At 37.9% G+C, this 67,990-nt stretch overlaps 1 protein-coding gene and 3 long non-coding RNA genes across 7 annotated transcripts; 3 read left to right on the top strand and 1 right to left on the bottom strand.

The window, feature by feature from the left end:
• The first annotated feature begins 14,657 nt into the window (after positions 1 to 14,657).
• Positions 14,658 to 15,498, top strand: LOC145814341 (uncharacterized). Its single transcript, XR_014357645.1, has 2 exons — positions 14,658 to 14,798; positions 14,899 to 15,498. It is a non-coding gene; the product is annotated as an uncharacterized LOC145814341 (long non-coding RNA).
• Positions 15,499 to 17,236: 1,738 nt separating this feature from the next.
• Positions 17,237 to 18,086, top strand: LOC145814275 (uncharacterized). Its single transcript, XR_014357614.1, has 3 exons — positions 17,237 to 17,356; positions 17,444 to 17,875; positions 17,967 to 18,086. It is a non-coding gene; the product is annotated as an uncharacterized LOC145814275 (long non-coding RNA).
• Positions 18,087 to 25,574: 7,488 nt separating this feature from the next.
• Positions 25,575 to 39,487, top strand: LOC114293761 (E3 ubiquitin-protein ligase RHF2A-like). Of its 4 annotated transcripts, none has more exons than XM_082910917.1 (9): positions 25,575 to 25,953; positions 28,856 to 28,996; positions 29,078 to 29,124; positions 34,160 to 34,222; positions 34,314 to 34,422; positions 34,538 to 34,923; positions 35,106 to 35,213; positions 35,303 to 35,639; positions 39,165 to 39,487. In XM_082910917.1, exons 2-8 carry the CDS (start codon positions 28,865 to 28,867, stop codon positions 35,613 to 35,615), a joined length of 1,158 nt encoding a protein of 385 aa, XP_082767043.1. In that variant the 5' UTR covers positions 25,575 to 25,953; positions 28,856 to 28,864; the 3' UTR covers positions 35,616 to 35,639; positions 39,165 to 39,487. The 4 variants fall into 4 exon arrangements, with proteins under 4 accessions (XP_082767043.1, XP_082767042.1, XP_082767045.1 ...); XM_082910916.1 differs by having other exon boundaries at positions 39,161 to 39,487; XM_082910919.1 differs by lacking the exon at positions 29,078 to 29,124 and having other exon boundaries at positions 25,758 to 25,953; positions 28,856 to 29,031.
• Positions 39,488 to 46,707: 7,220 nt separating this feature from the next.
• LOC145814189 (uncharacterized) lies at positions 46,708 to 47,749 on the bottom strand. The gene is made up of 2 exons (XR_014357528.1): positions 46,929 to 47,749; positions 46,708 to 46,842 (listed from the first exon to the last, which is right to left on the bottom strand). It is a non-coding gene; the product is annotated as an uncharacterized LOC145814189 (long non-coding RNA).
• Between the last annotated feature and the right edge of the window lie 20,241 nt (positions 47,750 to 67,990).

Here is a 67,990-nt window from a genome sequence, read left to right as displayed (position 1 = left end):
AATTAAAATTTTATTCGTTGTTCAAATATAAATTTTTGAACACATTAATTTTGTTCAACTCTATATTCTGGAATATGACTAATTTGATGAATTCTTTAAATTTCTTTCGGAATTCTATACACACCCAATGTAGCAATGTTAAAACTAATTGTATTGTTGACTACAAAAGTGAATTTGTTACTAAGGAGGTACACTCGTGTTTCATCATCTTTATCATTAAAATACACTCATGAATCAAGGATTGGAATGGTAATATGAAATGACAATGAAAGATGATAGTTCAACACAATGAAGGTCAAAATTGACGAAGATGGAGCCGAATGAAACACTCCGTCTGCAATTTGAAATGACGAGATAATGAGATGAGAAACGACGAGAGTTATGGAGATCAACACCAGCGAAAATGGAAGCCGAATAAAACCTCCGCCGGCGATGGAGATCAGGACCGACGAAGATGGTCTCTATTTTGAAGATTGTGGGGGGTTTTATTGTATGTAGTAGTGAAGATGAAGAATTTTTAGTGTGTGTAATAGTAAATATTCAAATAATTAGTGGTGTGTTAATATAGGGTTAATAATGGAAAGTTAAGGTGTGAAATAAGATATTTTTAAACCCTAAAAATTATTTTATGTATGTACTAAATAATAGTGTACACTGAGAATATTAGTGGTGTGTAAATAGAATCACACAATCATTATTTACTATTATTGTAATCGGATGGTTATTCTATGAATTTATACTTCATTAAGTCCTAACTAAGACTTTTTAGACCTTCAAGTCCCATTAAAATTTTAATAGTCATAATTGCCCTTCAAACCATAATTGTTCATCATTTATGATTATTTATAAAAAAAAAATGATGATTTGACATTTATTTTAATTTTTAAAACTTTAAAATATTAATTTTCAAATTGAAAAAAAAAATTATATGCAAAAAAAAAAACTAATTTTTTTTTTGAAAAAATTGAATTATTTTTTTGTGCAAAACTAAAAATTTTGTGTCTATAAAAGGCGCAAGATAGTGAAATGTTGATGTGCAAAACTGAAGAAAAAAAATGAAAAAAATGAAAAAAAATTGATAATGTTATTTATTTTATTGGATAGTTGAATTAAACCAATAAGTAGAAGGGTAAAAACGTTTAATCTCATGTTTTTTTTTATTATCAATTAGGGAAATAATTATTTGGGACATTATTATGCAAAATTGATAATGTTCTTAGTTTTTAAAATTGAAAAAAAATGATAATATTTTCAATTTTTCTAAATGAGACTTATTGGTTCCAAAAATCTTAGATAAGACCTAGACTACCATAACATTTATAAATAAGATTTTTAAGTAATTAACTCAAAGAATAATCATTTAATTTCATATTATTTTATTTCAATGAAACAAATGATATACACTAATTAGGATATAGATGAACTATAACATATTTAGAATATAAAATTAATTATAAATGCTGCCACGGCACTTTTACCATATTTGGTTAGCGCGGCTTGGAATAAAAGAAGAGAAATTACTTTTGACCACCGGCTTTGCTTGAGAATAAAGTTTACGATTCAATCTATTGACTTATTTTAGTTATATGATTTTTTTATTTTTTACATATATATATATTTTTTTTTTAATAAATTAAAAAGCCTGTTTACAAGTCCCTTTCCAAAACAATCCTAAATTAACCACGATGAGGAATAAGTTTCTTTTAAATTCAAATATAAGTTTGACAGAATTGGAGTAATCTATGGAATTCATTAAGAGTCTTGTTTTAATTATTCAAATCGTTCATTTTGTATGACTGTTAGTGCACATCATCTATAATAAAAAAAAAGAAGACAAATTTCACTTTATCATTTGTACTTTTGCCCATATGCAGATTATCCTAATGTATTTAGAAATAACCGTATAACCCTTATGGTTATGAACTGAAGTGTACTATTAGATTTTCTTTAATAGCAAGAGTAAAACATATGCCAGATTTAAATGGGTAACATGTTCATTTTCAAATTTTAATGAGATAAATTGCACATGGAATAAAATACATGGGTAAAATGCATCTTTCATCACAGACAAATGGCAAAAATATGCCATATTTCATACATTTAGATTACTTATATATAAGGATATTTTAGTCTTTTTCATTAAAGTTCTGTTTGTTTCGATGTAAAATATTAGGGGTTGCTAATTACATATACCTTAATTCTTTCGACTCCCTCTTTTTCATTTTTTTTAATTCCAATTTTATCCAAAGATAAAATTTTATTTCTACCCTTATCTTTAACCCTCTAACTAGGAGTGTAAAAATGGCCCGCGGTTCGTGGGTGGCCCGAAGCCCGCCCGTCGCCCTTGGTGGGCTCAACCCGTTTAGGCTCGTTTGGGGCCAAGCCTAGCCCAAGCACTTGGGCCTGGGCTTGGGCCATGGCCATCATTTTGAGGTCCGGTCCTGCCCGAGGCCCAATGCCTTTTTTAATGAAAAATAATATAATTTTAGTAGAAAAAAGTAAAAAAAACCAAAAAAAATGGTCAAGCCTGCCCAAGCTCGGCCCAAGCCTGAGGCCAAGCCAAGGCCCACCGGCTCGCTCAATGCCTAAATAACCTTTGGCCTAGGGCTCGGACTGGGCCTAATTTTTTGGCCCAGGCTGGCCCTAATTTTGGCAGGAGCCCAAGAGGCCCAACATGGGATGGGCCAGGCTTGGCCAGATTTACACTCCTACCTCTAATCTTAATTTTCCAAACCTTAACCCTAATTCCATCACATCCACCTTCCTTGCTACCACCGTCGGTTATTTAACTACTGTCATTGTTGTAGCATCGCCATCACCCCCCAACCACCGTCATCATTGCATCACTCTCTCTCTTCCTCCTCCTTATTCTTTCCACCACCGCGGCATTGCCATCACCACCATCGGTCACACCTTTTTATTCTTCCTCTTCTCATTCTTCTTTCTTTCTCATCTTCTTCTCATCTTCTCTCGAAACACTAACCCTAATTTTATCACCGCCCACAACCACCACCATCGACCACACCTTTCTTCACCCTCACCACTAGTCACATATCTTTTTCGCAAGTTCTTTGTGAAACCTTAGTCGCCAAACCCTAGTGAGACAGAAAGATCGAGCACCCGCGCGCGCCCGCGCTCAAGAGAGAGAGAGAGAGAGCGATGCGACGTAAAGGGAGAGGAGGGAAAGGGATTGGATTTCGCACTTGTAGAGGGTTTCACAACGAGAAGAATAAGAAGAAGGTTGGGTTTTGGGTTCACGATTGATGAGGGAGTTCGCGACGGGATGGGTGATAACTATGGTAGATAGTAGCGACGGAGAATGAGGCTGGGTTAGGGTTTTACAGGTGAAAAAGAAAAATCGGCTGAGGGGGTGGTTGGACTGGCAGCTGGCGAGGAAGGGGTCTGCTTGAAAAAAGAGGGAAGGGAATGAGTGGAAGATTGATAAAGTTGGAATTATGGTAGGGGTGAAAAGAAAAATAGGTAAAATGTAATTTTGGATAGAGAAGGACCAAAGAAATAGAGGGGTGTCTCTATTTATACACCACATTTTATCTCAAGGCAAACCATTACTCAAGGCACACCTTTAATTATTTTGATAGATAAATATTTTGCTCAATACACACCACAATCTTCCATCTTTACCCTTTCTCACACACCACACCCACAATCTACCCACAATCTTCCATCTTTACCCTCACTCCGGTGAGGAATCTGACAGAGATGAGGAAAGCGATGTCGGTGAGGAATCAGGCGAAGAATTCGAAGCCTAATGATCAGCCTCGGTGGCCTGGGAGATCATGGGAAGTGAATTTTCTAACAAGGAGTTTGGATTGTACTGTTGAGAAGAAAAATTGGATGGATCTAGAGGTGTAGTTAGGGCATTGCAACAATCCATGATTATCGAGAGCACCAAAACTTCATTTAGTGGTAGTACAGAATCGAACTAAGTGCAGTTGTTTGATTGTTTTTAACCAACGAATAGTGTTTGTTTGATACTTAAAAACCGAATATTTGGAGAAAGTTTGACACTATGAAACCGAACATGTACAATTTGTTCGGTTGTAGGCAGTCGAACATAAATTTATTATTCGACTCTAGATAACCGAACTAATACAAATGGTTTACTACTTAGCAAGTAAACCAAAACGAAAAAAAAAAACCCTTTCCTTGCTCCATTGTTCCGAATGAGTATTGCCAAATGAATATCCAATCAAAATCTTAAATAATACGTATATTTTTGGTTATTTCTTTAAAGGTTTTTAGTTTTTGTGTTAGGGTTTTTAGATTATTGAGAGACAAGATACGTAAGTAACACATTTGAGATTGTTGATGTATATTGTATTTATTATTGTCCTTTATGGTAGTTATACAAATAGTGTGTATCATAGCTTGTCCTTTATAGTCATTTTACCTAAAGTTAAAAATGTAATAAAAAATAAACTAATTAATGGCGTTTCTTGAGAGAAAATATGGTGTGTTTCCAGGAGGAAAGTCCATATTGTAAATTGGTAGCAGGTCTGTAAAAGTAAGAAGCATGGGGGTTTAGGTATTAGACAAGTCAGAGTCCAGAACTCTGCCCTTATTTCTAAGCTTGGTTGGAAAATTGCCACTAACTCTGAAGAGCTGTGGTGTGAAGTTCTCAAAACTAAGTACCTCAAAACCCATTCTCTGTCCAATTGGCCCACTAGGAGACAAGCCTCACGTACTTGGAAGAGCATTATAAAAAACAGAGATGTCTTAGATAGAAATATTAAATAGGATGTTGGGACTGGGGAACATGTATCTTTTTGGACTGACTGGTGGTGTGGTGAACAACCATTATGCATGACAACCCAGGGAATTCACACTGGTGACCTAACCAAAGTAAGTTCCATTCTTGATGATGATGGTAACTGGAACCTCACTTCTATTCATAACCTGTTACCACAATAGACCATAGATACCATTCTTAGAATCTATAGACCCAGGTATGTTATATATAATGACACCCCTCATTGGAAAAGTTCCCCCACTGGTAAGTACTCTACTGCAGCAACCTATCAAGCTTTATCTAACCAAGAAACAGATGGAGTTAACTGGCAAAGGATTTGGAAATTAAAGGTTCCTCATAAACTGAGAACATTTCTCTGGCTTGTCATGTATGAAAGACTTTTAACTAATCATATGAGGCTCATAAGGAATATGTCAGACACAGATATCTGCCCCTGATGCCATTCATTCAAAGAAGACATGCAACATCTTTTCAGAAGCTGCACTAAAACTCAGGCAATTTGGTTGATTCTGAAGAATTCTACTTGGTGGCAACACAACAACAATGCCACCTTTCAAGATTGGATTAAAACCAATATCCATAGCAAGGACCAAGTCAATAATGTTCACTGGTTTACAGTTTTTTTGACAGCTCTATGGATCATCTGGAAAGAGAGAAACAAAGAAGTGTTCGATAATTTCACACAACCTCCTCACACCAGTGTTAACTCTATACTACAAAAGGCTATGGAAACTTAGGAGGCTTTCCAAGCTATCCTCCACCCAAATTTTAAAGATCCTAAACTAATGCTCTGGTCTTGTCCTATTGCAGGTTAGCTTAAGCTCAACACAGATGGATGTTCCAAGGGTGATCCTGGTCAATCTGGATTTGGAGGGTTGCTCAGAGACGAAGTAGGTACCTGGGTTTGGGGATATTATGGCTACTTAGGTAACTGTACAAGCCTAAAAGCTGAGTTATAGGGCATATACAGAGGTCTCACCCTAATCATGCAGAAAGGAATGGCCAACATTCAAATCGAAACTGATTCTCAGCTGGCTATGAAACTCATTAAAGACGGAGTTGCTACAAATTCTCCATATCGGGCACTCATTGAAGATGCCAACTTCATCCTCCGAAGATGCCAATGCACTATTGCCACAATTCCCAGGGAAGCAAATCACACTGCAGATGCTATGGCAAATCTAGGAGTAAATCAACAGGAGCACCTCCTTTTCCTAAAATACCCACCCAGCTCTATTTCCTCTTTGTTAGCTACTGACAGGATCAATGTTGGTTTAAGAAGGGATTCTAATATCCCATGACTTTAGCCTTGTAATCTGTTTTATCTCTTTACTTGAATCAAAAAAAGAAAAAAAAGAAATAGAGGGCTCAAAGAAAAAAAGTAGGGACATTTAACAGCTTTCAAAATGTTTTAACCAAAAATATTTTATCCAATTTACAATGTTTGGTTGAACAAAATCCATGTACAAAAATATTTTCCACCGAAGAAGCATAAAATGACTTTAGTTCGTAAGTCAATTGCTGGTTGTTCAGGTTGGAAAGTTCAAGAGCAGAGAGACTCATGTTACCTTGTCCCAAGATGTTGAGATTTGATTTGAAATTTTTTTTTTGAATACCAACCAAATATCTGAAAATAAAATAGGTGACTATTTTTTTCATAAAATCCTTTTACATAAAAAATATTTTTTTTTTTTTGTAAAATATTTTATGTCAAAACAAACAAAACCTAAATCATTAACAGGCTTACTGATACATTTCAGTCCACAACGTACAAGAAAATTATGTGGTTATTTCTAAATGAGAGAGGCGTGATCCAAATAAGGTCAAGCCATAAGGAATAAAGTTAAATTTACTCACAAAAAAAAAAAAGATCAATCCAATAATCATAACTTTTTTGTTTTATCCCGTTTGTTTATGAAAAAATAAACGATAAATATGTTTCTAAAAATAAGATAGATAGTTGTCCGAGTGGTCTATGTAGTTATTTCTTGAGATAGTGAAAATGTCAGAAATTTAGGATTTGAATCGATAGAGTGATTACGGTTATTTCTTTAAAATTTAAACTTGTTAATCATTTATCGTTTGCAAAAATAAAAAATAAATAAAAAAATTATCTATTCATTTGAACACCCTTTTCAAAGATGAAATAGACATAATCGTAATAATTTAAAGGATGAAAGTGAAATTAATCCATGTACAACTAAATGAGAATTGCTTAGCTCCATACCTCTATACTCCATATTCTTCCAAATTTTATTTTGTGGGTCTTATCCTGAAATTAAAACAATAATCTAAATTATTCATTTCGGACATCTCGTATTGTATACTATTTGTATACAAAATAAATTTTATTCATTTCGAACATCTCGTATTGAATACTATTTGTATACAAAATAAATTTTATTAGATATTGACGAATAAATGAATAAATTACATTTTATGTTATAAAATAAACAGATTAAGGTTTAAATTCATAGTTGCTATCTATTTTTAAAAAACCAAAATACTGCAAATTTTTTTTTTTTTTTGGTGTGTGTGTTAAGGCCTATTTTATCAACTAAGGGTTCGTTTGGAACGTAGATTGACTTTTTAATTTTTGGCCTATTTTAGTCTGGGGCCTTTGGGATTGATTTTTTGATTTTTTTGATTTTTGTGAAAGAAAAAATAAAATAATTATGATTTAGATGTGACATTTTATTTTATTAGATTAAAAAACTTATTTTATCTTTTTGTGACTATTTTAACCAAAAAATCTCTGTTTAACTTATGCCAAATGAGGGTTAAGTTAAAAATCAACTTTTTGGTTTTTTAAGTTTTTAAAATTATATCATTTTATTTTTATTTTTTTACATATTTTTTTTAAAAAAATTTAAAAATATTAAAAATTTAATTTTTAACCAAAAATATAAGTGATATTTAATGAAACGGTGGTGCTATATGCACTAATTAATGTATACATTAGTGTGCCAATTAGTGTTATATCATTATTATTGACCCATCTATTATACAAATTATAAAGAATAATACTATATGTACTAATTATTATATCAATTGATGACGTGACATAATTTAAGAGGTTTTTGGGAGGCTTTTCCCAATATAAGCCCTTTTTCCATTGTATTTCCAAAACTAGGCCAACTTCTGACGGAATTCCAAAACTAAGTTAAAGCGCCATTACTATTCGCGCTTTTACTGTTAGGAGCGCAAAAGTAGATGAACAGGAAAATCGCTATTACAAATAGCGACTTTGATTAAGAAGTCGCTGTTACAAATAGCGCTTCTAGCGTTAGTTTTTGTCCGGATAAAAACGCTTTTCTTAACAGCGCTTTTTACAAAATTTTGTTCCCAAAAAACGCTATTTCTAATAGCGATTTTAACAAAAAAAATTTCCCAGAAAAAACACTATCTCTAATAGCGATTTCAGTTCAAATTTTGTTGCCAAAAAAACGCTATTTCTAATAGCGATTTCAGTTAAATGAAAACGCTTTTTCGATCAACGTTTTTAAAGTCCTCATATATACGAACGAACCCCCCCTCATTTGCATACGTTTTTCAGATTTTCAGACTTAGGTTTTTCGCTCTCGTTCTCTGCTCTCTGCTTTCTGCTCTCGCTCTCGCTCGCTCTCTGCTCTCGCTCGCTCTCTCTCTCTGCTCTCGCTCCTCCATCTCAGCTCGCTCTCGCTCTCTGTCTCTGCTCTCTCTCTCTCTCCGTGGTATGACATTAACCCTAATTTTATGTATTTAGTTTTTGTGTTTGTAAATGTGTTGTATTTTTCTGTCAATGTTAGGGTTTTACATGTGAATTATTAAATGTGTTAGGGTTTTTATCATTGTGGTTATGAAATTAGGGTTTGGAATTTTTTGGAATACGGGTTAGGGTTTTTCTGTCAATGTTAGGGTTTTTAAATGTATTTGAATTTTTTGGAATCAGGGTTAATTTTTGAATTTTTTGGAATTATTAAATGTATTTTTCTGTCAATGTTAGGGTTTTTATCATTGTGGTTATGAAATTGAATATGGTTATGAATGTTTATGCTTTGTCCGTGTGGTTGTGGTGATGAAATTAGGGTTCGATATCAGATTGTTCACATTATTAGGATTGTTCAAATTAGGATGTCATTTTAGGGTTCACATTATTAAGTGTTGTAATGCATTTGAATTTTTATGCTTTTGAATCATAAATCGGGTTTGGAATTTTTTTAATTTTTTGAATTTGTTAAATAAATCATAAATATGAGAATTGAGAATTGAGAATTGAAATTTGGAATGATGAAATTCGTAAATCATCAATTCATATAATTGATAATTGTTAATGTGATATTATGAAATTCATATAATTGAGAATTGAGAATTGAGAATTGAGAATTGAAATGACGAAATGTTTATATTTTTAAATTTGAAATCAGGAATTAGAATTTTGAAATTATGCTTGTGAATCAAAATGTCTATATTTTGAATATTGAATAAACCAACGTACATTTGTTGAATTGGAAATTATTTTTTTTTGCTTGTGAAGAGGAATTAAAAGGAAATTAGGGTTTTAAAAGTAATTTTTTTTAATTAAGAATTGCGATTAAAAAATCCGAAATTCATATAATTGATAATTTGTAATGTCATATTATGAAATTCATGTATTTGAGAATTGTTGATTTGAAATTATGAAATGTCTATATTTTGAAATTTGAAATTTGAAATCAGAAAATGGAATTTTGAAATGATGCTTGTGAGTTTTTTTTTTTTTTTTGCTTGTTAACAGGAATTAAAAGGAAATTACGGTTTCAAATTATGGTTTTAAAATTAATTTTGTTTAATTAAGAATAAAAATAGTAAAAATTGTAATTCATTTAATTCGTAATTGTTAATGTCATATTACGAAATTCATGTAATTGAGAATTGTTGAATTGGAATTATGAAATGTCTATATGTTGAAATTTGAAATCAGAAATTGGAATTTTGAAATTATGCTTGTGAATCAAAATGTCTACATTTTTTGAATCAAATTATGGTTCAGAAATTGTTAATGTCTAATTTCTACAAAATATAATTATTAAACAAAAAAATATTTAATTTTGAATGTATTTGATTATAAAGATATTTAATTTTCTCTCCATGAAAAGATCATGTTCTCTCAAATAAAAGATCATGTTCTCTGAAATATTTAATTTTGACTCTATTTGATTAAAAAGAAATATTTTTATTGGTTTCTTAAAATATTTAATTTTGACTCTATTTTATTAAAAAGAAATATTTTTATTGGTTTATCAAAATATTTAATTTTGACTCTATTTTATTGAAAAGAAATATTTTTATTGGTTTCTGAAAATATTTAAATTTGACTGTATTTGATTTTTAAAAAAAAATTTGGTTTAATTTCGTTTGGTTTATTTCACTATATTTGGGGTCAGGCAGCCAAAATATGATTAAAACATTTAATGAGCTGAATTTGTAATACATATAATAGTATTCTAGTACAAATTAAAATTTTATGAGAAAACTGAAGAAAATTTGAAAAAAAGTTTTTGAAATGGGTATTGAACGAACTGACTTATCGTCTTTTTCACTTTGTGATTGTCCACTACCATTGAAAAGGAAAATCTACTTTGTAATAAATTTAGAGTAGTTACAATATATGCATGAAAAGAGTAATAAATTATTTTAATTAATAGTCCATAGCAATTTCGTACGTAAGAAGGGGAAAAAAAAAATTGGCACTTTGATGGGTAAGCATGTGTTTTGTAATACCAAATAATTGGTACGGATGGCCCGATAGATGCACATGGATAACTATCCAAAATGTAGTCCATACATTTAACCACCAACTTCAATTTAATTATCTGTAATTTTTGGCCATTATAAATTATTTCTGTAATTATTTTTTTGTTTTTGTATGTGTAAGAAAAAAAAGGAGTAAATAAATTTAATTTTTTTCTAACTTTTCAGAACGATCCAAAATGATCCAAAATCAAGTTTTCTTACTTTTCAGAACGATCCAAAATGATCCAACATGGAAACACTTCAAATAATTTTTCAGTTTCTAGTATCCAGGTTTCAACTTTCAGTGGCTCAATAACACCTAGAAAAGTCAGAGGTTTCATCTTGTTAAATTTCTGAGTCAACCCGATAATGTCATTAATTATCAGTTCCACTTGCACTGAAGAAGGCGAAAGAGGTAGTTGTTGTCTCTGTTGTTATCTCATGGACTCGGTTAAAGCTTCTAACATTCTTTCCATTCTGGCATCAAAGGATTCAATCACATCATCACTTCTTGTTCTCTCCATTTGCTATAGGTAAATAGAGCACTAATAAACATAGGCAAATAGCTTGTTTATAGTTTTGACAATGCTCAATTTCATTTCATGTCTAATTGTTTCAGACATGTCGTATAATTTCACATACACTAACACATGCTGATGTAATGCCCCTAATTCTTTCTAGGACATCTTGTAGCTTATATGGACTCATGTGTACGGTATAACTCGTGCTCTGATACCACTCTATCACGACCCAAACCCGCTACTATAGGTATGACCGGCCAGTAATCCTAAGATTACCGAAGGCCACTTAAATAGATTTACAAAATTAGGGGTTGGCGGAAGCAAATATCATAATTATTCTGTCCATAGAGGTGTGCAGACATATATGCATGAAAAGAGTAATAAATTATTTTAATTAATAGTCCATAGCAATTTCGTACGTAAGAAGGGAAAAAAAAATTGACACTTTGATGGATAAGCATGTGTTTTGTAATACCAAATAATTGGTACGGATGGCCCGATAGATTCACATGGATAACTATCCAAAATGTAGTCCATACATTTAACCACCAACTTCAATTTAATTATCTCTAATTTTTTGCCATTATAAATTATCTCTGTAATTATTTTTTTGTTTTTGTATGTGTAAGAAAAAAAAAGGAGTAAATAAATTTAATTTTTTTCTTACTTTTCAGAACAATCCAAAATGATCCAAAATCAGTTTGTTGTTTTAATTTTATAAGAAAGCCTCTATGCCCTCTACAAAATATACGAGGGTTACTAGTTCACATAGGAAATAACTTTGTCATTAAGGTCCGTAATGGCACAAGTTGGAGCAAATCAAATTAACTTATATTTTCCATAAATCTGAACAATTACATCACCAGGTTAAAAAAATCTCTCTCAATGTTTGCACCCTGTATTTTATATTGTCCAAATCAATCGCGTCACCCTCTACTAAATATCTCTCAACCTATTTTATTTTTCGCCACTAATTCGAAAGAATTAAGACAACAAGTATACTTCTTGTTATGTGTTTTTTAGATTAAGACAATAGAGCAATGACAACAAAGAACATTCACGTTGAAAAGATAAGAGTCTTCACATATGAAGTAAATGAGACACAATATATAACTCCACGTATAGATGAAATCTCAGCTGTTCTGTTATACGAATAAAAATAAGTGAAAAAAATGAGAAAATAAACAGTAATAATCAAGTTGAGACACAAATATATAGTTGACAAAATACAAATTGAATTAATGTTTCACCTCTACAGTTCCTTCAACCCTGGAAAATATAAATTGATAAAAAATTAGAGGGTTGCTTTTATTTGTGGCTTCTGCAAATTTTAATGTTTATTTTACAAGTACAATTCGATATATGTATATTGTTGATATTTTAATATTTATTGTTTCATTGAAGCAAGTATATGGCAACTGTTCCAATTATCTTTTACTGGGGGGGAAACATAATTCGGGATCCCGATGAAGGTGTGTCATATGATGCTGAGCCGAAAGGGATATATATGGTGCAACTTGGCACCACACTTGGCAATTTGGAGGAGATGTTTATGTCCAAGGTCTCAAGTTACGGGAAAACAGTCCGATTGATCTTCAAATGTAGATATCTTTATCGCCAGTGGCAAGCAACCAGCAAATACAAAATATTACCGATAAATGACGATGAGGCGTTGAACACCGTTTTAAGTATCGGTGGAAATTTCGAACCACCAAATTGTTTGGAAGTGTACATTCAGAAAGAGGTTGTACAGAATCTTCCGAATGTAACACAGATGGATTCGCATCCGTTCACTACATTGCTGACACATGGGGTTGACACGACAGCATTTCAGTCTCCTATGTATGAATCAAATGAATGTTATGCAGCTGGCTACACACAACAGACATTTCATGGCCATGGTGGAGAATCAAGTTCACATGGTGGATACGAGACTGAATTTCACAATAACACCCAAGATGTACCCACCTATAGCCATCATACGACTCCAGTTGAAGTTGCTGGTAATATGGCTGAAACGGTTAATTTTGTGCAGTTTGCTGACAGTGACATGTACGGTCCTGATGTCGCCCTAGACAATGATGAGAATGAAATGTGTGATGAAGAAAATTTATTGGGCGGATCAGATGATGATGATGATGAAGAAGATGATGTCGACGCTCCCGTTGATATTCAGAATGCCCCCATTCCACCTAGACCTGAAATCCCTTTCTTTGAAAACATTCACATGGGTGGTGATTTTGACATTAGTAACCACGATGTCGTTCCCCGTAACCGAATCTGGAATGCTGAAAATCCAGAGTTGGACAAAGGGATGGTTTTCGTTGATAAGAAGCAACTCGTACATGCTGTGAAATTGTACCATGCAACAAATAATCAAGAGTACAAAGTCATAACCTCCAAGCGAGACGTTTGGGTGTGTGCTTGCAAGCACGACTGTAGATGGTGGTTGCGTGCATCTCTTAGTAAGAGACATGGGCTTTTTGAAATAAAGCAGTATAGGGGTCCTCACCATTGTTTATACCCACGAACGAACAGGGACCACACAAATATTAGCTCCAGTTACATTGCTTCTCATCTTTTGGGACAAGTTGCGGTGAGTATACAAAATAAATGTTTACATTTATATACACATTGTTTATTTAAAGTGTTCACACCAAAATTGTGTCTTTAAAGTGTTCACACCAAAATAATCTGACTCATAGGTATTGTTGTATGCAGAACGAACCTGATATGCCCATTAAGAATGTCATCGAAGACATAAAAAAATCCATGAACTATACTATACATTACAAGAAGGCGTGGCATGCAAGGGCAAAGGCAATTCGAATGGTATTCGGAGATTGGGATGAATCATATATGATGTTGCCTAAATTCATGTATGCATTACAAACATCTAATCCTGGCACCATCGTGTAATGGAAGCATAGATATACCGGAAATATAACCATTATGCCCGTCTTCCACTTTATTTTTTGGTCTTTCAAACCCGTCATCGATGGATTCAGACATTGTAGGCCTGTTATAACCATAGATGGTACATTCTTATACGGGAAATACACTGGTGTGTTGCTTGTAGCAACGATTGTCACCGCCAATGGCAAAGTACTACCGCTTGCATTTGCTATTGTCGACAAGGAGAGTTTGGAGTCTTGGTCGTTCTTCATTTCAAATATCAAGGAACATATTGTCATGGACCGACAGGGAGTGACTTTGATATCCGATCGAGCTGAGAGTATTTTAGCTGCTGTGAGGCGGCATTGGTTGAATCCCTCGCTCCAATTTGTTGGATATCATCAGCACTGCCTTCGACATGTTTGTAGTAACTTTAACACTACGTTCAGAAATAAGGAGCTGAAACAACTTCTATGGAAAGCAGGAAGTGCCCATCAACGACGAAAGTGTAATGGTTACTTACAACAAATACAGGCTATTGACCAAGAAGCCATCACTTGGGTTTACAAGATGAATCCTGAGGAGTGGGCCCTTTCGTATGACGGTGGACATCACTGGGGGGTATTGACTAGCAATGATGCAGAGTGCTTCAATAGCGTCTTGAAAGGTGCAAGGAACTTACCTATCTCAGCTATCGTTGAATTTACATTTCGGCGGCTTGTAAAATATTTTGACGAGATGGGAGCCCAAGCTGAACTAGATGTACGAAATGAGTTCCAATACCCTAGACAGATGCAAAAAACTATTGAGGATGGCATCGCAAGGGCAAATACTTTCAAGTTGATATCATATGACAGGTTAGTTTGTAATATAAATTAAATTATTGTTATTATGTTGTCAATTTAACTACACCTAAAAACATGAACTTCATTAGTTTCTATTATAATTTTTTTATAGGCCACGCCGCGTGTTTGAGGTGCAAACATCTTTTCGCCATGGACGAGGTCGCAATACACAAATTGTGCGGATGAATCAACCCACGTGCAGTTGTGGGAAATATGAGATACGACACTATCCATGTTCTCATATGCTCGCTGTAATGTCTGAATGCGGTGACAATCCATTCGAGTACGTTGATCCAGTATATAGGCTTCCTGTATACATGAGGGTTTGGGAAACTAAATTCAATCCAATACCGTATCAAGATTATTGGGCTGATCCGCAGTGGACTTTAATGCCTAATGTACTGTGTCTGCGACAAGTGAAACGGGGTCGTGCATCTATGTCTCGTATTCCGAATGAGATGGACATATCAGATAGGCGTTTGACCGCTCGTTGCAGTGAGTGCCAGCAGACAGGTCATGATAGGCGAACATGTCCGGCGCGACTTGGTCGATGAAGACTATGTAATACTTACATATTGTAATAGATCTTTTTGTAATTCTTTATTTGTAATAGATCATTTTCTTTTCTTTTGTAATTCATTATTTGTAAACGGGGTCATACATGTAATAGAACATTTTTTATTTGTAATAGATCATTTCTGTTGTTTAATTCTTTATATATTGTAATTGTTTTATTTGCTTGACAAAATTTACAACTATCATAGTTTTTATTCTCTACTTCATTCAAAATGTTTATTACAGAATTTTATTTAAAATCACATAGTTCTTCTTTCATTTTAAGATTTTAATATTTCGACTGATTCAAGCATTTTGTACATTTAGAATTTATGAATTACATGTACGTAATTTACAAATTTTTTACTTTATTGCAAAACAAAAATTACAAAATCAATAATGAAGTTGTTGAATATGCCATAAATGTAACGAATTTTGTCAAATATGTCAAAATCAATAATGACGTTATGTCAAATATGCCAAAATCAATAATGAAGTTTTGAAAAAAAAATGATCATTCCATTTTGTTTGTAAATATTGACATACAAAAACTATCCACATGTTATTGGTCATTATTAAGCTTATGTAACTGAGATCGTAAAATGACTTTGTAAAAGATTTTTATATTAGTCCGAAGCATAGATAACGATAGGTTATGTTGAATTGCTTATCATATTTAATGGCACATAATATGCAAAATTTTGATTTTAGTTAATTGCTTTCATGTTAATGGCACACAAATTTATACTTTTAAAATAATCGACCACATTTATTTTCCAAGTCGTCATGTACATAATAATTTCAGCTTAATTGATATAGTTAAATTACATGCTCACCAATACAGTTTTTCAAAATGTATTTGTTTTTCAACTGTACAGGCTTCATGGCACATCTACCTGATGAGGTCCCCCTTTTGAGTCATCCACATCGAGCTGACAGTATATGGGAGGACCCGGTATGCAATAACGTTTGTTGAACTTTACGCGTACAATGAAAATACACTGCATTTTGTTTTTCATTTCCTTGATAATGCTATAATTTAAAATACTCATTCTGTTATGCAGGACCAGTCACGCACCGTGGTGGCATGCCGACGGGGAGATTCCGGCCTGTGGGATCGTCCATTGGACCATAGAGTCTTGCAGTGTCTACTACGCGCGGGATTCTATGGTGTATATCGTATAGGCCATATCAGACTGGACCACCCACTCATTACTGCTCTCATCGAGAGATGGCGCACAGAGACTCATACATTTCATTTCCCGACCGGTGAGGCCACCGTCACATTGCATGACGTATCTGTCCTATACGGTCTACGGATTGATGGGAGAGCAGTTACTGGACTTGACCCATCATTGACGACGGAGCAGTGGATAGCGCTATGTGCTGAGCTATTGGGAGTAGCACCTACACCTGCAGACTTACAGGCAGGTAGAGTGAGGGTGAAGTGGCTGTCGGAGCATTTTCAGGGCGATTTTCCAGATGATGCTGCAGATGAGTTAGTACAGCAGCATGCGCGAGCATATATTCTGTGGCTTATTGGGGGGTACTTCTCCCTGATAAGTCACAGAACCTGCTCAAGCTGATGTATTTGCCACTGTTGAGAGACATTAACGTCATCGGCCAGTACAGCTGGGGCGCTGCGGCTTTGGCATGCTTGTATAGGATGTTATGTCGAGCCACTCAGGTGGGTGTGACTCAGATCGGAGGACCCCTTGTCTTGCTACAGGTTAGTAAGAATTTTATTACATGTCAATTCATATTGTATGGCATATATCAGTATTGTAATTGCGTTCAAACTATTGCAGATTTGGGTGTGGGAGAGATTGATTCGCATTGCCCCGTCTAGGCGGCAACTAGTTGCTCCTGGTGAGGTTCCCATCGGGCAGGGAGACATGCAGATGCCGGTCGGACCTCGAGGTAGCCGATGGAGGGTTGACATGAGCCACGAGGTCGTATCGATCCACGTAGTGGTCGTGTATAGAGACCAGCTTGACCGGATGATAGACGGCGAGGTATCAAATTTAAATACCTAAATTTTAATTGTCATATGGAATGTATATGTTTATGAGCGATTTTTAATAGACTTATCGTTATTGTAGTTTATCTGGCAGCCTTATGCTGATGTCCTCCACACGCTCCCAGACTACTGCCGCCTAGGTGAGGATATATGGATGGCGAGAGTACCACTCATTTGTTTTGACGTGGTTGAGTGGCATCTCCCTGATCGTGTCCTCCGACAGTTTGGTCGGGTCCAGGCCGTGCCGGATCGGTGTGACACCGAGTGGCGGTTGCATGCGACGGATAGACGTGGCCGAGCCAGCACTGACTGGAGTCAGCATCATATGCGATACATACAGTTGTGGGATGCCCGTCGCGACACTATTGTACAAGCTGACTGGAGCGATGGGGTCCTCCCCTCTCCCGACCCTTACATGTTGTGGTATCGGCGACATACACACCTACTTGTCGGTAATCCGAGCCACCTGTCCGAGGCCGGATATCAGGGAGTTGGGCCTTCTCTCGAGTCATTGGTGAGTAGCGTACTATATCTCCGATAATTGTTAATATCATAATTGATTATTTTCAGTCAACTATAGCCTAATATATCTATTTTTTTTACAGGTGGTTCGAGCTGGGAGGTCATATCACTTGGCTGAGGACGCCATTTTCAGACGTGATGGACAGCTTGGTCTGCAGGCCCTTGTAGAGATCAGAGAGTTATTGTACGAGGGGATCCAGCATGCCCATCGGGTAGATCGTCATCATTTTGGGGACTACGGTGTACACACTGCAGCAGCTGCTCCAGACACATTAGTCCCGTCCACGTCAGTGCCTTCCAGTTCAGCGCCAGCCACAGCAGGTCCTTCGACTTCAGTCACCCCACCACATGATACCCCATACATTTCTCCATATTCCCCACACGTACATCTTACCCAGCATGCTGACCCTGACCCTGATTGGTCACCGCCCCGCTTCATACATGATGTTATTACCCCACCCACCCAGTTACATCCTACTTTTCTGGGGAGTACTTCGACCGCGCTCCGGTTCATGCATGATGTTGCTACCCCACCCACCCAGTTACCATCTACTTTTATGGGGACTACTTCGCCCGCGCCCAGGAGTACACATGATGCAGTTCTCACTGACATCTCACACATTGATGATGAGGGCCATATTGAGCCCCCCCCAGAGCGCGAGGGAGAGGTTATGGTCGTGGGGGACGTCGCGGCCGAGGTCGGGGTGCGGGCAGAGGCAGAGGTCGTGGTCCAGCTGCAGATCGTGATACAGTTGCACCAGACGAGGGAGTGGGAGTTTCACAGCTCACAGCAGTATCTGATCTACAGGCACAAGCAGGATCAGGGGCATCAGATGCAGGAGAGGGGGGGTCACACTCACACTCACAGGCTCCACAGGCAGTCAGTGGAGGGCAGCATGCAGAGGAGAGAGTGCTAGATATTCAGAGAGTGTACCGTAGGAGACCGAGGAGGGAGATCCACGGTCGGGGTTGTGGGACTGGGGGCAGGTTAGGGCATTAGCGGTTGCGATATGGACTATATAGGTTTTTTTTTTTCTTTTTTTTGTTTGTATATGTCAAACTTGTACAGCTGATGTAAGTGTCATACTTATTTATTCGCAATTATCATTTCACAATTTTTTATTCTTATTTATATTGATGAATCACACAAATCTGTTTCACATCTCTACCCCTCTCTCATTATCCGTAATTTAGGAGAACATAAATTACAAACGCGTTTGGTTTGAACAAAACGTGTAAAGAAGTTATAAAAAAATATGTTTGTTCAAGGCTAAAAATAATTGAAATATCTCGCTTCATTGATAAGTCATGGATAAGCATTACAAATTGCATGCATTACAGAAATGCCCTGGGCGTTCATCCAAACAATTTCATTCATTATCATCATCATCTGACATCTCAATATCAGATTCATACATAACATCCATGCTCCAGGCGTAGTACTGGTGTGCATCATCCATTAACCCATCTTCGGCACGCTCATTTGCGGTCTTCATTAGTTCGGACCTCTGCAAACGTTGGGTCATGCGATTAACCTCGTCGCGGATACAATGCAATGCCCTTTGCAACAACTGTGGAGTGTCAGTTGGCATACACATGGCTAACCGGCGAGGAAATTTAAAATTAACTTCACGGCATAGCTCAACGAGAACGTTTGCTCGAGTTTTGCGAAATTCCCACTCAGCTCTCATGGTATTGACGGTGGCACGTGAGTAATGCAAATTTGGATTTAATGGGTATTGAAATTCATCTCCATCTGCAACCCAATAGCGACCCATTGCTGAATATAGATCAACCACCGTATATGTCATGATCATATCGGTAGAAATAGCTGTAAAACTTTTGTTGTGGTATGCTACGATATTTATACCATATATACACATGGTAGCTGTATGTATGCAATTTCCTGTTCGATCACATGCATGCCACTGACCTTATCCAGTGCATACGGCTGTCAGGACTCGACTTTGTGCAGTCATGAACGAATCAACGGCCTGTAGCATCGGCTATTGTGCCGCAGATGCAGCGATGCCTGTGACTTTGTGCATAATTGCAATGGGCACAGTACGTAGGAGGTATGTGACTTTGTGCAGCGATGCAGGGATGCATCTGACTTTGTGCAGTGATACAGTGATGCGTGTGACTTTGTGCATCACTGCATCACTGCATGTGACTTTGTGCAGTGATGCAATGCTGCATGCCACTTTATGCAGTGATGCAGTAATGCATGTGACTTTCTTACTTTGCCATGCTTGTATACGTTGTGACTTTTTTCTTGACATTACGTGATGCATGTGACTTCTGCAGTGCAACTTACATGCTTTGTTTTTTCCGCACATTTCAGAATTCATCTAAGTCACATTATTACGACTGTGAAAAGAAGCAGAAAATGCTATTATGTTGGTAAAAAAATATGATGGACGATTGTGTAATGACAATAAAAATCGGATGACTGTGAAGTTCATTAACTGAAAATAAGATAAAATATAGGCACCAAAGTTGCAATCGTGTTTACCTAGCAGGTGACCATTTTATTATGTTGGTGAGAAAAACAATGATAGTTTATGAACAATATTACTTTAATACAAAGAAAATTTCATTTTTCGATTTCATTTATAATTTCTCGAAAACACTTATACGTACTGAAATCGTCAATTCCAAGTGAGTACTTATTGTATTACAAAAGTAAGCATGACAAAATAGTTTCATGTGCCGATGTGACAACTCACTGCATTTTGTTTTATTTGACAACGCACTGCTCGAATATGAAGGGATTGCATTGTGATTCTATGGCCTACAATTATTATTTTATCTTACAACCACGTCCGTGACTACATCACAGGTACACAAAGTCACGGGTAATCAAAATTACATGAAATGAATAACATCAAATAATATCACGTGTATCACTTATTCCATAGTGCCCTACCACCACTATGATGTGTATAAATACCCCAGTATGATGTTTGTTGAAGTCATAACAATAGTAATAGATATACAATTACTATTATTATTATTTTTTTTAATTTTATTAACAATGTCTTCAAGAGGTGCAGGAAGTTCATGCCGGCAAAGAAATCCGAAAGTGTGGCTGCTACCTCCATTTATGTATGACTACAAGAGCGAAAAGTACTCAAGTCCGAAGGATTATTATGCTGGTATCCGAGCAGAATGGGCGTTCAGGGTAACGGAGCAAGAAGGATTGTATAATGATCTACGTAACTTTGGGGCACCGGTACCTCATCGTCGTTCATTGACCATGGCTAGACGAAATGTGAGTGACTATGAAAAAACAGTTAGCAGAATTAAGAAGGAGAACAACAGGATGTTGATGCGGAGATGTCGACATTTCATGCTTCAGCTAGCCACTGAAATGGCAGAAGCAAGCAACAGAGATTTGACAATGGTTGAGCGAAATAATGTCTTCAACAATGAAAAATATCTCTTTGACTACTACATGTCAGATGACGAATAAGAAATCAAACACCGTTATCTTTCATATGTTCGTTCGTGGAGTGTAAGACAATGTTGTTGTTGGTGTAACGTACGGATGTATTTCAAGTATTTTTGTTATGAACCTGAAGTTTATGAAATAACTACATTTATAAGTACACATTTATGAGTTCATGACTTTCTTTATTGAATTGCAATTTGTTAATGAATGTTCTGGATTAATGAATGGATTAATGTATGTTCAATTATGTGAATACTTAAAACACATAAAATAGATCAGGCAACTCGGAGAAAAGGTTCCCTTAACTGGGGCTGCTGAAATAGGGATGAAATTACAACGAATTTCAATCTCCATCAGGAAAGAAGAAAGGGTCACCTTCCAATTCTTGAAAGTTCAGTAAAAATTATGACTCCGGTAATGAATGAGGGGTTGACAAAAAACTAAACTCGGTGAATCGAACTACCGCCTTCAACAACACATAAAACATAACAGGTAGGTCGGTGAATAGCTTCCCAAATGACAAGAACAATTCAAATAGTCATACTTTCCAATGAAATATAAATAGCGGGTCGTAAGCTTCATAAGCTTCATTTTTTCACACATTGAGTAGTCAAATCGTGGAGAGACTTGTCAGTATATGCAGATAGATTGTGAAGTCATGTGACCTAGTGCACAGTCTTCGGTTTTATTGATTTGTTTATTACAGTGACAACTCATCTCTTATTTACATATGTGGGATTCTCAACTCAGAAAGTCACATGGCAACAGTGAATTCACTAATTTACCTTACTGTCAGCATGCCTTTATTTTGTCTGTATATGCAGATGGATTATGAAGTCATGTGACTTGGTGCAGAGGCTTTGGTTTTCTCGATTTTTTGCTCGATTTTTTTTATTACAGTGACAACTCATCTGTTATTGATATATGTGGGATTCTCAACTTAGAAAGTCACATGGCAACAGTGAATTCACTGATTTACCTTACAGTCAGCATGCCTTTATTTTGTCCTTATATGCAGATGGATTGTCAAGTCATGTGACTTGGTGCACATGCTTTGGTTTTCTCGATTTTTTGCTCGATTTTTTGTATTACAATGACGACTCATCTGTTATTGATATATGTGGGATTCTCAACTCAGAAAGTCACATGGCAACAGTGAATTCACTGATTTACCTTACAAACAGCATGCCTTTATTTTGTCCTTATATGCAGATGGATGGTCAAGTCATGTGAATTGGTGCACAGGCTTTGGTTTCCTCAATTTGTTGCTCGATTTTTTTTATTACAGTGACAACTCATCTGTTATTGATATATGTGTGATTCTCAACTTAGAAAGTCACATGGCAACAGTGAATTCACTGAATTACCTTACAGTCAGCATGCCCTTATTTTGTTCGTATATGCAGATGGATTGTGAAGTCATGTGACTTGGTGCACATGCTTTGGTTTTCTCAATTTTTTGCTCGACTTTTTTGTTACAGTGACAACTCATCTCGTATTGATATATGTGGGATTCTCAATTCAGAAAGTCACATGGCAACAGTGAATCTACTGATTTACCTTACAGTCAGCATGTATTTACCTTACAGTCAGCATGCATATATGTGGGATTCTCATTTATCCGTTCATAATCAACTATATAAACGAGTAAAGGTGAAGACACAACTTTACAACTCAAGGTGAAGACACAACCTTACAACTCATTTCGCCCTACGAAATTATTATTCATTTGTTTTAAAAAATTAGCATGGCTACATGGTTCATAGGAGGGAGTGGGGGTCGCAGAGGTGGTAGAAACTTGCAAAGGGGTGAAAGTTCACGACGAGGAGGGGGAAGGGGAAGTGGCGATGCTGAAGATGAAACACCATTTCCTTTATTGGATGCCTCTTGTGCTTATCATGATAGGTTTGGGAAGCGACATTTTGTCATGCCCAAGTACTATCGAGATCCATGTGGTTTGATGGAGGATCCATCAGAAAATCAAACAGGATATGGTTATGCAAAGGCTAGACTTCTTAAGTGGCCCGCACTATTTATAGAGCGAGTGCAAAATGAAAGATTATGTCGGGAAAGAGGACTGAAGGTGCCAAAAGCACGTTCTGTTGAGATCCAAAAGGAAGATCCTGATAATGTTGATCGACTATGTCAAACACTAGAACGTGAGATTTCTCAAATGGGTCGTAGATTGGCCCGCGATATGCAGCTACTCATACTTAAGAAGGATGCCCAGAAGAACAAAACAGAACCAAATGTTGCGGCTATCAAGGCTATCATGGAGGATCCTGAACTTGTCTCTGACGCTGAGCTTTCGGATTGTTCAGACTCTGAGCCACCTGCCGATTTAAGCGCGAATTAGGTGTTAATGTCTACACTTCGGCAATATAACAACTTGCATTAATATGTAATGTCTGTGTTAGAGTAAGTATAACTGTTATGTTTATGTTTATGTTTATGTTTATGTTTAAGTTTATGTTTATGTATTGTGTCTGTCAAATGTTACGGCTATTAATATGCAATATTAGGTCATGAATTAGGTGTTTGTCTATCTAACTGTTATGTTTATGTATTGTGTGTTCAGTTAAGAGTGTCCATGATGTATGTAATGTGTGTTCAGTTCATGGTGTCCATAATGTATTTTTGTGGGAGAATTATGTCTGTACTAGCTACGTAACTGAAAACTATTACATTTGCAACTTTAGTTATGTTGTTTTCATACCCGTATGAGTATTTTGTAAAGTACTGACTTCGTATATTATGTATTAAGTATTATTACAAAAATGTTGAGAAAATTTATTTTAGGAGCTCTCGCTGTGGCCTTTGTCTTCTTGGCCTACTCCGCGGTGGTCTTCGCGTCTCACCTTTCGTCGTTGCTCGTCGAGTTGCACAGTGTGTGGGTGTGCTTCGAACTGTACAGCATGCATATCACATTCTAACCCATAACAAAGACGATACAAAAAAATAAATTTTATAAATGAAAACGGGTACAAAACGGTTTTACTAAACTGGTTTACTAAACTGATTTTCTGAATTACATTCTCACCTTCTAACCCAAAACAAAAGAATAAATATATATTTATGTTTAAATGAAAACGGCTTTCGTAAAGCCAAAATAATTTTCTACATAACACCTTCCAACCCAAAACAAAGACAAAAGAAAAAAAAAATTTACATGAAAACGACTTTAGTAAAGCGAAAAAAAAAAATTAATTACACAAAACAATAAGCAAAAAAAATATTTACATGAAAACAACTTTAGTGAAGACAAAAATTTTTTTTAATTACATTTTCTAAATCAAAACAAAGACAAAAGAAAAAATGAAAAATGTAACATGACAACGGCTTCAGTAAAGCCAAATAAATGAACATGATTGGCTTAATAATATCTACATGAATATGATTTTGAAATTATATATATGAAAAATAGTATGTAATATTATGTAAAATTTATGAATTACACATTCTAAACAAAAACAAAAGAAAAAAAAAACATATTTTAACATGATAATTGCTTTAGTAAAGCCAAGTACTAAAATATACAGTGTAAATATATTTTTAAAAATATGTTTTATGTTTTTTTCTTTTGTTTTATCTTGAAAATAGCGTTTTATTCTAACAAAGTTTATGTTAAAAACGCTGGGCGAAAAAAAAAAATTTATGCTAAAATCGCTATTAGCAATAGCGTTTTTTTGGCAACAAAATTTGAACTGAAATCGCTATTAGAGATAGCGTTTTTTCTGAGAAATTTTTTTTGTTAAAATCGCTATTAGAAATAGCGTTTTTTGGGAACAAAATTTTGTAAAAAGCGCTGTTAAGAAAAGCGTTTTTATCCGGACAAAAACTAACGCTAGAAGCACTATTTGTAACAGCGACTTCTTAATCAAAGTCGCTATTTGTAATAGCGATTTTCCTGTTCATTTACTTTTGCGCTCCTAACAGTAAAAGCGCGAATAGTAATGGCGCTTTAACTTCGTTTTGGACTCCCGTCAGAAGTTGGCCTAGTTTTGGAAATACAATGGAAAAAGGGCTTATATTGGGAAAAGCCTCGGTTTTTGGTACTTGTAATGTAATTAATGAACATAGTCAATAATAATATCATGATTAGTATTGATACATTAATTAATACACTAATTGATGCATGTAATATTAACAAATTATAAATACCTAAATTTTTTATAATGACTCATTAGTATATTAGTTAATATACATGAACCATTTTATTATTGTATACGGGATTAATGAGTCCAATCATTACCGACGAAATAGAGTATCTAGGGTATGGTATTGATGAGAGTGATATGGAGGAACTAAAATTTATTACTAATATATTTTCCAATTTTATACGTATAAAATGTCTACAGGAAAGCCACGTGTTGAGACAGTAGTGTTGGAAGACCGACTGTGTCTCTGTGGGCTCAGTCATCGCCAAAAAAGTAAAAAGAGATGAAGAAGACCAAGAAAAACCATTGAGAAAAGTCCACAACTCTCTCTCATATCTTCTTCATCGTTAGGGCTTTCTCAGCCACCTCCTCCTATCATCTATCTCGCCACTGATTACTCTCTCTCTCTCTTTCTCTCTCTCTCTCTCTCTGATCCTACCTCTGATCTGTCCGATTAGCGTAAGATCGCCTTTCAATTTTTCTTCAAGTTGATTTCTTCAAGTCTTTAATTTTACCATTAAAGTTGAAACCTTTGTATATGGGTTTGTGTTTGTTTCTGTGATATGTGTTTAATTTCTCTGAAAATGGGCTGATTTTGAGGGATTTGTTTAATTTAGGTTACTGATTAGGACTCAAGGGGATGGTTGTTTGATTTTTTATACTTCGCTTAAATTTGGGTTTCTATGACTGGGTCTGAAAATTCTAGTACTTTTCACAAGTAAACTTTGTTTTTGGCTCTTTAATGTTATTTGAAAATGAGCTGATATAGGGGATATATATATATATATATATTTTTTTTTGGGGGGCGGGGTGGGGGGTGGGGGTTCCTTCTTCTGAATTATGTCTTGATATTGTAATTATACGGTTAATTTTGGTGTAATTATGAGAAAATTGGCCTCCTTTAATAGTGGGTATCAATTGGATTCTATCTACGTTCCAGAATTAAAATCTTATTCATTTGTTTAATGTCTTGAAGTGTGAACTGATTTTGTGGTTTTCAATGCTATATATATGGTCTAGGCCTCAATTTATTGAGTTTATTGATTTTTTTTTTCCCTTGAAAAGTGAGCTAATTTTCTGAATTGCGCATATCTGTTGCTCAATTGATATTGGTAATTCGTGTGTTAAGTGGTGTGATTGTGTGAAATTTTGCATGTGAACAGCTTGATAAACATGTTGGAACTAAGGGTTCTTATGGGGGTAGGCATGAAGACAAAGGTTTTGGCCTGTTCGTTTACTGGGCCCACTAAAGGTGAACAGTAATTAAGGGCTGATATGGCTGATTTGGTGTAGTTTTTGTATGTTATGGTTGAATGGTAGGAGGAGTAATAGGTTAGCCTTGTAAAACATAGTTTAAAGGCGGGAAAAGTGATGAATCATATATGGTTCAGGGGTTCTATAGGCTAATAAAGTGCAAAAAGGAAAAGAAAAGAAGCAAGTAGAAGTAAAAATCTAGGCATCACTCCCGGATCCATCATAGACATCACACACCTTCCTAACAACTGGGTGACATGAATTGAGGGTATGAATGGCATCCCAAGCCCATCTTGCCTGGTTCCATATTTGGTTCACATGACTAGTATGAAATTTCATTCCTTTTACCCATTGGATGAGGGTATTGGCTGATATTTGCATTCTTATTTTGTGTGGATAAAAAATTGATTTTTATATTTATTGAGTCGATCACTAAATATATATATTTTTTTCAAATATTACTATGATAATAAATTAGTAATTGCAAATAATGCTATTAAAAATTTAAATTTTTGCTTCAAAGTGTCATTTATTTAAATAGCTTTGCACTTGCATCAATGGTTTGGTATTTGAGGTAGTAAAGAAGTAATTTGGAGATAACTTTCGCAAATCTAATATTAGATATTTATGGTATAATAAGATAAATTGTTGGAGTAGTGGGAGAAGAGGAGATATTCTTTGATGAATTTACATGTTGGACTGCAGTAGATTGCACATTTACTTGAATCTCTTTCATTTTTAATTTTAATTTTTTTTTTATTGTATTTGTTGACTTCTTTTTGATTTTCCCCTCTAATGACATCATTCTTGAACTCTGTTTTCATCATCTCTTCTTCCACTAATATAAAGTTTATTTCAATCATAGCTTGTTGAGTGTTTGAGGTGCTTTGGCCCCATTAGTCTGATGTTCTTCATCTTGATAATCTGTTTACTTTGGGTTGATTTTGATTATTGTCATTCAGTTGCAAATCCTAGCTCACACGATGCTGAACTGTTACATTGAATGATTTTTTGGGATCACCATTTGTTATAGTATTGGAGCTGGTTGGACAAAAGCAACTTTTATGCAAGTTCTGTCTCTCATTAAGATGCTCGAGTGACGACATTGTCCATTTGTTGGATGATATCATGGATTATATAATCTTAGTTGCAATCCGTGTGTCTAGGCAAATAGCATATCCCTTTTGTGAGAACATAGGGGCAAAGCCTTGAGCTTTGATACTATACTATGGTCGGACAACATGGTAGTTGGTTTTGTGGGACTGATTTTCGTTAGTTTTAGTTGCTGAGGTTAATAATAAAATTGGGTATTTAGGGTTAGCATGGGGGTAACAGAAGGGTAGACATTGGGGTTATAATTAGGCAAGACTTATGAACTGTAAACAGGGTTAAATTGGTTTACTTTTGCGTGCAAATCATAAGCTAGGCTTGTGAGATGGGGTTTGAAGGTAGGGCAAGCGATGAATAAGGCATGATTATGCATGGTTTCGAAAATTCTCAAAATTTATTGTACTTGGGCTTTGTATGAAGGGTTAATTACCACTGTAGGTCCTATTACGTGGACTTCTTTACTCACTAGTCTTGAGTATTTTTTTAAAATTTTAGTTGCCCCTTGTTTTGACAATGAGAAAATTTTGAGACTTTCTAGATGTGTGGTGTTTGTGGAATGATTATTTGGTATTGGTGATTATACTGATAAATTTATCAAAATGATAAATGATTGGGATATTTTGGCTTTTGTTTATGAATTTTGATTTATTTGTGTTAGTTTCTATTGAAATATGATTTGGGAAGTGTAAGTAATTGAATTGTTTTTAAAAAAATAAAATAAAATCACAATGATAAATTTATCACTGAAAATTGGAGTAGAACGTTTTGGTAAATAAGTCCGGTCCACAAGACCTACTCGTAACTACTCCTGGTATGAACTATATCAGTATTATCAGACCCATGTACTACCATTTGAAGCTTTGTACTTTTGTACATTGCTCCGCAAAACCATTGTTGCCAATATCCTTCTATTGTTGTACATATGATTATTTGGAAGTGTGAGTTGCTTGGGATCATTTAAAAGTTTTCTGTAGTAAACTTTGTGTTCTTCTTGAAGGTTGGAAAGATGGAAGAGGGCATAAAGTCTGATAACCATTTAACATCGGCTGCGGCCTTTGTGGAAGGGGGGATTCAAGAAGCTTGTGATGATGCTTGTAGCATATGCCTTGAAGCATTTTGTGAAAGTGATCCTTCAACGGTATATATGTTGGAGATTATATCTCTTTACCATCAGTTGAGTAAGGCTTTCCCCAAAACTAACTGTATCTTTCTCTTACAGGTGACTGGTTGCAAGCATGAGTTTCATCTTCAATGCATTCTTGAATGGTAGTCTTATTTAATTACGGTCTGAGTAATATCTGCATCCAACTTATTTTGTTATAGTAAACTTTTTATTGTAAAGATAGATGGTCAACCATCTGGACTGAAGTGAGACTATTTTGTAGCATTACTAGGAAACTAAAATATGGAGTGGTATGGTAAGCTAACACAAGGATTCCACCTAGAGCGAAGTAACAAAGATAATATGACCTATATTAATATTTCCAATGATGAAGTGACCCAGGGCAGACAATTTTTTTCTTCTTCTTATCTTTCTTAGCAATGTAAATAGGTTTTGGATAATAGCAAGCACATATGTCATTCCAACAAATGTTTGATATGCAAATATTTAATAGGATTGTACTATATGGATATTTGTGTTTTAAGCACAAGAAATATGGAATTTATTATTCGTTTTACAAGACATGAAGATTGTAAACTTAATTTTGTTGTGGAATTGTGATGCATGTAGTATTTTATTATGACGTTCCATTGAAGAAAGACAGGGAGATGGACATCATTGCATAGGGGACCATGACAAGGCACTGGCATATGTATTTATCTATTAAAGAATATGAACAAGATGGTGTTACATTATAAAACAATCTAAGAAAGTGGATTGGAATGATAAAACAAACTAATAGTTTGTTTGTTTGTGTTTTTTGTTTATATCAACATATGGTGCAAAATATAAATATCTACAATGCCCTGAATATTTTCTAGAAAAGGAAAAAGCATCTTGGACATATTGAGTTGTTCCTATTTTCTTACATGGCATTTTAGAATTCCAATGAGAGTGTTTTGTGAGGTTTTTATTCTGCTTCATTGGTTTTAGAATTAAGACCTATATTGTGTTGGTATTCATCACTTAGTGTCCCTCCTCATTTTCTTCTTTTTCCCATGTTGTTTGGTGTTTGGAATTCACATGTTTTCTTTTCTTAATTCGTTGGATAAGCAGGGATTTTTCCCTAGAGAATTGTGGAAAATTTCCCTGTTCTTTATGATAAAGGTGGTCAAGAGGAGGGGGGTTGATTAAAAATTTTCTTAATAAGCAACAACCAGATATGGTTCTATTTCAAGAGTCAAAATTAATAAGTGTGATAGTCGCTTGATTAGAAGTATTCGGGGACATAGGTTGAGAAAATGGGATATGTTGCGATTGTGTGGCACTTCAGGAGATATTTTGATTATTTGGGATGAGAGAGTTGCTTGTGATTGTTAGATTGTTTCAGGGGAGTTTTCATTGTCAATTGGATTTAGGAATTCTGATAATTGTGAGTGGTGGTTGATCGGCGTTTATGGGTCTAATAGACCTAATATAAGGGTGGAGTGGTGGGATGAGTTGGTTGGGCTCTTTGGGCTGTGTTTCCCAATTGGTTTTTTTTTTTTTTTGGGGGGGGGGGGGGGGGATGAGTTGGGCTCTTTGGGCTGTGTTTCCCAATTGGTTTTTTTTTTTTTTTGCGGGGGGGGGGGGGGGGGGGGGGGGGGGGGTTTAAGCTTTTTGTTCATGAGAAGTTTAATACAACTATGGTAACTAGGGTTATGAGGGATTTTGATGCTTTTATAAGGGAATGTGACTGGATTGATTTCTAACGCTCGTTTTGCATGGTCTAATCTCTAGTCTAATTTGGTGGGCTATAGGTTAAAATAGATTTTTGTTTTCTTTGGGATGGGATATGAGGTTTCAAATATTAGACGAGAGGTGCTTCCAAGAGTTGTATTGGATCACTATCGTGTGTTGGTATTGAGCTCCCCTTTTAAGGGGGGTCCTTCAGTTGTTAGGTTTGAGAATATGTAGGTAGAACATCAATCACTTAAGAAGTTTTTTGAAGAGTGGTGGAGTACAAGTAGGAGTACATGTCATGGATGGGAGGATTTTAAGTTTACAAGGAAATTGAAAATGACTTTAAGGAAAAATTGAGGGTTTAGAGTAGGGAGATATTTGAAAAACTTGAATGGGACAAAGAATGAAATCATTAGAAGAATTGAGGAGTTGGATCAAATTGAGCCTAGGGACAATCTTGATGAGACTTTGAGGTAAACAATAATTGAGTTTGAAACAAATATGGAAGAGATTATATTTAGTGAACATATTTTTTGGGATCCAAAGGCTAAATGAAATGGGTAGAGCAGAGTGATAATAACTCCAAGTTATTTCATAGGGTAGTCGATGGGAAGAGGAAAAAGTTCATCAGACAAAAAAAGAACAAAGAAAAAAGAATGGAGGTAGCTAATGGGTTGTTTGTGGATACATAAGACCAAATAGCTAATGAATTTTTTACTTTTTATTCGACTCTATATTTGAATGGGGAAATTGAGAGGTCAGGTATTGATGGTTTGGATTGGGCTTCAATTGATGAGAATAAATCTAGATGGATGGAAATGCCTTTTAATGAATTTGAAATTAGAGTCATTTTTTTATTACAGGAGAGGTAAATCCCTAGATTTATATGGGTTCTCAATGGTGTTTTTTCAATATTGTTGGGATGTTGTGAAAGGGGATTTGATGAGAGTTTTCACGGAGTTTTTTGAGAATGGAGTGGTGAATGCGTGTACAAATGAATCTTTCATTTGTTTGAATCCTAAAAAAGAGGAGTCTGTGAAGATTGATGATTTCAAACCCATTAGCTTGGTCATATCCTTATACAAAATTTGGGAAAAGTGTTATTAAAAAAAGTTTTAAGGCAGCTTTGGGGGAACCATATTTTTGGCTCAAGAAGGTTTTGTGAAGGGGTTGTCAGATTAGATGTAGTGTTGGTTGTAAATGAGGCAGTTGAAGAATGTAAAGGATTAAATAAGGATGGCTTGATTTTTAGTGTAAATTTTGAGAAATCTTATGGTCATGTCTACTAGTAGTTATTGAATTTTGTGATGCATAGAAAGGGATTTGGGGAAAGATGGAGGAAATGGATATGAGGGTGTTTATCTTCTTTCAATATGTCCGTCATAGTAAATGGTAAGGCAGTGAATAGTTGTAAGGCTTCTAGGGAGGGTTCTTAGACAAGGTGATCCGTTGTCCCCTTTTCTTTTCACTTTGGTGGCAGTTGTCTTGGGTTGGTTGGTTGATAGAGTGGTTGCTTTAGTTGATTTTTTTTTTTAATATTATCAGAAGGGATAAGGTTTCTGTCCCACTTGTAGTATGCAGATGATACTATTTTTTTTTCTCTTTTGGGGAAGATTCTAAGGTAGTTAATTTGCTTTCACTATTTAGAATATTTGAGCTTGTTTCAGATCTTAAAGTTGGAGAAGTTTGGTAAGAGGTTGGAATAGAGCCTTGTTTTCTAGAGGAGGTAGGTTCACTTTGGTGCAGTCTATATTGGGTAGTATCCCCATCTCTTACTTGTCTTTATTTAAGATTCTGGCTGGGGTTGCAAATATAATTGAAAAAATGATGAGGGACTTTCTTTGGGAAGGATAGGGTGAAAGGAAAAAAAGATCATTTGGTGAACTGGTGAAATAGTTTCTTTTCACGAAGAGAAAGGGGGACTTGCCATTGAAAACATTGTGGCAAGGAACATTGCTTTACTAGGAAAGTGGTTATGGAGATCTCTTTTTGAGTGCAATTCATTATGGATTTCATTATTGAGAGTAAATATGAGGTTCAAGCTAAATGGTAGGGATTCTTTTATGGTTAATAGAGGTAACTGTAGATTTCCATGGAAATCCATATGTAAAATCTTTTCTATTTTTTCTAGGTTCATAGAAGTGAAAGTGGATAATGGTGATAATGCTCAATTTCGGGAGGATGTTTGGGTGGATGATTCTTCGTTTGGTGTGTTGTTTCTACACTTGTATCGACTGGCTTGCTTCCATTCTGTTTCCATTTCATCTATGGCTCATTCTTATTTGGCTTCCATTTCATGGGATTTCAATTTCTGTAAAAATCCCAATGATTGGGAAACTCTGAGTTGTTGTCTCTGTTGGCCATGCTTTGGTGATTTTTCCTTGAGAACAAATGTTAGTGATAAATGGGTGTGGTCTCTTAATTCTTCTGGGATCTTTTCATGAATGTCTTTTTTTGACAAAATTATTGATAATTCCATTGGTCGTCATCTCTTTCAATATAGAAGTCGGAGAGTTGTTGTCTCTCTTAAATATCATGACTAATGACATTTTTCAAAAAAGGAATCCTAATCACAATCTTTATTCTCAATGGTGCATCATGTGTAAGAGGAATGAGAAATCTTTGGATCATTTATTCTTGCATTGCCCTTTGGTCTTGGTCTCATGGAATCGCTTTTTTTATTGGTGGATATTTTTTAGGTGGCTTTGACTATTTGTGGAATTGTGTAACATTCTCATTTTTTTTGGGTTATGTGGTTGTAACAAAATGCTAAGATTTTTTAGGATAAGTTTGAGGACATTGAGTCGCTATGGGATGGAGTGTGCCATTTGGCATCTTTTTGGGCTTCCATTTCTTCTCCGTTGAAAGGGATTCCGTTTATTTTTTTGATTTTTTTATCTCTAGAGATTGGTGGCTTGTGTGCGATTTGTAGTTTTTCTTCTTTTTTAATAAAATGCCTTTTTGTTGCCGATAAAAAAAGAAAAGAAAAAAAGAGTTGGTCAAAAAAATAAATCTCTTGCTTGTAGTTAATTTTTGAAAATATCATATATTTGATCATTAATCTGTTATTTGTTTCTGTCTTCAACAACATTGAGGTTAGCAGTTAAATGAATTTCATATGGTTATTGTTTTCATTGTTTGCCTTTATGCATCAGGTAAATCTCTTACTTAAGAACTAGTGTATTTTTAAAAACTTTCTGGTTTAAGTTAAACATGTTTCTTATTGTTATTTGGTTTCGTGATCCTTGTTCCGATTGATGGGATTCCTCTCAAACTTGTTAGTGTGTGCATCTTGCCCTCCCCAGACATCACTTGACTGGGAACCTGAGACTCAGGCATTGATTCCCTCTTTTTGGTTTTAGTAATACTCAGGCTGCATAGGACCGAATTATTGCTGCTTCAATTATTTTTGGTTGGTACGAGAGAATTTGGTTGAATAGTCATGGCTGTCCAGTATTAATGTGATTAATGTTGTAGGTGTCAGAGAAGCTCCCAGTGCCCAATGTGTTGCCAATCCATCAGCCTGAAGGATCCCAGCAGGTTAGTTTCTCTTACTCGATCCTTTTTCATGATTTATTTGTGTTGCTTGATACTTGATTTGATGGATTTGTTAATGTGCATGTATTGTCAGCCAGGAATTGCTTGACGCAATAGAACAGGAAAAGAGTATTAGAATGAATCCACCTAGAAATACCACGATATTTCATCATCCAACCCTGGGGGATTTCGAATTACAGCATGTTCGTAATCTTTTATGCTAGTTGGAAGTTTTCCATCTTCTTCTTTCTCATGAACATATGACATGGTGAATGTATCGGAATGATTAATTTAATCCAACTTTCTCTGCCAATACAGTTACCAGTTAGTGCAACCGATGCTGAACTCGAAGAGCGTATTATTCAGCACTTGGCTGCTGCTGCTGCAATGGGGAGGGCACGCCATATTGCCCGGAGGGAAGGTCAGAGGGGTAGATCATCTGCTCAGGGTCGTCCACATTTTCTTGTGTTCTCTACTCATCCCAATGCACCTCCCGTTGCTTCTGTGTCTTCTTCTCAAACTCACAGAGGTGAGGGTGAACCAGTTCCTCCGGTCACAGTAGCTGGGCCGACTTCTCTTATAACTGTGGGAGAAGACTCTACACAACTGGTTTCTCAACCTTCTAGTCAAGCTGATCAGGTTTCTGAGGCATCTGGATCAAGTGTTCTTGTTGCGACTCATAATGGAACGTCCTCAAACAATCAGTATGTTCGATTCTTGAATTTGATCTTAAAGTGATTCTCGTAGTTAATTAACTTCACAAAAGCAGTTTTGGCAATAAAACACAGGGGTTTCCTCCCTTGGCCCATAACTCTTGCCCTTTTTTGTCTTTCAATATTTTTTTCTTCATATATTTACAGTTCATGATGTAATTGTTGTCATGTAGGAGGTCTCCTCCTCAATCGTCCCCAGCTGGTCAGGATAGAGCAGGACCATCCGAGTTCCAATCATTTTCAGAATCTCTTAAGTCTCGGTTGAATGCAATGTCAATGAGGTACATGGAAAACATGCTATATACTGTAGGTTGGTTATTAAATTGTTGAGTTCTTGTTTTCATTTATTTGTTTTTTCTCCTTCTTTAAGATACAAAGAGTCAATTACAAAGAGCACAAGGGGTTGGAAGGAGAGATTGTTCTCCCGCAACAATAACATGGCGGATCTTGGTTCTGAAGATAGGATGGATAACAATGCAGGAATTGCTACTGTGACACGTATGATGCAGCATCTTGAAACAAGAGACGATAACAGAACCAATACAGCTTCTGTATCAAATGTTTTGCAGGATAGCTCAGTTCCAGATCAAGGCAACCATCAGATTGCAGAGACTGGTGGTAACAATTCGTTAAATGAGGTTAACACACAAGCTTCATGTGCTACAACCTCTGCTTCAGATTAGCATACACAGCTTTCAGGGTTAAAGGTTAGTCTAGACTTGTAATTGCTACTGCAGTCTGCATCTAGGTGTGTGGATTCAAATTTTGAACTCATTCTGTTGGAATAGTATCTTATTTTTGGCCACAGAATGAGTCATGGGATTTTTCATTGTCTTTTGGAAGTCATGCTATCCTTTTATGTGCTTTCATTTCATATTTTATTATTCTTAGTTCTTAGAGCGTTGCTTGATAAAATTTGTTATTTGTTTCCTTGTTGGGTGTCGGTCACTTCTCCTATTAAGGGGATTCTTTCGTTTTTTTTATCAGTAGAGTATGGAGAGCTGCTTGTGACTTGTAATCTTCTTTTTTTGGTTCTCTTTGTGGACTTCTTGTTCTCTGTATTTTATAAATAAAAATTATTATTTTAAAGGGCACCAAGGGGGTGCAATTCCGTATACAAAAGAAATGCACCACAATCTATGTTACATGGACTCGGGTACAGGTTTTTGGGTGTGGTTGCATATCCGGAGGTCGGACTAATCAAATCTCAAATTTAAGGGTACGCGGACTCGATAATAAAGAGTCATATTTTTATATTTTTAATCTATTATATAAGATAAAATGGTATTATATGTAACATACAACGTCAAAAAAGTGTTTTATAGTAATTACACAACAAATGATACGTGTAAGATAATGTCAAATATAAATATATGAAAATGTCCAATGGAATTATGGAAAGTATCGGACATATATCACACACCCTTGTCCAAGTGCCGGGTGTCCGATACGGGAATTTGATTTATTTTGAAGAGTCCATGTAACATAGATCACAATTGTACATTAAAACCTATTTAAAGGCCAATACAAAATCAAAAAATATTGGTTTGAGGAGAACCACCACCAAAAACCAACTATATAATAAACCAAACCAAACCAAGTCTTAAGTCCTATCAAATGGGGTCGGTTGTATAAAAACCAACTATATAATAAAGACAAAAATCTCTCTAATTTAAAAATGCACTCTTCTCTACCATCAAAAGTTTTTTCTTTTACTTTCTCATCACATCAACACCAAGGTACCGAACACCATGCCTTCCTCATCTGCCTCTCTGCTTGAGTCCCCAACTGTCCAAGGTAACACCCACCCAATACCAAACAAGAGAAGGGGCAAAGACCATCACTCCCTCACCACCTTGTGATAGATGAGAAAATGACTTGCTGACACCCCATATTTTTTACACTTGAAACACCAATTCACATGCACTTGTCTTCTTTTAATCAAATTATCAATGTTGGGAATCTTGTCATGTGTCTGGCAGCAATCAAAGAAAGTCACCTTGGAAGGGGTCTTGGTACCGAAATCCATCTGTCCTAAAAAAGGAACCCCCTATGCTACAAGAGGGCGTCATTGTAAGACTTGACCATAAAATGTCTAATCCATAGGGTGGCATCTCTATCTGCACCGAGATTGGTGGCATGGCATACAATCGATCAAACAAATTCATCATTTCTTCCAATTCCCAATCATCAAGCTCCTTTCTGAAGGTAATATACCAAAATGCATCACAAGCCAATATAAGGTAATCACTAATAGCTTCCTGCCTGGGGTAAGCATCCTCTAGCTTGTCATCACCACGCCATCCATGACTCCAAAACTTTACCCACTTCACAAACTGAACGTGACTAAAGAAATAATCCCAAACATTGCGAATGCCCTTCCATAAACTTAACCCATAAGACAAGAAAATCTTGTCTGAAGTCCAATGATGTAATTTTTTATTTTCCCTCACATTTTTTTAATTATTTTATTTTGATCAGCCACAAGAAAATTATATTAATGATAAAAAAGTGCTGAAATTTTAAATTTCCTTTTCATTAATAAAATTTTATTATGCTTATAAAAATAATAATAAAAAACAAAACAAAAACCGAAAACCAATGAATCAAATTTTGCCATAATTCAAAGAATTTATTTGGAGTGATAAAGTCTCAATGTCAGGATTTTGTGCAAGTCATTGGCATCCAGAGATTGGTTAGTAATACAAAATTCAGAAGGATCCTTCTTTGTTTGATTTCATAAACTCTGGTATCTTGGTCATCGTGTTCCTTGGCAATTTGAAAAATTGTAGCGCCCCAAAGAAAAGAAAAAAAGTATCATCTTGTCAATCTATTTTAAGAACTCCAATAAGAGGAGAAAAGTAGGCAATGTTTGCAACATCTAATACTGCACTACATAAGTTGAATCTTCACGCATTTGCTTTTCATATATGTTCCTTTCACGGGTTTTTTGTTTGATAGGTGACAGTCAGTTGTTAGTTGTTGGATTAGTACCCTAGGGAGTTGAAGTCCCAACCTCACTGTTGGAAGAACCTAAGTGCTGCATCCATGTCACTAGACTTTCACGTTGATGAAGGAAAACATTAATAAAAGCCCTATAGATGGAAGTGTTTCTGCCATAGAATTAGCTTTCGTTTCCAAAGAATTGGGCCTCAAACCAAAATCACTTTCATAGCTTTATATTATTTTGAAAACGCAGCAAATTTTAGATGAGGCTGTGTTAATAACCATGATGGTCTGTTAAAAGAGAAATTCAGGCTAAATAAAGGTGGGTTCTTTTGCTCTGGTGCCAAACTGATATAGGAAAACTTAGGAAACTGGGCCCAAGGCTGCCAACAATTGGAATTGTGGTTGGTGTGGGTTCTGGAGAGTTTGTAGGATTTGTAAGGAGAAGAAACAATTTAGTGTTCAGAGTGGGAAATCGTTGAAATTTGGTTTGATTTCCAAAATTCCATGTTACAAATTTTCTGATTTGGTACAATTTGAAGGCATGAGCAATGGCGAAATTAGGTTATAGAGTTCAGATTTAAGATGAATAGGTAAGGGAAGGGGTTAAAGTTGACCTAGACATGATCGGCAAGGGGCACTTTTGGGGGCATATAAGTAGTTTTTGTGAATAATAGTTGTGTGATGAGAAGAAGAAAGAAAGAAACTCTAGGAAATCCCACGTATAACTCTCTAGGTATTATCCCCATGGTAAGGTTACACAACGCCTCAAAATATTCACACTCTAGCGAATAGCTAGATTTATATATAAATTAATAGGCTGCTGGGTTCTCCTAATTCTAGTACACCCGCTCAAAAAGAGTAGGAGACTTTTTGACTTTGATCATTAGACTCTTCCAGATGTAAACAAATGATATATAGCTGATTTTTTTGTGTTCATGTATCAATTGCATGAATTGTGTTAATCTTGTAGCTTCTTTTTTTGTCACTTTCAAAAACCCTAATCTGTCTTTATACCAATTGATTGAGCTACCATCTAGCAAGATTGGACTACTAACATCAGTAGCATAGAACACTAGTTTGCTGTCTTAGGCACCGTATTTGTTAGTTTCAATTACTTTGAATTTAATCAAACTAATTCAAGTTTACTTCATGGGTTCAGAAACTTGCTCCATTTTTATGAAGTATGTAACTGTGAACTCTCAGTTATCATTGTCACACCAATTCTTATTTGTTTTGCTGTTTCACATTCCTCACGAAAAATATATTTCTTTGATGTCAGGCAGACTATTTCTTCTTCGGCTGTATGATGCTTTGCTTCTCTTTGGATTTCGTCAGTTGCAATCCCATTTTCACACAGAAAAGAGCGTTGGTGTGGTTGTGTTCTGACATATAAGAATAAAGATATAGTAGCAAGTCGGCGAGCTCTACAGTTAGGACAAGGGAACAAATACATCACTATTGGCTGTAAATTGGTTTATATCTCATATTAATTTATCTGCGTCTTGAATGCTAGGTGGAGCATGCTTCTAAAGCTTTGAAATTATTTTTCTTCAAGCATCTAGGTGGACAAATTCCCGTTTAATTGATCGCATGAATTTTTCTGTTCCATGAAGTTTTATATTTGCATTTTTTTTTTTTTTTGAAGCTCATAATTTCTAGTTGAAAGCCATTTGGTGTAGGATGAAACAAATAGATCCCCCCTTATACCATCCTGCAACTTTGCCCTAGCTTCTATGGATATATCCATTTGTGGAATGGTAAATTCTTTTTGTTTGATTCATTATTGCCTGTGAATATCAGACTTGGGACCTAATAATGTTTTCTCATCAGCTACTTACCAACTCTGGTTTCATAGGTGACACTGGTCAGACACGACCAAATCATCATGTGATTCAAACAAAATTCAAAACAGTAAGGGCATTTGACCAACTCTGGGAAGTTTAGATGTCCCAGGAATATTACAAGATCAAAATATTTTTTATTTTTATCAAATCATTTCTGCCACACCTTGAACCAAGACCATACCATAGCCTTTCCTTTTTCTTTTAGCAACGTTGTTGTCCGTTACCTGTCAAGTGCTAGCCTAGTTGGTGAGTGTGTCCTGCCCAACACAGTTTTGACAATAGACTCTTGTCAACCCTTTACGTTTGGCTGAATCATATGATTACCGGGTATTGCTTGATCCTCAGATTTATGCTCTTGGGTGAGTCCAAGAGGCGCGTAGCTGGAACATGATTTCTGGTTATAAAAAATAAATAAATAAATAAATGGGAAACATTATGTACTTTTATGTTTTTTGTCTATCATGTGTTGGACAATTTTCACTGTAATTAAATTAATTAATTCTATTTGGATACTAAACGACAAACAGAATATAAAAGAAAAATAGGAAAGGAGAGAGAGTTTGATTATAAAAATCAAACTAGAAATAGAATTAAATAAATAAAAATAGATTTTATTTTGTTACAAAAGTAAAATTAAAATAAATAATAAAATAATAAATAAATAAATAAATAACTTATTTGATTAATATCTTGAATATTATTCTGATCAAGTCCAGTGTTCGACACTGTCTCTTTAAGAAGACATTCATCCTCTCCACTGTGTTTTCAGAATATGAACATCTATCTTCCAGGATGAAATGATCAATTACAAATAAATGCAGCACCACAATTTATTTGTTCAACGAATACACTAAGTGTTTACACTCTTTCTCACAAAAATTAAATGCAGCAAAATGAAGAATAAATTTGCAGAGGAGAAGTACGAAATTTCTGAATGTAAAACATCAAATGAGGGTTGCCTATTTATAGATGTAGTGGTGTCTATTGATTTTGAATTAAACAGGTGCTAACCTGTGTTTGAACAGGTATGAAACCTGTTTGGTTTTGAATTAAACAGATTTAAATTTGTTGGGTTCAAAATTCAAACAGATAAAAACGGAAGGGACCTGTTTGGGCGTAGAGAACAATCAAAACAAATTAATTCCGGAATTAATTTGAATTCTGGACAGTTGGACAAATTTTATTTTGAAAAATAAAATTAAATCCAAATGTTTCTGGTCCAAAAAGATTAGTATTAGGCCGAACAAGCCCAACCCAACAACACACCCGCGCCCAAGCCCAGCCCACCCGACCGGATGGACAGCGGCGGCGCACGCGCATGTAGTGATTTTTGTATCCAATGGGTCAAGTCCATTTTGCCCATAACCTCCCTCTCTACAAAACTTGGGTACCCCTTGGGGTACACTCCAAGTTCCAATCTCATGCCTTATAAACCCATTCAAAACTTTCCACCAAATTAATGTGGAACAAGCCATTTTTCAACCTTAAGGAATTTCCACTAAAATTCCATTTCTATGGAGCTCACTTTGACTTCAATTTCCCATTCACTCGATAATGATTTTGAGCAACCAAATATAGCACGTGAATTACAACGCGACATAGAACGCGTTACCACTTTGACCCGCCAAATTTGACGCTCGGGTCCCACCAAATAATAGACCAAAGTTAGCAAAAAATTCTGATTTTACCAAAATTTCCTAACCATTTCCAGCAATCCCCTATATGAATGGAATTTGATGACAACGGAAATGCAACAATATACAGACTTTATCGAAAGAGTATAAGTCGAAAATATCTTACATCAGGATAGGTAGCTTTCGGTCTTGAACCTTCCTTAGTGATAACCTATTGGACTTATTGGCTAACCAATGGACGCGATGCCTTGAATTGTTCAGCCGTTTGTGTAAGCCAAGACAATAGATTTCATACAAAATATCTTCTAACACATCGTGGTTCTCACTGTTGTATTCATTTTGGCCTTAAACGCTTCTGGTTTTCATAAGTGTTTCTAGAGAATTTAGCCTCTTCATTCTCATAGAACCGGCCCCAGTTCGACACTCATATAGGTGATTTTTATTGTAAGTATATCTTTATACTTGTCTTGATTTTTATACCTAAATCAAGATATAAGTAATCATTAAAAGCAAAGCGTATCCTTATACCCCTGCAGACAACACATGTTGCAGATATCACTCTCACCATAGGAATGGGTAGGAAATTTTAATCCCTTAGTGATTTCTGGCGAGCCACACATAACTTAGTTGTCCCTTTGAACTTAATTCTTGGGATCTCCAGTCATATAAGTAGGGTTACCAGTATGACGACTTTTATGTAATAGGCTTTAATCTCATTCCCTTCAATAAACTATACACTAGCTCTTTTGTCAAACCTTTTGTTAACGGTTCCGTAATATTCTCTTTAGATTTTATATAATTTATTGAGATTATTCCATTTGACAACAATTGCCTTACGGTATTATGTCGACGACGAATATGTCGTGCTTACCGTTATACATATGATTCTGTGCCTTGCCTATTGCAGATTGACTATCACAATGAATGCAAATACCTGGCACAGGTTTTGGCCACATTGGAATATCTTCTAAGAAGTGACGAAGCCATTCTACTTCTTTTCCTGCTTTATCTAAAGTAATGAACTCGGATTCCACTGTGGATCGCGCAATGCATGTTTGTTTCGTGGATTTCCAAGAAACAGCAGCGCCTCCCAGAGTAAAGATATATCCACTTATGGATTTTGAATCTTTAGTATCCGATATCCAATTTGCATCTCAATAACCTTCAAGTACTGTTGGATATCGAGTAAAGTTCAAACTATGACCACGGGTGAATCGTAGACATCTAAGAACCCAAATGATCGCTTTCCAATGGTCTTCTCTGGGGTTACTAGTGTACCTACTCAATTTACTGATAGCATAAGCTATATCAGGACGAGTACAATTCATTAGGTACATTAGGCTTCAAATGATTTGGGAGTATTTTAACTGAGACACTACATCACCTTTATTTTTCGATAAATAAAGACTGATGTCTACAGGTGTTCTAACAACATTCAAATCATCCTTGATAAATTTATCAAGAATTTTCTCAATATAATAAGATTGAGATAACGCATATCCGTCAGATGTTTTAGTAATTTTCATTCCTAATATAACATCTGCGACCCCCATATCTTTCATATAAAATCTTCTGTTAAGCATTTGTTTAGTTGATTTGATCATGTTTTGACTGCTTCTAATGATAAGCATGTCATCCACATAAAGACAAACTATAACATATCCTTGGTCAATGTTTTTAACATAGACGTATTTGTCACATTTATTTATTTTAAACCCATTAGTAAGCATTGCATAATCAAATTTTTCATGTCATTGCTTAGATGCTTGTTTTAATCTATAAAGAGATTTTACAAGCTGACAAACTTTCTTTTCTTGCCCTGGCATTACAAACCCTATAGGTTGCTCCATATAGATCTCTTCATTTAGATCACCGTTTAAGAAAGTTGCCTTAACATCCATTTGCTGTATTTCTAAATTAAACAGTGCTGCTATAACAATAAGAATGCGAATGGATGCTATTCTTGTCACAATGGAATATGTGTCAAAATAGTCCAGACCTTCATTTTGTCTGTAACCTTTAACTACAAATCTTGCTTTATACTTGTCAATTGAATCATCTTCTTTCATTTTTTTTCTCTTGAATATCCATTTTATATCCAAGAGGTTTAGAACCTGGTGGAGGATCCACCAATTCCCAAGTATGATTTTGCATAATGGATTCAATTTCATTATTAACAGCTTCTTTCCACAAAGGTGCTTTAGGACCTGTCATTGCTTCCTTAAAGCTTCGAGGTTCATTTTTTAACAGGTATGTTAGGAAATCTGGACCAAAGGATTTTGATGTTCTCGCTCTCTTACTTCTTCTTGGTTCATCATCAGTTAAATCCTGTTGGTCAAGACCATTACTAGTCTCTTGTGTTTGATTGTCATTAGTCTCTTGACTTTGTGTACAATCATAAGTTCTTTTCTGTGAACTTAATTCCTGTCATTTCTTGTAAGGAAAGACATGTTTGAAAAACACAACATTCTTTGACTCTATAATAGTGTTCACATTTATATCAGGCATTTCTGATTTATAAGTCAGAAACCGATATGCACTACTATTCTGAGCATAACCAATAAACACACAATCTACTATTTTTGGTCAAATCTTAGTCTTTTTAGGAATATGAACTCCAACTTTTGCCAAACACCCCCACACTTTTAAGTATTTGTAGGAAGGCGATCGATCTTTCCACAATTCATAAGGAATGATGTTGGTTTTTTTGTGGAGTATTCTGTTAAGAACATAATTAGCAAACAATATTGCTTTCTCCCACAAGTTCTGTGGTAAGCCTGAGCTCAATAACATGACATTCATCATTTCTTTTAGGGTTCTATTCTTCCTTTCAACAATCCCATTTTGCTGTGGAGAATAAGGTGCTGTAGTTTGGTGAATAATGCCATGTTGTGTACAAAATTCATTTAATGGTGCATCATATTCACCATCCCTATCACTTCTAATATAAATCAAAATATAATATCCATCACTTGTTGTCTATGATGTGCTTGATTCATAAATTTCAAATCATGATTCATAAATTTCAAATGCAAAATCCAAAATAATTATGACTACACAAATCAAAATTAATGTTTTGACAAAATCATATCCTCATAAAAATTTTGCCTAAGAATCAAACAATTCAAAAACCCCATTTGATTGTAAAAGATACAATCAAATATTCGTGACAAAAGAAAATTACATTATCTCATCTAATGCAAGAGATACACTCCCATATTAATATAATGGTTTATGGTTTAACAAATTCTACTACGCAAGTAAAATAATAATTAATGACATCTCATGTCACAAATTCAAAACAAACTAATAATCAACATAAAAGATTTCTTAAAATTACTTCTAATTAAATGGAACGATATAACTACATACATCTTCATGTTTAAATTTCTCTGGTGTTTAAACACTCATTCAAAATTAATTAGAAATACTCAAATTAATCTGCTTATGTACAAAGTCAACATATCAATTTATCATTCCAAATCACATAAAATTATTTTTTAAGAAATAAATTGAGTTGATATCAATACATGCATATCAAACGCATCAACTAAAAATAATGAATTAACAAAATGAATTAATCATGCATGATCCCATAACTTGCATCATGAGATAAAAAGATTCTCAACCCATAAATAAAAACCAACACGTTTTTAAACTTTAAACTCCAAAAATGACAAAACATACCTTCATTTAATTAGTTTGATTTGTACATAAATAAACTAATTATATATACATTTTTCGACTCATGCGCAGAAACTATTCATGACTACGGATCCATACACAAAAATTAAAGAATGAATTAGTAAACCAATAAAGAAAATAAACTTGCCACAAAGGTTTCTTCGTAATAAAAATGAAATTAGTTTGTAAAACTAATATTTAACTCCAGAATCAAATGCTTCCATGTATACTCATGATGAACTCTGATAAAGTCAAAAGAACTAACACATTTTCACAAAGGGTTCAAAATTAAGTGGCCTTCCAAACGAAACTGTAAGTCACGTACAAAATTTATAGATTGTGACCGAGACACAAAGTTGCATAATTGATTAACAAAATTAATTTTCTAGTTATTAAAACCAGAAAATAAATTATAACACAAAACAATTTTATTTTCCTTGTTACTAAAACTAGAAAATAAAATACCACAATAATATTCTATGACACCAAATAATATTTTGCAATTGTTAATGACACCAGTATATAACTACTAGTTGTCAAAGAAAATAGACAGTATATTACTACTATCTGTCAAATAGTTTATAAGTACTATTTGTATTTTTCAACCAGAATATCACTTTGTGAAACACAGAAAATTAAATACAATGAAGACACCAAAAATGATTTGTCTTACGAAGACAGCGTCGAACACTGGACTTGATCAGAATAATATTCAAGATATTAATCAAGTAAGTTATTTATATATTTTCTGTTTTATTATTTATTTAAATCAAATTTTAATTTTATTTTTGTAACAAAATAAAATTTGTTTTTATTTATTTAATTATATTTCTAGTTTGATTTTTGTAATCAAACTTTCTCTCTCCTTTCCTATTTTTCTTTTATATTCTGTTTGTCGTTTAGTATCCAAACAGAATTAATTAATTTAATTACAGTGAAGATTGGCCAACATCATGTTGGGTGCAGTTTATTAAAGGAAATATTGTTGAAAAGTCTAATCTAAGGAAAGTATAAGACATTAGGTGTAATGGATATTTTTTTGCTAGTGAGATGTTTACTTTTTGTAAAATAGTTTGGTGATAAATCTTTTTGTTGATTTTAGGAGACATTTTATCTCTTAATTTATTTGTTGAAATTTTTTTTTATTTGTTGATTTTTTTGACTATCTGTTCAAATTACATCTATCTATTTTAATTTTTTTGACATTTTTTCTTATCTGTTGAAGTTTTTTAACCTATTTGTTGAAATGTTTTCTTATCTATTGACTTTTTTTTAATCTATTCAACAAAGCAATTACAATCTTTAATTTTTTTTAGGTAAATTACACTTACATCCCTTGAGGTTTGGGTTTAATACATATCACCTCCTGACGTTTAGGAAATTACACTAAACCTCCTGTCATTGTAATTATTTAAACGGAATGAAAACATTGAACTCATGCACTCTCTCTTTTTTTTGCTTTACTTTACTTTCTCTTTTTTTTTTCCTTTTCTTTTACTTTTTTTTTTAAAATTTAATTTCATCCGTTTTTCTATTATGAGTTGTTACCTTTTATGCAAGCAGGGAATTTGTGAAATGAGACTATTAACTATGGGTGAGAATGTAATTTTCAAAACGTTAGGGATGGGTAGTAATTGGACCAAACCTCAAGAGTTGTCAATGTAATTTACCTTCTTTCTTTTTTTTTATCTATTGAAAGGTCTAATTTGTTACAAATTTTCATCTATAGAAATTGATTTTGAAACCCACTTTTCTCTCTCTATCCATGATATCTCTCTTTCTCTCATTGATCTATGAATCTGCAATAAAAACAAAAATGATGGAGATTAATAGAAATTATATGTATATACATCTCTAGTTCTCTCTGTAACCTTGATGAACATACCAATCTTAATAGAAGTAACACGAAGACCACAGGCCTTGAGAATGAGGTGGTGACCACCTCTGTTGCCTTTCTCCGCATTTCTCTTTTTGTCGTTGCCATCAGAAACATCGGCTTCATGATGCTGATGAAGAGTTGCTCAATCGGATGGTCCAAATGGAACTTGGATCTCGCCGTGAACTTAGATAACGTCGTCGTAAATGGAACCAAACTCAGATCTCACTGTCATAAAGTTGGAAATTGAACTGAAGGCGTGTTTCGGCACTGACCCCCTCTACTAGTCCTTCAACTCCGATCTCGACCTCTTCGTCCCCTCCTTAATCTCTGGGATCTACGTCAGTGTGCCTGTTTCTCTGCCTTCTTTTGCATCTCTCTTTCTCTTTCTATTCTCTCGCATATACCTTGGGAGCTGATTTTAGAGAGTCGAAGACTGTATTTAGAGAGAAAAATAGAGACTCCTTTAGCGAGAGAAACAAACAACGATAATGAATTTCTCATCAGCAGAAGTGGAATTCTGCGATGGGATGTATCGCCGACGTCAACATTAGGCGACCATTGTCTCACTTGACGAAACAGTAAGGATGGGGAACCTTGATGAGCTCACAAGCATCCCAATCAACACCGGTCGGCTACTGCCTTGGCGTCTCCCTCCGGTCCAACACTATCGCTAGGGCAGTGCAAAGTTTTAATCACAACAGCAAGATAAGCCAGGACGATCTTCGCATCTTCTATTCTGGATTTTTCGGCAAAGGAGGAAGAACGGTCTCGGAGGAGGTGGATGCTAGGGTTAGGGTTTTCACAGGGAGAGAGAGAGAGATGGATTTGGGGAAAAAATGTGATACAATATGTACATATATATGTGAGTATTTTGGTCATTTTGTTTAGGCATGCCCATAATCCTTATGGATAAAGTTGTTTAGAGTGTGAACCTTGAGTGATTCTATTTACACTACTATTTTATCTCCTTACATCCTCCATTTTATTATACCACTAAAAAAAATGTGATTTTTATTACACCTATTATATTTCCAAAACTTACCCTAAAGTAAGACTCTTCAAAGTCCTTTCATTTCTTTACACTAATAGTTTTTGGAGGGAAAATAAGAGAACAGAGAAAGATGTAACAAAGGAAAAGAGAAAGATGTAAGGAAGACAGTGAGTGGAGCCCACAACGAAGTGCCTGTTCGGTCACACAGTGCTAAACAATTTACATTCCTCTAGTGTTTTGTTGCGGGAAAAAATAGATTTCTCCAGCATTTTGTTACTATACATTTAGAGAGTCACTTTCTTTCGAACAATGATTTTTAAATTTATGCCAGGCTTGTTCAGTAATACAGTACTAATGGATTTGAATTAATCCAGTGCCATTTACCAGACACTTTTTTTTCTCATTCACTTGGATGATAATAAGAAATTAATTCGAGGCCACTTGTGAAGTGCCTGTTCGGTGATACATTGCTATTGCATCCATCAATTAAACATGTTACTACATCAAGGCTGACAAGCGTACGAAATTGATGAATATGAGTAGTATATGCTTTTTCCCATCCACTAGCACACGAGTGATGAAAATGAGTCCAATTATTTGCTATCAGAGATACTGGATGATCAGGTTGCAGATAAACCTATAACAAAGACATTAATAGGTAGAATTACAAAATAAGACATGGTAATGATCTAAGTAGGCTATGTATATATATGCATGAAATGGTTTCTATTTACAAATCCTATGCAGATATCTTTTCGATCAGGTGTTGCAATCGGTATTGATCTAAGCGGTAGAAATGTCAATCACTGTTGTATGGATAAATGATAAAGTCTATCAAATGGCCTATGTCGGACATAGTCATCCAACGATTAAATCCAGGGCCAGGTTTGAAGTAGGATAAAATGGAGGTAAGTTCATCAACCCTTTCCTGTGAACCAAATAGTTATACGTAGTGCACTACATTCGAATGTAGCTCAAGTGTAAGCCTTAGTTTTCTGCCATTATCTCTTGCATCTAATGTCTTTATAACACTAACAAATCTAGTCTTCTTCCCAACTTCAGAAACCCATTTAATTAATGCTTGATGACTACTAAAAATCTAAAGATAATAAATACATTTATACGTCAAATTATTAATAAAATTCAATACAAATTAAAAATAAAAAAAATCGTATTCATAAATTCGTCTGTAATGAATTTATGACTGGAGTCCGATAATAATGTAGTACTTGCATTGTTACAATAAGTAGAAGTATAATTCTTCCAAGAAAAAATAAATAAAAAATATGACAAAATGAAACTGGAAATACATAGTAATGAGTAGCTGAACAAATTAAAAAAATTCGGGCTTGGGTTACCGGATATGTATCTTTTTTTCGCAATTGGTTGTCAGACATATATAGATATTTTTTGTTCGGCAATGTGATGCCAGACTATTTTGTTTTGTTTGATCTCGAAACAATGAATAAAAGTCAAAGAACAATCTAGAAAAATGAAACAAAAACCTACCAAATAAATAAAAAAATTCACCATTTCACTTTTTTGATGTTCTTCATCACCGTTTCTCCATCCATTACTTTCTTCTATAATCAAATTACTATGATTCTCACTTTTTGAAAAGAAATGTGTAAGAGAGAAGAAAAATTGAGAAAGGAATAAGAAGAATAGGGATTGAAGACTAAGGGGTGTAAGGAGATAATAAAATATATTTAATTTTAGTGTTTTTTCCTTATAAGTAATTTCACATATGTGTAAAATTGGGGAGGGGGGAAGGGAAAATCTTATATGGAGGGTGTAAAGAAGTAAAGTAGTGGTGTAAGTAGAATCACTCAAGTGCTGCTATTAGCACTCCATAAATTATTTTGGATCTCTTAATTTTGGTAATTCTATTTTCACACACCAAAACATCTCATTCCACATTCTCTCTAAATACACATATTAACTAATTTTAAATCTTGTAATTTTACTCAATGCACAACCTTTTTTGCCAAAAATATCCCTCTCTTTAACATTGAAACCCTAAACCAACACCCATTTGAATTGCAACTCTTCCATTAGAAATTGGATTTTCACACAAGCAAAGTTATATCTTTGTTAATGGACAATATCTTCTCTTCCTTTCTACGACAACTATGGGCAAAAAGTTTCCTGATGCTATGATCTTATGATCAGCCTGGAGATTTTGATTCGTCGTATGGAAAGCATGTGGACACTAAAAGGGATCTAATTAAACTTAGTGCCTATTCCCATGAAAAGACCACGACGATGCTTCCCAAGGACATAAGATACTTGTATGGGACTTCAATTCCATTTTGCTGACTACAACTAATAGAAGAAGTCATGCTGTCAATAATTTATCAAAAATGTCCTATGGTTACCAATAGCCACCCAGTGATGAATTGCCTAAGCAATTGGTACTTCCAACTTCCATTCATTTAAGTGTGAGATACTTGTATAGAACATTAGGAAAAAGAAGTATAGGCCATGATATTAAACTGTAATCTGGTTGGAAATGCAAGCAAAGATCTGAATGTGAAGAGAATCACACCGAGGCATCTACAACAGGCTATTAAAGGGGATAAAGAAATTAGGGTTTTGGTGGAGAAAATAAGGACACTTTAGTTATTTTAATTTAGGAGAAAACTGTAATAAAAAAATAAATTATTAAGTGTGTGCACTGAGGTTGGTAGGTGTGTGGAAATAGAATTTCCCCTAATTTTTAACTTTTTTTTATTACAATAATAACCTCAAATAAAATTACTAAAAAAGATATCATTAATTTTGGGACACTCTATCTCATTAAACCCACGCATCCACTACATCATGAATTATGGTTTATGAGAGCACCCACCTCCATCACCACCCATCCATCTTCTCTAAATCTCATCTTCAAAACCTATCCATCCTCAAAATCTTGAAAATCCTTTGGCGGCAATATTCCGGCGGTAACAGTGGCAACCATTTGACTACCTACACTTTCCCGACAATGGCAATATTCCGGTAGTAACAATGGCAACCCTTTGGCGAAATACAGGTCCAAACATTACAAATAACTAATTTTCGGGAATCCAGGTTCAAACATGAAAATTTCTTAACACATTGAATGGTCAAAATTGTTAACGCTTGCAGAAGTTTTCATTTTTTAAGTTCGGGAATACAGGCCCGAACATGAAAATTTTTTAACACATTGAACAGTCAAAATTGTTAACGCTTGTGTAGACGCGCCCGTGTGGGGCCCTCGCCACAGTTCGGACTCGATTTGTGTCACGGTTCTTAATCTTGAACCAAAGAGTCCAAATCTGGCAAATCGTTTTGAGAAACAGATTTTTTTGAAAAGAAGTGCCAAACATGGACTGCTTTGCCAGATACAGAGTCGCCACCTAAATATTTTAAAATGGGGAAATTTAGGAAACCCTGACTCGGTGCCGAAGGCCACATGTCCGTCATTACCGGAGTTGTCTCGGCTAGGGAGCTAGGGTACGATTGGGGAAGGTCAGCTATGAGCACCCCCTCTCGCCCGGTCCGAAGACCGGCCTCTACTAATTATGATATCCGTTTTTGAAAACTTTATGTGTTCTTATTCCGATTATTAGCCTAGAATTACTATGTTATGCGCACAGCAAACAAGTATAGGCTAGATTGCCTAATTTGGAAACAGCATTGCATATCCGTTTGTTTTGAAAAGCGTTTTGGAATTTACTACTCGCAAGTAGGCTAAAACACGGCTTTTAATGAGTTTTTCCAACTCAGGCAATCTAACCTTCACCCACAGGCATTCAAACAATTTATCACATAAGCATTTATTCACATGGCAAGCATACTGTCATGGCAACACTCACACACATGCGGGATGCTAAAGCATAACTACTTACATCGTACTCCGTGCCAAAACAGTAAACTAGTTAGCAAATATGCATGTCCTAGTTCATGTTGAGATTGGCTAATGCATCGCATGCAAAAATGCAATCTAGTCAGGCTCGGCTAACCTAAGCATAGCATGGAAATGCGATCAACTATCACATATTCAATTTTTGAATTGAAGTACAGATGCAGTTAGTATGATGTACCGAGCCTAATGCATGTAATACAAATGCATGTATGCACGCATGCATAGCATAAGGTATGCTAATTTTAAAAAATGCCATAGTCTACCATCATAAGCAGGTAAATAAAAGGGAAGAAAGAAGTGGAGATTGGAAGACATACACACACTCACCCACACTTATTACATAATTGCCCTCACTCGGAGGAGCCGAATAAATATTACAGTCCAAATGATAAGCAAATAAATTATTACAGAATTTCTAATTAATTAATAGAAAGAATGCAAAAGGAAGAAGGGGATGGCCGCAGCCTCTGCCTCGGGATGCGCGAATGATGCATGCTCGAAACCCGGCTCGCCTGAAAAAATCTGTACCGTACCACTGCCGTCTCTGTTTATACTGCCCTGTCTCTCTGAAAATTGCCAAAGCCCCAGGACAGGTTCCTTGCATGCCACAGAGTACCACCGGCTGAGGGAAATCCCCACCGGCAGTCCAGGATTTCCATCGGCTGTCCTTGGATTTATCGGCTGTTCAAAGATTGCCGGTCGGCACTCAATTCTGCCGGTCGGCAGAAGCTTCCTGCAGAAGACAGGTTTGACAGCAATAGAGAACAGACAGTATACGGTATGGGATTTTCAGGCACATGTGAGCATGATCATGCTTCCCCTCATGCTTTGAACTCAGGGAAGCATGGCCCTCGATCCCCGAGCCATCAATGGTGCATGACAACCCAAGGGATCAAGATTGCCACTTGATGTAAAGATGCATGCAACATACAAATGAGAACCAAGGCATTATCATGTTGAAGTCAAAGGCCCCGGTGACCGAGAATCAAGGGACATTACATCACTTGAAGTATGAATGTTCCTTGACCCTCACACTTGGTTTGACACCCCAAACCAAGTAATGCAATGCATGTTATGCAAACATGGTTCAAAATGCAACAATGACATGGAAATGCAAGGCATGCCGAATGTTATGCAACTCGTATGGCAAGTATGCAATGCTAGGTATGCAAGACATAAAAGTAATGCAAACATGGACCGTTCGAGCAATGGGATCAACACATTACAAGGCTTAATGAAGCAATCAAGCAATGGACATGAGACAAGCATGCAAGAAGGCTTTGAACCATAAAGGGGCAGACCTTGGTCCACCCCAAAATAGTGGCCAAAAAGTGTCCAAAAGGTGGACCAATGCTCATGTCAACAAGCAAACCAAAGGCCCTAAGGCTAAGGCACAAAAAGGGCCACTTCACTTCCAACAACAAGACCAATCATAGCATGATTTAGACAAGTAAGAAACATAATTTTTACAGGCAAAAAAAAAGTCTCCAAATCCTCCTAATATGGCAGCTAAGGTGGCTCCAAAGTGGGGTATGCACCAAGGCTCATGTGTAGGCATAAAAGGCGCCCCTTTAAGGCATGAAAGAGGTCATGTATGCACACATATAAACATGATTCTTGGACTGAAATGTGGTCCTAAATGATGCCAAATCATAAGGATGGTCAAAAATATGCATGCTAGAGGTCAACATACTCAAAACTTGCAAGCCAAAATGCATAGCAACCATAACAAACATGTCAAACATGACCAAATTGATAACCAACAGACTTTAAGCATGGAAAAACAATGCTAAGAACTTCTTAGTGCCGAACCAAAATCATGCTCAAACGATGTGTTACAACATGGCACTCTTTAAGCCAAATGATGGGATTTCAAAGCAAGTATGTTATTCATGTAAAAGGCCAATAAACCCAACATAGGACAGAGGTATAACATGATCCAAAACACCCAAAAAACCTCTGAAAAGCAGTCATAAACAACTGAGCATACATGCTACCATATTAAGCCAAAAATGAGGACAAAAGAGGGACCAAGGGAGAGGGGTGTCCCTCCCCTATGCAAGACTTCAAAATCCCTTCTTCACCACTGAAAATCCACTGGATTTCAGTGGTGAGAAAGCCAAGACACAAGAGTGACCAAAGCTTAACAAAGATGGTACAAAAAGGGCCAAACAAGGCTTAATAAGGTGAGTTTGCACTCAAACCACAAAACAACCTTAATGAAAGTTCTAAAGCATGAAAATGTAAGCATTTTTTATGTTATACACAAAAGCTAAATCAGCAAGCAAGATAGGTAAAAAACTATTGCAAGTTTAGGGAATCTAAAGTAAAGTGCTCACCCTTGAAGATCCTTTGAAGAACAAATGGTCCAGCCCTCTTCTTTTGATCAAAATCAGTCCCAAAACACAAGAATCAACCCCCCAAGTCCCTCAAACTCGGAGCAAGGTGTAATAGTGTGTGTAATGGTGCAAAAGTAAGGTAAAATCACACTTTTGGGCCAAGTAACACACACAAAGGAGGAGAGGGAGGAAGATATAGAGATAGGATGTATCTATATGTAGAACCTCTGGTTTTTGCTTCCAAGTCTCTAACCTAGATCAAATAGGAGAGCCTTCCTCTTATAGGAGTCCTTCTTGCAAAGCTTATACAACAAGCTTGGTTAGAGGGCAATCCCTCCATACACGTGTATGGAGGGAGGCAGAATTGGTGCCAGCTATCACAGCTGGCACAAAATATCTACATAAAGTAGATGAACAGCGGTCGGCTGCCCGAAAATGTCATTTTGACAAAATTTAGTGCCGACCGGCAACAAAATGTGCCGACCGGCATAAAAGATTGCCGATGGAAGCAAAAAACCAGCCGGTGGCATCTAGCCACTGCCGGTGGTGTGGGGGGATGTCTCACAAGGCATTCCCTCCCTTTCCAAGGCAAAACACAAGTGTTTGGTGTGAAACCAGACACTAATTAGTCAAGTTCGGAGATCCTGAGGCAAGGCGCGCAGCCGAGACCTCCGGGAACTCCAAACGAACACAAACATGGATAATCACCGAGTGTTCAAACGGTGACGTCCAAGTCTCGAGGACGGTCAAAAATGGGGTGTCTACAGTTGCCCCTCTTTGACAGAACTCGAAAGTCATAATAATGACGGGAGTGAATGTCAAAGCCCAGAGACGACCCATTTTTGACAAGGCCGAAGACTCAGACAAACATGCAAGACAAACAAGGTATGCGCCCGAAGGCAGGGGCAAAATGCAAGACAATGCACGAAGCCGAGCATAACTTAAGATCACGCAAAGAAAGCTGTAACGAAGCACACATGCGACAATTTTAAGCTAACAAACACCAAACTACACTACAATGCGGAAAGGATGTAAGAGAATTATGTAATTCTCGATACGTCTCACTCGGAGGATACAATACCTGTCCGGTTCGTCTGGTTGCACCAGCCTCAAATGAACCGTACATACAATATCGTGCCTGCAAAGAAAACAAACTTAACAGGTACAATATTGTTAACAAGATGCATAGTAGTGTACTCGAAATGCGTGACAACGCAAAGCAAGTGGGGAGCATAACAATGCTGTGAAGGTACAGATGTGTAAGTGGAACATGCGGTCTACGCCGGCAATGAAATTGATTATGAGCATGCAGTCTACGCAGGCAGTGAAATCGACAAGTATGCGGTCTACGCAAGCAAAACATGCGGTCTACGCAGGTAATGAATTTAACAATTATGCGGTCTACGCAAGCAATACATGCGGTCTACGCAAGTAATGAAATTGAACAATAATGCGGTTTACGCAATCAAAACATGCGGTCTACGCAGGTAATGAAATTAATATGCGGTCTACGCAATCAAAACATGCGGTCTACGCAGGTAATGAAATTAATATGCGGTCTACGCAATCAAAACATGCGGTCTACGCAGGTAATGAAATTAATATGCGGTCTACGCAATCAAAACATGCAGTCTACGGAGGTAATGAAATTAATATGCTGTCTACGCAATCAAAACATGCGGTCTACGCAGGTAATGAAATTAATATGCTTGAACATATGTGAGTGAGGACATATCATTCATAATGCATAGATGTAAAACACTGTAACTCAGCGCAATCGAAGCGATTTGTGGGAATCCTCAAGACATGAAAAGGATACGGGAAGGAATGTTCTTCGTACGTATCGAGCATCATTGGCAGAGGTCGTGGCCTGAGGTCAACTCGAAGGTCCACGTTTCAAAAGTGCGCTTCCCCGCATGGTCTCAAGTAACGAAGGTGCGAAACCATGTCGTCGACCCGAATCAAAGGCATGGAGGGCGCGTTGTCCGCAAAAGGAGTTTTGCTAGTATCTATTTCGACACTCGGCTACCCTGTCATTCTATGTTTTACTTTCCTTTTTACTAGTAGTTTAAGCACATTGCGCTGCGTCGGGCAGGTTTTATTCTTTCTCAAAATTTACACACTTTTGCGAATCACGTGACGGGAATGAAACAACCATTTTGTTCAAAAGATGTTGCATTTGTAAACTCTCTATGCGTCGCATCGCAGGGTCTCACACCACAATGTGAACGAAATTGAATTTATTTTGAACACTGAAAATTCGCATCGTAATAATCAGGTAGTGAACCGACTTACAACTCGATAAGCAAAACAAAGACATGATACAACCAAACAAGTGTGAGTACAGCTCGATAAGCAAATCAAGAGCTCAGAGGGAGTGAAATACAACTCGATAAGCAAATGCACAATAACTTGGCAAGCAGACAGGTGTGACCCCGCAAGAATCGATCACCGGGGGGGAAATCGGAGGTGGTGGAGTTCCCCATTGCCTAGCAAAACAGCTCAGGAAACCAGAAGGAAGCCCACCGGCCAGGGTTAAAGACCACCGGCTGCAAGGAATGGCCACCGGCCATAAAATTTCTATGTCGGCAAAATATTATGGTCGGTCGGCAAAAAGTTTGACCGGCCGGCACTCAATGAGGGGATCACCAGAATGTTGACACCTGTCTTCCACTCAACCTTATCTCCTACAAAAGATCCCAGCTTCGTAGTTTTTCTCACATTCACACTGATTTGCTCCAAATGGAAGAGTTTCTCGCTCAAAATCTCACAGCTTGGATTGTTAGCTTGGATGGCTCGAAAAAGTTGAATTTCCGGGGTTTCGGCATAAATGCACTATTCACTTTGGGTCGTACCCCGTTGCACCTCCCGTTTCTTCAAGCTGCGGCAAGGTTTTGGAATCCGGTGACACATGTCTTTAGCTTCGCCGGGCAAGAGATATGTCCTACCTTTGAAGATTTCCGAGCCTTAATGGAGTCCGTGCGCGACAAGGAGCTCCTGCCCCAACTTAATTTTGGCCATGCCCAATCCTTAGGGCGAATGTGTGGACTCAGCATACGTGACGCTCGGTCTCTAATTTGTGACGGGATACTGGACATTCCGAGTTTGACTGATCGGTTTTCTGATGCTGGCGATCGCAATAACCATCACTGGCAAGGCTTCCGGTGACACGCCCTCTATTTGTGCGTGCTATCCCATTTTCTATTTGTCTCAGGCTCTGGAGGGGCTAGTGTCCGGCTGATTGAGGTTGCCCAAGGTTTGAAGGAGGGTAAGAGCTGCATTGCGATGACTCTGGCCGAGACGTTAATGGGCTTAGATGCCTTTTACCGTCATGAGACGACCAGATTAGCAGGGAGTCCACTACTATTACAGGTAATATTTTCCCACCCAATCTCGCATTTATGTATTGCTCACATCACTCGGCCCTCAAGCTCGGTCTTTTCTCACAAAACCCTATTCTCACTTTTCTCTCCTCGTACATCTCTCTATTCTTTATTCTCTCATTTTTCATCCCTTCCCCAGGTATGGTTGATGGACAAACTACAGGTTGTGGACTCTTGCCCAGCATATTCAGCTCGCGGCTACTTCTTCCAGCACCGTCTAGTCAATGCCTTGGATGAGGGATGGTGGTTCGCTTGGATGTGCTGCTTGTCCGCAGACCGTATTGCTTGGCGGTGCCCTTGGCTGAACCTTCCGGCAATGAGTTACAATATGCCCCGGAAGACTGGGATTCAATTGGTTGGTCTCACTCACTGTGTATTCTACTTCCCATTTCGGATTCGATGCCAATTTGGCCATGATCAGACTTGCCCACCAGAGGGGATAGAGTATCCTGCTGCATTCCCAGCCCGAGGCGCACAGCTTGCTTGGCAGGCCACCGCGTGGAGGATGAGAGAACTCCTGGCCCCCGCTCTTACTTTCAGTTGCACTTTGTCTGACGAGTGCGTGGATTGGCTCAACGAAGAAGCACAGATTGGGCCCAGCTTGGCATCAGAGGCTTCGACCAGCTCTGGGAAGGGGCGCCGGAACACCTGACTTGACTATGCCCCAGATTTATTGCTTTATTAGTACTTTCAAGTTTTCTTTATGAATGTAATAAAAAGCAACTTCAATTGTATGCAAGAGTAGGAGAACTCTGTTTTGAAATCAATGAAATTGAAGGTTGTGGTACTGAAAATTTTCCGCTTTTGGTCCAAAAATGGTCAAAGTTGTAAAAAGATTATTTGAACGAAATCAGCTTTATTAAAATTTCTCAAAAACATTTTTGATGTGGATCAGAACTGGACACGCCTGAGATCTGTCACTGAGACGCACAATCCCAGATCCCTGCAACTGAAAGTTGCCCCTAGTTTGAAGAGCACCGCAGCACTGCACAGCAACGGAAAGTTGTCCCTAGTCTGAAAAGCACTGCGTTGGAGATTCCAATGGATGCTGATAGACAAAGATGACTGAGATGATCAAATGGACAAAGTTGATCGGGGAAGTGTTATGGCTGAACTTCAGGATGAAGCTGCCTACGTATCCCAAAGATGGGAATCAAGCCTTACGTAGTTCAGGTTTAGGTTCACTCGAGTATTTTCACTCTCCTTTTGCGCTCTAACTTTTGCCAAGGCCGCCCTTTGCGGGTTTTTCGGCCTTGCGAGCTCAGTTTTTATATTTTCTAATTTTTTGTGCTCTAACTTTTGCCTAGGTCGCCCTTTCGGGTTTTCGGCCTAGCGAGCCTCTCAAGGGTAGTATTTCTTCAACTTGTCCATGTTGATCGGTTGGGAGAATTCCAAGCCATCTAAGTCCATCAGAACCACAGCTCCACCTGACCAGATAGCTTTGATGATGTAGGGGTCGGTCCAATTGGGTCTGAACTTGCCCCTTGGGTCGTGGATGGGAGCTCGGTTATCCTTGAGCACCAAATCCCCTTCTTTTAGATTTATGGACTTAACCTTCTTGTTGAAAGCCCGGGCAATTCTCCGCTGATAACTTTGGACGTGATACAGTGCTTTCAGCCTTCTCTCGTCAAAGAGCATGAGTTCCTCGAACCTGCTCTGCTGCCAATCTGCCTCGGCTATCTGACACTCAGCCAATACCCGTAAAGACGGAACTTCAATTTCGATAGGTAGAATGGCCTCCATTCCATAAACTAACGAATACGGAGTCGCTCCGGTAGAAGTTCTAATTGAAGTCCTGTAGCCCCACAGAGCAAACGGCAACTTATCTGGCCAATCCCGGTAGGTTTCTCCCATCTTCCGCAGTATGTGCTTGATGTTCTTGTTGGCAGCCTCAACTGCTCCGTTGGTTTGCGGCCGGTATGTAGATGACTTATGAAAAGCCACGTTATACTTCCCCAACAAGTCGACCACTTCTTTCTTAAAGTGGGATCCATTATCTGAAATAATCTCGTTTGGCACCCCGTAATGACAGATAATGTTGTTTCTGATGAACTTTGTGACGTGCGACGCCTTCAACACCGCGTATGATTGGGCCTCGACCCACTTTGTGAAATAATCTATTGCTACCAGGATATACTCATGTCCATTCGACCCCTTCGGGGTAACAGCTCCTATCACATCAATTCCCCAAACGAAAAATGGCTATGGGGACGTCATGTTGTACAGCTTGGACGGTGGGATGTTCATACGGTTTGCATGGATCTGGCATTTGTGGCATCGCCGAACAAAGCCGATACAATCCTCCTCCATGGTTGACCAGTAGTAACCTTGTCTGAGGATCTTTCTGGCCAGCATTACTCCATTCATGTGCGCACCGCACTCCCCTCCATGGATGGCCTCCATCAGGCGCTTCGACTCTTCAGCTTCTACACAGAGCTTATGCATTCCCAGATGACCCCTTTTGTACAGCTTACCCCCGCAGATGATGAATTGAACAGTCATTCTTCTGATTGCCCTCTTATCCTTGGCATTTGCCCCTAGTGGATACGCCTCCTTTTCCAAGAAGTTCCAAATGTCGTAATACCAGGGGTTGTCGTCTTGAGCCTCATCTATGGCGGAAATTGATTCGTATACTGGCGCAAACTTCTGATCAATAATGACCGGACGCATCCGGACTCCGGACGGGATGTCTATCATGGAAGATAGAGTTGCTAGTGAATCGGCGAACCTGTTGTTCTCTCTTACTAGGTGGGTGAAATTTAGATTCTCAAATCGAGGAATTAATAAATCCAAGGTTTGGTGGTAAATTATCTTCCTTTCCTCTTTGACTTTCCAGTCTCCTTTTGCTTGAGATACAACAAGGTTCGAGTCCCCAATGACGTCCAACCGTCTTGCCCCTAGTTCTAGGGCTGCTTCTAGGCCAGCAATACATGCCTCATACTCTGCTTCATTGTTCGAGACTTTGAACCGGAGCTTGAATGCTAAAGGGATACAGGAATCGTCAGGCGCTATCAGCAACACCCCTATCCCATACCCATACTGGTTTGACGCTCCGTCGAAGTACATCGTCCAAGTTTCATCTTCGATGTGCAGAATGGCTTTATCTGGGAATAGGTACTCAACCGCTTTATCCCCCTCAACCGGGTGGTCAGCAAGGAACTCCGCTACTGCTCTTCCTTTCACCGACTTGCGTGTTACATACTTCAAATCAAGTTCAGAAAGCAATAGCAGCCAACGAGCTAGCCTGCCCATAAGTGCTGGTTTCTCGAAAAGATATTTGATGGGATCCAAACGTGAAACCAACATTACAGAGTGAGCTAACAGGTAGTGCCGCAGCTTCCTGGTAGCCCATACCAAGGCCAAACAAGCCTTCTCCAGCGGTGTATAGCGGGTCTCGTAATCCAGCATCTTCTTGCTCAGATAGTAGATGGTCTTTTCCACTTTGTCCTCTAACTCTTGTGCGAGCATGCAGCCCATGGTAGTGTTAGTTACCGAAAGATACAATATCAACGGTCTCCCCGGCTCTGGTGGTGATAACACGGGCGGGTTCTGTAGATACTCTTTGATCTGTTCAAAAGCTGCTTGACATCGGCCGTCCCATTGGAACTTCTTTCCTTTCTTCAGGAGACCAAAAAGTGGTTCACAAGTCAAGGTTAATTTAGAGATAAACCGTCTTATGAATTGCACTTTACCCAGAAAGCCTCGCACCTCCTTTTCAGTCCTTGGTGGTGGCATTTCTAAGATGGCCTTGATTTTGGAAGGGTCGACCTCGATGCCCCTTTGTGTAATCAGAAACCCTAGCATTTTTCCCGCCGTAACACCAAAAGTACACTTCTGGGGATTCAACCGCAGCCGAAACTCTCTGATCCTTTGAAAGAATTTTTGTAAGGCGGTGTAGTGGCCTTCTCTTTCTTTGGACTTGACAATCATGTTGTCCACATACACCTCGACCTCTTTATGGAACATATCATGCAATATTGTAGTTGCTGCCCGTTGATAAGTAGCTCCAGCGTTTTTCAACCTAAATGGCATCACTCTATAACAATATGTACCCCACGGGGTAGTGAATGCAGTCTTCTCCTGGTCTTCGGGTGCCATTACTATCTGATTATAGCCTGAAAAGCCATCCATAAACGAAAGCAAGGCGTGTCCTGCCGTGAAATCTACCAATTCATCAATGTGCGGCAAGGGAAAGTCGTCCTTCGGACTTTCCCTGTTCAAATCTCTGAAGTCTACACAGACCCGAATTCTGCCATCCTTCTTCGGTACCGGAACAATGTTGGCCAACCAAGTCGGGTATTCGGATACCAGCAGGAAGCCCGCATCGATTTGCTTGGTGACCTCTTCCTTGATCTTAATGGCCCAATCAGGGCGGATCCTTCTGAGCTTCTGCTTGACAGGTCGGGCCTCGGGATCAAGAGGGATCCGGTGCTGTACAATCTCAGGATCGATTCCAGGCATGTCTTCGTAGGACCACGCGAAAACATCTTTAAAATCTTTTAATAAAGCGACTAAGCGCTCGCGTTCCTCAGAAGACAACGTGGACCCGATCTGGACCAGCCACGGGTCCTTCTCAGTACCAACATTCACAGTAGTGATTTCATCCATTAAGGGTTTAACAAATCTTTCCTGCTCTTGATCAATTAACCGTTGCAAAACTGGAGGAATTTCTTCCTCGTCGTTTTCGTCAAAATTTTGAAAATTCTGATTTAAGCAATAAATCAAAGGCACAGAAAAATACTCAGAAACCACATCCACGTCGTTCTCATTAAACACTTCCAAGCCATCTGATTCTTCTGTTACAACAGACTCAAAAGAGAAAGAAAATGACGACCTAGACAGGACTGTGGCATCTGGGTTATCACCCCCAGGAATACCGGACTCAGACTCAGTCAAGCTGGAACCTGATTCTGACCCACAGGATTCGGTGGAATCAGATTCCGGCTCACTACCTGACCCGGTGCTGCTAGACAAGAATCCTTCTTCATATTGCCAGACGAGAGAACGTGCGATGGATGCATCCAAAATAGCTGATGGTAGGCCCGCAGCCGTTTCATTCCCAATCATGCATACCGAGGAGTTATCCCCCAAGCACTTTTGTTCGATCGGAGGATCTGAAAGTAGACATGCCAGTGCTACCCCCATTTCATTTTCAGCGTCCTCAGACTGCACTTCCTTACTTTGCTCAGCCTCAGCCAATGAGTATGTCTGCCCTTCGGCGATGTCATTCTCAGGTAATTGCAGGTCAAAGAAAATCTTGAACCCCGGTACGCGCTTCCGTTCCGCGTTCAGCCACGGCTCTGGGAAGCCACAGAACGGAAAGTCTTCCCCCTCCCGGACGAAGTGTCCGTTTAGGGTACCCTGAATGGGCCGGTGCATTAAGTCAAAGGGCTTCCCCATCTGTTTCGCTCTGGCCCTTCCGGCCATCTCTTTTCCTTTCCTTATCCAGTCCTCTTTGGTGGGTAGGTAACCCAATCCAAAGGTATGAGGGTTGTGCGGCACTTTGGCCAATGCTGCGACGCCTTTTCGGCCGCTCTTGCCCAATCCCATCCCGGGGATATGTTGGAGCTTGTTCATGAGATAGACTGCCTGAGCACTGACATATACCCCTTCACTAGCAGCCATAATGTCCTGAACAACCCGAGTCTCAGCCAAGGTAAAACCCGATATGAACATATCTTCCATACCGTGTTCAATTTCTAGAACAGGCGTGGATACTTCTGGCGGCGGATGAATCGATGAGTTTCCGAAGACGATGGCTACTCCCTTCCCATAGGGGTATTTCAACACTTGATGTAGGGTGGAGGAGACTGTCTTTGCCTGATGCAGCCACGACCGTCCTAGAAGCAGGTTGAAAGTTGCAGGAACCTCCAAGATATGGAAATTTATCCCATGCTGTCCCGGCCCAACCTTTGTTTGAATCTTAACCGTTCCCATCACTTCCCGGCTTGTGTTGTCATACGCCCGAATCACTTGGGCCGTTGGCACAAAATCCGCGACTTTCAAACCAATCGCATAAGCTGTCCTTGCCGGGCAGACGTTGATGGCGGACCCCGTGTCAACAAGCACCACGGGTATCCATTTATCTCTGCACTCCACAGAGATGTAGAGTGGCTTGTTATGGTTCGCACCCTCGGGTGGCAGTTCTTTGTCAGAAAAACTCAATGCCGGGGAACTTCCTCCCGAAAAGACTAAGCCCACCAGCTGTTCGGGCGTGGTGTCTATAGAAAGCTTGGCTTTGTCCATGGCTGTAAGGACGGCTTGTCTATGTACTCGAGAAGCCATAAGCAGTCCCCAGATGGAGATGTCTGCTTGTATCTTTTTTAATTGTCTCAATACGGCCTCATCCTCGAGTTGCTTTTCCTTTTGCTTCTCTGCCTCCTTATCTTTTCCAGACGCCTCCGGTTGATCTAGGTGTGGAGACTTGAAATATCGTCCACTCCTAGTCATGTGATCGACTTCGCCGATATACCAGGTATCATCTGGTTGGTTACCTTCCCAATCCTCGTCCGTGTGGGCAAGACATAGATCGTCGTCTTCCCACCACATACCATCTGCAGCTGACAGGCATCTGTCTGGTTCTGGCATAACTGTCCCGATACTTGCAGGACCTTTTATTCCTATGCTCGCAGCATTCTCCATTTCCGTGCTTGTGGCAGTCTCAACCCCCACGTGGGCTTTTGCCTTTCTGATCCTCTCTGAATCTTCGAATCTTTCCTTTTCTGACTGTGTCAATGCAGTAGATTGTTCAATGATCCCTGTACTCAAAATACTCCATTCCCGAGCGAAACTCTCGACACCGGCGCTCTCCGGCGATGTATTCTGTTCTTCGACCCTCCCGGCCGTCATTGACATTCCTGCCCCTGCCGGGCCTTGTTCTGACTGAAACTCTCCTACCACATCTGGCTGATCGTCCAACCATCCCGTGGCCTCTGCCGATTCTTCATAATCGAACCAGTTGACGGCTGAGTCTTCTGGATCTTGATTATCGTAAAACTGGAACTTGGCAAGATCCTCTTCCACAGTTGTCAAATCATCCGTTCCCTGTCCTGAACTGTCCCCTTGGATTGTACACAGCTCTCCCCGGCTGGAAATTCGACATCTAGTCTATTCTGGCCCACTGGTGAAATGTAGTTACTCGGACTGTAAGCGTTCTCAACATCACTCCCAGATTCCGCAGACTCTAGTTTGACAACCCCCTTTTTCTTCGGAGTCTTCTCCCTCCTGCTCTCGATGGTCACCACCACAGGCTTGGGTTGGGTTATGGAGACGTCCATCATGCACAAATTGGTGCAATTAGGAAGGAAAACCTCCGGCTTAGGCAGGTAGGAGGGCGTGATGTAGATACTAGGATCGTAGGATGCGACCCCAATGTGGATGAAATTGATTCTTTTGGGTGGTGGAGCTTGGTTATGTATGGGGAGAGGATTTGTAGTAACATTGGGTTTCTCAGGAGGTAAAATCACCCCATTATCAATGAGATCTTGGATCTCATGACGTAATCGAAAGCACAGGTCGGTGTCGTGACCGTGCTGCTGGTGGAACGCATAATACTTGGCTGGATTGTGAGCAGCGGGGAGTCTTTCCGGTAAGGGCCGCGGCTCTAGGGGCTTCAGATGCCCTTTTCTAATCAAAACCCCCAAAGCTTTGGACAGGGGCATATAAAGCGGAGCAAAGGTTCTGGTATTTCTGGGAGGGTATTTGGCTGTTTGTGGGTTGCTTCCGGACGCACCGGAGAATGGTGTGGCTGCCGTAGTTCTTGGGGAAGGGTTGGTGGTGACCATACTCACTTCAGAGGTCCTGGTAGTTGTAGCGCCACTTGGGCCTGTAGTAGTATTTCGGTTGAAAGTTCTGCGGGGTTGCTCCCGGTCGTTATCAATCAGGCCTTGTTTTAAGGCATCCTCGATCTGCACCCCCATTTCATGTAGATTAGCAAAAGTAGGGAAGGGGATTACAATCATCTTCTGCATTAGCTTCGGCTGAAGATTGCGCACAATCATCCGAATCTGGTCTTTGTCCGTGGGTCTTAAGGTCATCATCGAAGCCTTAGCCCGCCATCTGGTTACAAATTCTGAGAAACTCTCCTTGGTTTCTTGTCTCGTTGTCTCGAGATCCTGGGTCGTGATCTCGATTTGTGTGTTATATGAGTACTGCAGGATGAAGGCCTCAGCCATCTCGTCCCAACTTCTCTTGACGTCATCTTCCAATTTTGCATACCATGCGGCCGCTACACCCGACAGGGTCCGGCCAAATAAAGACAGCTTCTGCAATCTAGTGAGGCCCATTGGCCTTAGGACGTCTGAAAATAGTCGCAAGTGTACCATGGGATCCTCAGATCCGTCAAAACGATCGATTTGTGGCATCTTAAACCGATCTGGCAGCGTCACGGCTGCGTCAGTGTATCCGTCTCCAATGTCCGGAATGGACTTCACACCTTGAGATTTCTTGAACAGCTTTTCAAGCTTACACATTTTTAATGTCACGGGATCTACCTCGGACTCGAAGACAGAATCCGATTGATTGATAGGAGTGGGTGCCTTGGATTGTTGAGGCAGAATCGGGGGTGGAGCCGGCCCCGTTGGGATGTCCGTATCTTCCTGGACATTCCGAGCATTTAGCGTCTCTTCGGGTATCGGAACCCTTAGTGGGGGAGGGACTTGCTGTGAAGCTGATGCCCCAGTTTGCTGCTGTAATCTCCCGATTAACTCCGCTTGTTCATTCATAACTGTGGCTTGTTGTTTGGCAAATTCTGCCTGTCGGACAGCATCTTGTTGCATCATTTTCATGCTTTCCTGAAGTTGGCGCACCATCTCCTCTAAGCTAGCCATACTATTCTGCTCTGGTTGAACTACTGGTATGCGTTCCCTCTCTGTGGGTGAAACAGGACCCTGATCCCTACTGAACTCAGGTGGGGTAGATAAGGCCCTCTGTACTGACTGTTGAACCGATGCCCTCTGCCTAGTTGCCTTCCGTTTAGTAACCGGGGGTAGAGAGTGGTACACCGGTTGTCCTGCTATCAGATCCTCAGATCGATGGAGCCGACGACCTCTGATCCAGAGTGCTTGGGGAATGTCTACCGGGTTGGAAGCAATGATGCTAAACTACCTAGCAAAAAGATAAATAAAGCAGTAAATAAACCAACAACCGGACAGCACAACGGCATAAAATAAATGCACAATACACAGTTGGATATTCATAATACATAGTCGGTAAGCCGAACACACTGTTCCTCGATACTGATCACTATTTCCCAAATCTCTGTTCCCAAAAATGAACCCTGATACCCGCAGATAACTGATTCTCATAAACTGATGCTGATACCCTCAGGCCCAATACTCAATCTTGCAAACTGATATGCACGTTCCTGTAGAGCAACACTCTAAAAGCACATAGCAAGTAAAGAGAGCCGAAACACCCCTATGTTGGGGTAGGGTTTCCCTGTCCTATTTTGTCAGGAGCTAGGGTTTCACTATGCACGCAGCAGTTCTCAAACAACCTAACATCGGGTAAGCAGCCTGTCCTAACTTGGAATGGTCACTATGGATCCGAATATGCACTAGGTCGAATGGTCGAAAAGGGTGCCCCGGTAAACCGGGGTTTGTGTTCCCATGCTGCCAGAGCCCATAACCGGTCAGCCTTATGGTCATGCCTTGACAAGACAAGCCTCCGACAAACCGTTCAGGAATGGCAGATGGCAAACACTGTGTTCCTAGGCACACCAATGCAAATGCAATGCAAAGAGACACATAGATGAAGTCAAAATGGGATATCACGAGTTCGAGTCAAGCTCTGTAATTCTCCCCAACAGAGTTGCCAGAAACTGTAGACGCGCCCGCGTGGGGCCCTCGCCACAGTTCGGACTCGATTTGTGTCACGGTTCTTAATCTTGAACCAAAGAGTCCAAATCTAGCAAATCGTTTTGAGAAACAGATTTTTTTGAAAAGAAGTACCAAACATGGACTGCTTTGCCAGATACAGAGTCACCACCTAAATATTTTAAAATGGGGAAATTTAGGAAACCCTGACTCGGTGCCGAAGGCCACATGTCCGTCATTACCGGAGTTGTCTCGGCTCGGGAGCTAGGGTACGATTGGGGAAGGTCAGCTATGAGCACCCCCTCTCGCCCGGTCCGAAGACCGGCCTCTACTAATTATGATATCCGTTTTTGAAAACTTTATGTGTTCTTATTCCGGTTATTAGCCTAGAATTACTATGTTATGCGCACAACAAACAAGTATATGCTAGATTGCCTAATTTGGAAACAAGCATTACATATCCGTTTGTTTTGAAAAGCGTTTTGGAATTTGCTACTCGCAAGTAGGCTAAAACACGGATTTTAATGAGTTTTTCTAACTCAGGCAATCTAACCTTCACCCACAGGCATTCAAACAATTTATCACATAAGCATTTATTCGCATGGCAAGCATACTGTCATGGCAACACTCACACGCATGCGGGATGCTAAA

Source organism: Camellia sinensis, unplaced genomic scaffold, assembly GCF_055761805.1.
Source record: "Camellia sinensis isolate YWXY unplaced genomic scaffold, ASM5576180v1 Unanchor1, whole genome shotgun sequence".
In the NCBI taxonomy this organism is placed as follows: Eukaryota; Viridiplantae; Streptophyta; class Magnoliopsida; order Ericales; family Theaceae; genus Camellia; species Camellia sinensis.
This window is presented reverse-complemented; position numbering and strand designations above follow the sequence as displayed.

What these genes read in the sequence shown, in the direction of transcription:
- LOC114293761 (XM_082910917.1), top strand. Translation starts at nt 28,865, where the DNA reads ATGGAAGAGGGCATAAAGTCTGATAACCATTTAACATCGGCTGCGGCC. An exon ending in CTTCAATGCATTCTTGAATG is followed by an intron (nt 29,125 to 34,159) that starts GTAGTCTTATTT and finishes TTAATGTTGTAG; the next exon opens with GTGTCAGAGAAGCTCCCAGT. An exon ending in AGCCTGAAGGATCCCAGCAG is followed by an intron (nt 34,223 to 34,313) that starts GTTAGTTTCTCT and finishes ATGTATTGTCAG; the next exon opens with CCAGGAATTGCTTGACGCAA.